Source organism: Chiloscyllium punctatum, chromosome 24 (genome assembly GCF_047496795.1).
Source record: "Chiloscyllium punctatum isolate Juve2018m chromosome 24, sChiPun1.3, whole genome shotgun sequence".
Lineage (NCBI taxonomy): Eukaryota > Metazoa > Chordata > Chondrichthyes > Orectolobiformes > Hemiscylliidae > Chiloscyllium > Chiloscyllium punctatum.
This window is the reverse complement of record NC_092762.1, coordinates 37,790,536-37,862,624: the sequence shown is the minus strand read 5'-3', so window position 1 is coordinate 37,862,624 and position 72,089 is coordinate 37,790,536. Positions and strand designations below refer to the sequence as shown.

Sequence of the window (72,089 nt, the reverse complement as noted above, 5' to 3'; positions counted from 1 at the left end):
CTCACAGCATCAGGAACCGGATTCCATTCCACCCTCAGGCGTCTGCGTGGAGTTTGCACATTCGGTCTGTGACAGCCTGGGTCTCCACCAGGTGCTCTGGTTTCCTCCCCCACAGTCCAAAGATGTTAGCTGGATTGGTCAAGTAAACTGGCCATGCTAAATTGCTTATAGTATCCAGGGATGTGCATGGCTGGGTAGATTAGCCATGGGAAAAATAGGATTATAGGGTAGGGGGTAGGGGAAGTTGGGGGTGTGGTGGTGGGAGGGGTCAGTGTAGGTGAGATGCTCCTCAGAGGGTTGGGGTGGACTCATTGTGCCAAATGGGCTGCTTCTGCACTATAGGAATTCTATGATTCTGATTAAATGCAGGAATCAAATTATCTGTTTGTCGGTCCTCTGGGTGGCATTATTCCCTTTTATAATTAGTGTAGATAAACATAAAACAGTATCCCCATTATCACTTCCCTAACTACTTTTAATATGTTGCCTGGACGTAATATATCTGCATCCTTGCTTAAATTTGATCCATTTCTCATTTATCTTACACGTGTCTACTTCGATCTCCTCTTCAACAGCAGATCCATTATGTTATTTTCTTCCCGGTAAACAGTAAGGCAATGCAGTTCACTCAATATCTGTGAGTTTTCCACATGTTTCTTGACGGTCAGACTCTAATCCTGACTTTTCATTAGGCAACGTGCTTGTAGAATATTTTTACACATCTTTATTTTTCTCATCTGAAGAAGTATCTTTAATACATCCTCCTAAAGCTCTCCTGTCAATTTATTTCCCACTTTATTTTTTGTCATTCCTTCCAAACTAGCATTTTGCAATCTATTACTTTGGTCTTGGTCCAATTTATGTCCAATTTTGGTCTTAAATAGTAGGTATTTTAACGCTAGTAACACTATTACCTTGATGTTCTCCTATTCTTACTTCTATTACTTTTGCTGTTTCATGTTCCATTTCAAAACTTAGAAATGGCTTCTCTTTTGGAGATTTTTAGACAAAACAAAAGTTGACTATTTGCAAGCATTCTGCAAAAACCTCGAAGGTAATATGAATTTCAGTATTTGAAATATCAATAAAACATTTACATTAAAAGATGAAAAAACCTTAACATCTTACCTCTACACTCTGTTTGTGAGTTTTTGATGCTTTCTTTAGAATCCTTTCAATTTGCTGCGAAAAATACAAAAGCAGGAAATGAGTGAACAGGACTGTACTCATTGAGCTAAGCAACCACACTACCTTCAGTAAGGAGAGCAAATCAAAGACCTACTGTAACTTTCGCAAGACCCCTCTATCCTCATATTTGTATGGAGTCATACAGCCCAGAAACAGACCATTCAGTCCAAGCAGTCTATGCTCAGCATATTCCCAAACTAAATAACATTTTTAACATGTCTTAAGGTGTTTCATGGGGTATATAGGATTAGGCCTTTGTTCTCAGGTGTTTAATAGACAGAGTGGTGATCTACCTGAAACATACAAAATTCTTCGGCGTTGAGAAAATGTTTCCCTGGCTGGGAATCTAGAACAGAGGGTCATAGTCAGTGACTGAAGGGCTGATCATTTTGCAATCTCTTCACTTGGACAATTGAGAATCTTTGGAATTCTTTATCTCAGTCAGCTATGAATGTTCACTTTGAATATATTCATGTCTGCAGCTGACAACTCCTCTTATATCAAAATAAAACTAAGGAGTAAATACATGGTGTGGGAGGGTGGAGTTGAAACAGAAGATCAGCCATGATGCTAAGATACAAAGCATTGAATAATACCATGGCTGATTTGGCCTCAAAACCACTTCCTATCCAGCTTTGATGTCATTTGATTCTGCCATGCGTCAAGAATCTCTGTTCTAAAATATTCAATGACCCAGTTGTAATGCTGTCTGGGGAAGTGAGTCCCAAAGAGCTCGTGAGTTCATGAGCTTCCAAGAGGAAAACAAACCCCCTTTATCAGATCTTATTTTATTTGTTTCATAGTTCCAGTCTCTCCCAAAAGGGAAACATCTTTTCAACATCCACCTGTAAAATCCATTTCAAAATTGTTGATGATGCAGGAAGATCATTGCCCATCTTCTCTCAAAGAGTGAATGCTCTCATTACAGGTGGCAGAGAGATAGGACAGGATGCGGTAGGAAGACAGAAAGTGTTTTAGAGGACAACAGAAGACAATGAAACTGCAGATATGGTGTTTGCGCTTTGTCCATCATCGTTCTGCCATCTAATGTTTTCTTGTTCCCCGTTAAACATTTTATATGTGAGCACACGCACAAGGCAGAAGGAAAGGGACTGTTTTCCTCCTTTTCAAATGTCATTCATCCATATTTACTCCTAACTGTGGATTTACACATGAAACATTCACAGATGCTTGCTGGCCTTTTGAGCATATCCAATTTTTTTCTAGTTTTGTTTCACAGTTCCAAGATCTCCTGAATTGTTCTCCCTTTTAGGGAGTCCCAAGCTGCCCAGGACCTTCGTGATTGATGGACATGGTTTCGGTGCTTGCCATGTTTTGTTCAAAAGATGACAGCTAGCACGTTCTTTTTGTAGAATCGAGTCTGGTTATGTCCTCAGATCACAAACATGCTGAGTACCAGGTTCGTTAAGATCACAGGCAACAAACATTACATTCCCTTTCAGGTTTTACCTTTTGACAGTTTATGCTGCATTGGAACCAAGACTTTTACATTTTAAAAACTGCACAGAAAAGCCCAGAAAACATGAATACCTGGGGTTCTCACATCTGCTTTTGTGGATTGAAACTACTCCAAGGAACATTTCAAATGAATGTGAATCAATGCCCTTTCCTTAATCAATTCAGAAGGGATTTTATCAAAACTAGGAGCAGGCGTAGGCCATTCTACTCTTTGAGCCTGCTCTGCTATTCAATACGATCATGGCCGAGTGTCTACCTCAAGACCACATTCCCACTTTGCTCTCCAAAACCCCTTGTTAAAATAAGTAGCAAGGACTTTAATGAATGCACTCCATGAGTTGGTCATTTTGTGGGAGCAAACTCCACAGGGTCACTACCCTCTGAGTAAATGAGTGGGAAGGGTTTGGAGGAATATGGGCCGGGTGCTGGCAGATAATGACTAGATAGGGTTGGGATATTTGGTCGGCATTTACAAGTTGGACCGAAGGGTCTGCTTATGTGCAGTACATCTCTATGACTCTATGAAGAGATATTTCCTCATCTTAGTCCTACATGGTCTACCCCATTTTCTGAAATTGTGATCCAGTTCTAACCAGCGGAAAAAAAAAGTCTCTGCATCTAGTCTAGCCCTTATTCAAATTGTATATGTTTTAATCAGATCTCCCTTTCCTCCTGTACCAGTATTAGCCTTGTGCCATGCTCCTTGTATGGCAGACCCACCTGTCAAATTAACTGGGTCATTAAAAATAAAGACCGTCTCATACTCACACAGCATTAAACAACAATACGGTATTTTAGAAGCAACACACACTATCGTACATTTGGAAAGGACTGTGAATTTGTAAAAGCAAAATCCTGTGAATGCCAGAGATCTGAAACAACACAGACAATGCTGGCGAAACACAGCATGTTTGGCATCAACTTTGGATACAGAAACAGAGTTAACATTTGAAGACCAGTATGCCTTGGCTTTGAAGAAGAGTCATAATGGATTAAAGAAGTTTTCTCTTTATAGATGCTGCCAGATTTACATGATCAGGGGGCCAGTACTGCTCACCAACAATGTTATCCAAGTATGGCCAATTACTATCCTATTACTATACTCTTGATTACCAACAAAGTAATGAAGAAAGTCATCAACAGTGCTATATAAAGGAGTAACCAGCCCATTGACACTCAGTTAGTGTTCTGCCGTGGTCATTTTGCCAGATGTAGGCAAAAGAATTGTGCTTTCTAGGTGAGGTTAGCATGATAGTGCCGTGAAGCGAAAGACAGCTTTTGACCAAATAGGGTGACGTCAGGAGCTCTAACCAAAGTCAATGCGAATCAGGGAGCAAACCCTCCACTGGGTACTGTCATATTTTGCATAAGGAAAGATAGCTGTAGTTGTTGGAGATTAGTAACTCAACTCCAGGATATCATTCCAGGATTTCCCTTAGGTAAACTTTTTTTAAAAATCTACCCGTTTAGAGATGTTATAATTCACCTCTGACACAGGGACCTGAACCATGGCCTCCTGGCTCAGAGGTAGGGACGCTGCCACAACAAGAGCTCTTTGTTGGTTGGACCAAGGATACTACCTTATCTTCTGCTGCTTTATCAATGATCTTCCCTCCATCATGAGGTTAGAGGTGGTGAAACATCCATATCCGTACAGTTCGCAGCTACAAAGGGAGATCAAAAGCTAGGAATCTTGCAGCATGTAATTCATTTCTTGTTCTCTCAGGCACCACGTACAAGATGCACTGCAGTAAACCTACCTAGGCTCATCTGACAGCATAGTCCAAACCTACAATCTCTATCACTTAGAAGGACAGAGGTAACAGCTGTACAGGGCTCCACCACCTGCAAGTTCACACTTCATCCTTGATTTGAAAATACATTGCTGTTCTGTCACTGTTACTTATGACTCTATAATTCCTGACAGGATTCTAGTGTCCCTACACCCCAATGTCTGCAGCAGTTCAACCAGGCAGCTCACCCACCACCCTCTCCAGGACAATTAATGGCAGTTATTAAATGCTGACATACCGGAAACAGCCATTTTCCATGAATGATTTTTTTTTAAAAAGGTCCATGCTGCTGTTCACTTTTGATATCACCTAGCAACCGCAAGTGAAGGTGCCAACAGAAGAAACTCCCCCACCACCTGAGATCCCATCACCAAGAATCAATGACAATGAACCTCCCAGTCTGCTAAGATTTTCACTTCACCTTTAAACAATTCACTTCAATCAAGAAAGTGATACAGGAGACAGAGATCATAAACCATAGACAGAGCTAACCATAACTTGTAACACCTTTCACAAAGGTTACAAATACAGTGTGTGTGATATCATGTTTTGAGTAAGTGAGAATAAATAACGCTTTATGTTAAACACTGGAAACTTCATTGTTGAAATTACAGATACTTAATTCAGTTTCCACACTTTGCAGATAGGAAAACACAACCTTTACATACAAAACAGACGGAATACCAGCAGGAAATGGGGCCACACAAGAAATGACAAGCACCAAATGCAGCAGCTTCAAACATAAACTAGATCAGTCACTCTGTTAGGGTACGGAACAAAGTGGCAGTGGAGATAGGGGTCAGGTGCAGCCAGCAGGCTGGATGGCTCACAGTACTCTCTCGGAGTTCGAACCAATGGAGGGATCAGCAGACATCTGCAGTTCTGGCTTATCTTTTAAATTAGTTTACGAGCTGCTTCTAGCTTTTTCTGTTAATTTCAGATTGCATCAGTTTGCAGCTTCCTCCTTCTGAACATGTTCCCCTTTCTGTGACAGGACACTGCTCCAGTTTCTCTTTTCCACATTTGCTTCTTTCCATTTTAGGGGTACAAAAGCAGAATGGTTCTGCAATTAGGCGAGGAATCCAGGGACTTGGATCAACAAAGCTTGGTGCTACATTCTCTCACTTCAGCTGGGACTTTTAAATCCAGCTAATTAAAGTCAGTGAATCAAAGTTAAATTCAGTTTATTCATCTTGGTGGGCTGCTCTTTGGACGGGATGGTGTGGACTCGATGGACTGAGTAGCCTGCTTCCACACTGTATGGATTTCTGTGAAATAATTAAATCTGGGATGAATAAAGCCAGAATCTGAAATTACTGAACTGTCATCAAAATCCCAAGTTCACTCGTGTCTTCACAGGAAAGGAACCTGCCTCTCGAAACTGGTCTGGCCAGCATGTCATTCCAGACCAACTTTAATATGATTGATTCTGAACTGCCCTCAAAAGTATCCAAATAAGCCATTCAGTTCAAGGAAATTAAAAATGCTGACCATACCAGCAACATCCATATCCTGAAATAAAATTATTCTTTCAGGAGACAAGTTGACGCAATTGACATGGTCACTTTTTTTTCATGCATGTTCGACCCAATGACCTCCCCTGCCCCACTGTGTTTCCTCCTTCTTCTGTTCTACTTCCACTGTTTTTTATTCTCGCAAATGGCTCAGAACTGAAACACTAATGTTGTACAGAAACACAATGAAGAGCTGTGAACTGTCAATAAATTTCCCTTTACTTGTCAGGTGCATCAACTCACCCGCTTCTCCTGCATCTTATCAAACGCCTTCTGCGCTGGAGTTCTTTTATCCACAGCCACTCGCTTATGTTCTCCTGCCTCCTCTCTCACCATGTGCTGTTTCTGATTTGAGATGATCTGTTGCAGCATTTTTTTACTTTCTTTACTCTTCTTCTTCTTCCTGTTATTAAAAAAAAACACACTCGCAAAGAATCCAGATTTTTAAGCACTTGTCTTGAAAATTGAGGATTATGAGGGAAACAAGGTGCACAGATTAGTAGAAAGGGAAGTGATATTACAATGAAATAGGAGCGGTAGATGGATAAAGGGCAGGGTTGGGGGAAGAGAGAGAGGGGAAGGAGCTTTGACTTCAAACAGCAAAGGACTTTTTCCGAGGGTAGGGGTTCCAAAGCTAAAGGGCATAGATTTAAAATAACGGGGAAACATTTAAAAAGGATCCAAGCGGTAACCTATTCATGCAAAGGGTGGTGTATGTATAGAATGAGCTGACAGAGGACATGGTGGAAGCTGGTACAATTACAACATTTAAAAGGCAGCTGGAGGGTACATGAATCGGAGGGATATGCGCCAAATGCTGACCAATAGGGCTAGATTAATTTAGTTCATCTGGCAGTTTTCCTCCAAGTACATCAGTTTCCTCCCATAGTCGAAAGATGTGCAAGTTAAGTGCATTGGCCATGCTGAATTGCCTACCGTGTTCAGGGATGTGTAGGTTAGGTGCATTAGCCAAGGGAAATGAGAGGTTACAGGGATCGAGTAGGGGGATGGGTCTGGTTGGGATGCTGGTCAGAGGGCTGATGTGGACTTGTTGGGCTGAATGGCCTGTTTCCACACTGTGGGGATCTTTGATTCTATGATGGTTGGGATAGACAAGGTGGACCAAAGGGTCTGTTTCCATGTTGTACAACTCTATGGCTTCAGGTGAAGCTTCAGAAACAAATCCTCTACTGGGTCCTCTACTTTTTGTCATTTACATAAATGATTCGACTATGACTCTATAAGAGGTACAGTTAGTAAGTTTGCAGATGACACCAAAATGTGAGGTGTAGTGTACAGCAAAGAGGGTTACCTCAGATTACAACAGGATCTGGACCAGATGGGCCAATGGGCTGAGAAGTGGCAGATGGAGTTTAATTCAGATAAACACAAGGTGCTGCATTTTGGGAAAGCAAATCTTAGCAGGACTTATATACTTAATGGTAAGGTCCTAGGGTGTGTTGCTGAACAAAGAGACCTTGGACTGCAGGTTCATAGCTCCTTGAAAGTGGAGTTGCAGATAGATAGGATAGTGAAGACGATGTTTGGTATGCTTTCCTTTCTTGGTCAGAGTATTGAGTACAGGAGTTCGGAGGTCATGTTGCGGCTGTACAGGACATCGGTTAGGCCACTGTTGGAATATTGTGTGCCATTCTGGTCTTCTTCGTATCGGAAAGATGTTGTGAAACTTGAAAGGGTTCAGAAAAGATTTACAAGGATGTTGCCAGGGTTGGAGGATTTGAGCTACAGGGAGAGGCTGAACAGGCTGGGGCTGTATTTCCTGGAGCATCGGAGGCTGAGGGGTGACCTTATAGAGGTTTACAAAATTATGAGGGGCATGGATAGGATAAATAGAAAAAGTCTTTCCCCTGGGTTCGGGGAGTCCAGAACTAGAGGGCATAGGTTTAAGGTGAGAGGGGAAGGATATAAAAGAGACCTAAGGGGGCAACGTTTTCACGCAGAGGGTGGTACGTGTATGGAATGAGCTGCCAGAGGAAGTAGTGGAGGCTGGTACAATTGCAACATTTAAGAGGCATTTGGATGGGTATATGAATAGGAAGGGTTTGGAGGGATATGGGCTGGCTGCTAGCAGGTGGGACTAGATTGAGTTGGCATAGACAGGTTGGACCGAAGAGTCTGTTTCTGTGCTGTACATCTCTATGAAAAACAATGAGGGCTAAAACATATCATTTAAAGAAAAGAGCAGAAGGATAGACAAACATGCATTTGAATTAGGAGCTGGAGTACGTCATTTAACCCTCGAGTCTACTTGACCATCAACTCCACATTCCCACCTACCCCCAAAACCTTGCCTCCCTTGTTAGTTAGAAACCTAACTATACCTTAAAAATACTCAACCAATTTGCCAATTTGCAACCATTCTCTGGGAAAAATTGTTCCAAAGATTTATGGTGTCAAAGGGAAAAAAATGACTTTAAAACAAAATAACCAATTTTCCTCATCAACCTGTTCAAAGATGCTATAATACATCTGTGGAGCAGGTGGGACTTGAACCCAGGCCTCCTGGTTCAGGGATAGGGACTCTACCTCAGTGCCACAGGAAGGGCCCCTCATCTCCATCTTAAATATCTTCAGCCCCAGGATACGATTCCAATCTGAGCAGGGTTCCTGTGGACACAGTAAATCTGAACATGTACTTTTAGGAAGACTGCATTAACTGTTTACAAAGTTTCTTAGCAGCATTCCAGCTAGCAATTCAAGGTCAAGATGCAGTAAACGGACTAACCCCAAATCTGCTTTCTATCTGCCAAGTATTTGTAAAATCTCAATTAAACTGGTATAGATGTACAAAACAGAACAAAAATAGAGGACAAAATATTATGGGTCACATTATCCTGTCAAAATGCCAGGGTTAATACTGTCCTCTGTAAATAATGCACCTGTGTTACCAGAGCAGAGGACAGCTAAAGCAAACAGTTAACACAACTCTCAAAAGTTGCAACACACTGTGTTTTGATTGGCAAAATTGAATCTCTAACCTCTGATGATCGCCTTTTACATTTTTCCAATCTATTCCTTTCCCTCCTCTCTCAATCCTATTGTTTATTTGTTCGTATTAGTTTCTTTCTGCATCTCATTTAACAACAATTTCACCCACTTGAGAATTTTTCCTTCTGAATGTTAGTTCCTCAAAAGTCCAATCTGATTGGTTAAGACATATATAGATGTTTGCTGTATTTACTCAAGATGCCCTACTTGGCTTCTGAAACATTAAAGTTCTCTCTTTCTGCAAAAAAAAAAGAAAATCTAAATGTACAAAGGCATGTCTCATGATCTATGCTATGAGATGTCAAACCCAGCAACAAGTCTGTTTTATTTATTTATGTCCAGGTCCAGGGAATGTGAGAAACTATTAAACATTTGTGTTTGTATGAACAGCAATGAATTTTATATCAGTACAGATAACAATCTCATGAAACGTATTGCTTTTTCTCGGGTTTACACTGAATTCTTCATTCAACAATTCTGATTACAGCTTAATGACTTCACTCTGTTCTTCCCTGCAATAGTTGCTGCAAATCCCCTGAAGTGACTATTTTAATTTCAGATTAACAAGTGTCCGTCTTATCCAAGTCACAAAGCTTTGGGTGAGAGGGAGTCAGCATCCATTTGGATAAAAACATTGGTTCAAGACAACAAATTGTGTAAAATGATTATATTTCATTTACAAGGATGATAGTGGTGTTTAGGGTCAGTTAAAGTGATGTTGGTTCTGGTATACACAAACGACATGGATATTGGAAGATAGGCAGTGTCTGAAATCTGGGCTGAACAAAAACAATGGTGCCTGAAACCAGGATTTCTTTTGTAAAAACAATGTGCTACAACTATGCTGTAATTCAGTAAACTAATTAACTTGCCTGGATAATGTGAACACTGCATTGGTGTAGTTTGGCTCTAGATCACTAAAGAAATTTGTTATTTATGTGCTGCCCTATATTTGGAGGTGAGAAAACCAGTAAGACAATCTCAAACACTTCCACCAGGAAACAGACAGGTGAGAAGACTGGACAGATGATTAACAGATGGAATTTTAGGAGAACAAAATATCTAGCAAAGTGTTTTGGCAGAATGCAATCTACAAAGGAAACATTGATTTAACAGAAGTGTATAAAGGCAAGACAGATTGGGACTTTAAAAATGCATTAAACCATACTGCAAATACTTTTAAAAACTTTTGGATTTAATAAATACAGCTGTCCCTCCGACAACACAGCGCCCCCTCAGCGCTGACCCTCCAACAGTGCCCACTCCTCAGCACTGACCCTCCGACAGCGTGAAACTCCCTCAGCGCTGACCCTCCAACAGTACTGCACTCCCTCAGTACTAACCTTCCGACAGTGTCCACTCCCTCAGCACTGATCCTCCGACAGTGCAGCACTCCCTCAGCACTGACCCTCCGACAGTGCAGCACCACCTCGGCAATGAACCTCCGACAGTGCAGCACCACCTCGGCAATGAACCTCCGACAGTGCAGCACCACCTCGGCAATGAACCTCCGACAGTGCAGCACCACCTCGGCAATGAACCTCCGACAGTGCAGCACCACCTCGGCAATGAACCTCCGACAGTGCAGCACCACCTCGGCAATGAACCTCCGACAGTGCAGCACCACCTCGGCAATGAACCTCCGACAGTGCAGCACCACCTCGGCAATGAACCTCCGACAGTGTGACATGCTCTCAGCACTGACCCTCCGACAGTGCTGACCTGCCGACAGTGCCCACTCCCTCAGCTCTGACCACCTGACAGTGCCCACTCCCTCAGCGCTGTCCTTCCGACATTGCCCACTCCCTCTATGCTGACCCTCCGACAGTGCCCATACCCTAAGCACTGACCCTCCGACAGTGCGGCACTCCCTCAGCACTGACCCTCCGACAGTGTGAAACTCCCTCGGCGCTGACCCTCCGACAGTACTGCACTCCCTCAGTACTAACCTTCCGACAGTGCCCACTCCCTCAGCGCTGACCCTCCAACAGTACTGCACTCCCTCAGTACTAACCTTCCGACAGTGCCCACTCCCTCTACGCTGACCCTCCGACAGTACCCACACCCTCAGCACTGACCCTGTGACAGTGCGGCACTCCCTCAGCACTGACCCTCCGACAGTGCCCACACCCTCAGCACTGACCCTGTGACAGTGCGGCACTCCCTCAGCACTGACCCTCCGACAGTGCCCACTCCCTCAGCACTGACCCTCCGACAGTGCCCACTCCCTCAGCACTGACCCTCCGACAGTGCCCACACCCTCAGCACTGACCCTCCGACAGTGCCCACTCCCTCAGCACTGACCCTCCGACAGTGCGGCCCTCCCTCAGCACTGACCCTCCGACAGTGCAGCACTCCCTCAGCACTGACCCTCCGACAGTGCCCACTCCCTCAGCACTGACCCTCCGACAGTGCGGCCCTCCCTCAGCACTGACCCTCCGACAGTGCCCACTCCCTCAGCACTGACCCTCCGACAGTGCGGCCCTCCCTCAGCACTGACCCTCCGACAGTGCCCACTCCCTCAGCACTGACCCTCCGACAGTGCGGCCCTCCCTCAGCACTGACCCTCCGACAGTGCCCACTCCCTCAGCACTGACCCTCCGACAGTGCGGCCCTCCCTTAGCACTGACCCTCCGACAGTGCCCACTCCCTCAGGATCTGACAATGTCCCTCCGGCTGATGATGGAAGGGCAGGTCCTGGGGCTGAGCAATTTCTTCGAGACCGAGGCCTTTCCTGTAAAATTCCCGGGAGGCTGGCGCTGGGCCCCGGGACGGAGTTGGGCCCCGAGCCCCGGGACGGAGTTGGGCCCCGGGCCCCGGGAGGGAGTTGGGCCCCGGGCCCCGGGAGGGAGTTGGGCCCCGAGCCCCGGGACGGAGTTGGGCCCCGGGACGGAGTTGGGCCCCGGGACGGAGTTGGGCCCCGGGCCGCCCTGCCGCTCCCTCCGCCCGCGGTCTCACCTTTTGACGCCCAGGTCGGAGACTCCTTTGAGCTTGAGCGCGCCGCCCTGCACCGCCCGGTACTCGGCCATCGGCCTCCCGCAACCCGCCAGACACAGAGAGAGGAGACCGACTCACCGCCCGCACACACCGTCAGGGGGAGGAGAGACTGACCGTCAGAGAGGGGGGGGGGGGGGGCCAGCACACCCTCCTCACCCGGGGGGGGGGCCAGCACACCCTCCTCACCCGGGGGGGGGGGGGGCAGCACACCCTCCTCACCCGGGGGGGGGGGCCAGCACACCCTCCTCACCCGGGGGGGGGGGGGGCAGCACACCCTCCTCACCCGGGGGGCAGCACACCCTCCTCACCCGGGGAGGGGGGCCCTGCACACCCTCCTCACCCGGGGGGGGGGGGGGGCAGCACACCCTCCTCACCCGGGGAGGGGGGCCCTGCACACCCTCCTCACCCGGGGGGGGGGGGGGGCAGCACACCCTCCTCACCCGGGGAGGGGGGGCCCTGCACACCCTCCTCACCCGGGGGGGGGGGGGCCAGCACACCCTCCTCACCCGGGGGGGGGGGGGGCCAGCACACCCTCCTCACCCGGGGGGGAGGGGGGCCCTGCACACCCTCCTCACCCGGGGGGGGGGGGGGCCAGCACACCCTCCTCACCCGGGGGGGGGGGCAGCACACCCTCCTCACCCGGGGGGGGGGGGGCAGCACACCCTCCTCACCCGGGGGGGGGGGGGGCAGCACACCCTCCTCACCCGGGGGGGGGGGGGCCCAGCACACCCTCCTCACCCGGGGGGGGGAGACCCAGCACACCCTCCTCACCCGGGGGGGGGGGGGGGGGCAGCACACCCTCCTCACCCGGGGGGGGGGGGGGGGGGGGCAGCACACCCTCCTCACCCGGGGGGGGGGGGGGGGGGGGGGGGGGCAGCACACCCTCCTCACCCGGGGGGGGGGGGGGCCCTGCACACCCTCCTCACCCGGGGGGGGGGGGGGGGGGGGGGGCAGCACACCCTCCTCACCCGGGGGGGGGGGGGCAGCACACCCTCCTCACCCGGGGGGGGGGGGGGGCAGCACACCCTCCTCACCCGGGGGGGGGGGGGGGGGCAGCACACCCTCCTCACCCGGGGGGGCAGCACACCCTCCTCACCCGGGGGGGGAGACCCAGCACACCCTCCTCACCCGGGGGGGGGGGGGCCCTGCACACCCTCCTCACCCGGGGGGGGGGGGGGGGGCAGCACACCCTCCTCACCCGGGGGGGGGGGGGGGCAGCACACCCTCCTCACCCGGGGAGGGGCGACCCAGCACACCCTCCTCACCCGGGGAGGGGGGCCCTGCACACCCTCCTCACCCGGGGAGGGGGGGGGGGCCCAGCACACCCTCCTCACCCGGGGAGGGGAGACCCAGCACACCCTCCTCACCCGGGGAGGGGAGACCCAGCACACCCTCCTCACCCGGGGAGGGGGGCCCTGCACACCCTCCTCACCCGGGGAGGGGGGCCCTGCACACCCTCCTCACCCGGGCAGGGGGGGGGGGGGGGCAGCACACCCTCCTCACCCGGGGAGGGGGGGGGCCCTGCACACCCTCCTCACCCGGGGAGGGAGGGGGAGGGGAGGCAGCACCACACCCTCCTCACCCGGGCAGGGGGGGCCCAGCACACCTTCCTCACCCGGGGAGAGGGGGCCCAGCACACCCTCCTCACCCGGGGAGAGGGGGCCCAGCACACCCTCCTCACCCGGGGAGAGGCACACACAGAGGGGGAGAGGGAGGAGAAATAAAGACAAAAATAAGGAGGGGGAGAGGGAGAAATAAAGAGAGACAGAGTTAGTGAGATAATCACCCTGAGAGAGAAAAAGAAAAATGCTCCAGAAAGATAAATACACAGAGAGTGTACCCTCAGGGTATCTACCTTTAGACTGTGAGAATTCTCTCAGAGAGAGAGAAATAATAAACAGCTCCTTACAGTCATTGAATTCTACAGCAAGGAGACAGGCCCTTTGGCTTGAACTGGTCCATGCCGAACAAACTGTCCATCCACACTAACACCATTTCCCACCATTTAGCCCATATCCTTCCAAACCTTTACTGTCCATGTATTTGTCCAAATGCCTTTTAAATGTTTTTGATGTACCTGCCTCAACCACTTCCATTGGAAGCTTATCCATACCACTGACTATGTGAAAATGTTGCCCCTCAGGTTCCCTTTAATTCTTTTGCTTCTAATTTTAAACTGATACCTGCTAGCCCTTGATTCCCCAACCCTGGGAAAAAGACTGAGTGCACTTCCTCCTATCCATACCTTTCATGATCTTATACACCTCTATAAGACTCCCCCCCCCCCCCCCCTTCAATTGCCTACACTCTAAGAAAAAGTCCTTGCTTGTCCAGCTTCTTCCTATAACTCAGATACTTGAGTCCTGGCAACATCCTTGTAAATTTCTTCTGCATTCTTTCCGGTTTAATAACATCCTCCCTATGGATGTGGGTGTAGGTTTGCTCATTGAGCTGGAAGGTTTGTGTTCAGATGTTTCGTCACCATACTAAGTAACATCTTCAGTGAGCCTTCGGACGAAGCATTGCTGATGGTTCCTGCAATGAAATCCTTCTTATAGCAAGGTGACCAAAATAGAACACAATACTCCAAGTGTGGCCTCACCAACATCCTCACCAACTGCAACATAACTTCCCAACTTCTACACAAGATGCCCTGACTGATGAAGGCCAGTATGCCAACACAGCCCTGTCTACCTGTGACTCCACTTTCAGAGAACCGTGCACCTGAACTCCAAGGTCCCTCTGTTCCACTGGATTCCTTTAAGGCCCTACCATTCACGATGAAACTTCTACCTTGACTTTCCACATACAAGACCTCACAATTACCTATATTAAATTCCATTTGCCACTTCTCAGCCCACAACCCCAGCTGATCAACGTCCTGCTGCAATTTCTGATAACCTTCCTCACTGTCCACGATACTGCCTATTTTAGTGTCGTCAGCAAACTTACTAATCAGGCCTTCTACACTATTATCCTAATCACTGATATAGATTAGAAACAGCAATGAGCCCAGTACTGACCCCTGAGGCACTCCACTAGTCACAGGCCTCCAGTCTAACTGTTCCACTATTACCCTCTGCTTCCTATCTTCCAGCCAATTGTATATCCAATTTGCCAGCTCACCTTGGATTCCATGCAATCTAACCTTCCAGAGTGGCCCACCACGTGGAACCTCGTCAAAGGCCTTACTGAAATCCACATTGTTACGACACGGTTTTAAACCCTTCTGCTAATTTAAAACCATACACACAGAAAAGCTCACCTCAACTTGTAATCTGTTAAAGTATGAGTGACAGAGAACTACCCAAATTCCACTATATAAAGAAAAATTAATAATTTATTTTTAACTCCAAAAGGGAATATTAAACAACAGCTATCTACACTGTGAGCCTCCTTTGTCTTAACGATTTATCTACCTCCCACTCTATAACAATATACTGACCCTGAAGTAAAAATAGACCATCATAATGAAAAGATGGCTTCATTGTTTTTATAATTCTTAACTCTATTACCATGACATACATAGGACATTAATCTAAATTCATATTAACTTCTGCACACACACACATATATAACATTGGAATCGATTCAATCTCATCTATACTTTATTCATTAAAGTCGCGATAACGCATCTGTTATCACATTCTTATGACCCGCAACATGTACGATTTGTAAATTAAAAGTGTATAACATTAGACTCCAATGAAATAGTCTCATATTCTTGTCTTTAAAGCATTCCAAGAATGTAACAGGATTGTGATCTGTGTCCACAACAGTCTCCAATACATTGTTCGTGACATAAACATTAAAATATTGTAAGCTCAGTACCAAACTCAATAACTTTTTTTTGATCGTAGAATATTTTCTCTGATATGTGTTGTGTTTCTTTGAAAGGTAACCAACTGGCAGTTCAATTCCATTAGCATCTTCCTGTAGCAATACAGTTCCAACTCCTATTTCACTAGCATCAATTGCAACTTTGAAGGGTTTCAAAAAGTTTGGTGTAACTAAAACTGGTGCAGTGGTCAATATTGCTTTTAATTTGTCAAATGCCTGCAGGCATTGTTCTGTCCACCGAAATTTTGTGTTCTTCTCCAGCAAATCTATTAACGATGCCACGATGCTGCTGAAGTTTGGAACACATTTCCGGTAGAATCTGCTTAGTCCCAAAACTTGAAGCACCACTTTCTTCGAAGTTGGCTGTGGAAATTCCTCGATTGCCTTCATCTTTGTGTTCCTTGGAGTCAACCTTCCATGACCGATGTTATGTCCCAAGAATGTCACCTCTGCTTTTGCGAATTCGGGTTTCTGTAAGTTTGCTTCTCTTAATCGTTCAAACAGCTCTGCAAACTGTACAATGTGATCTTTCCAGGACTCACTAAAGATCACTACATTATCCAAATAGACTGCATAGTTTGTAACCCAACAACTCCGTTCAAATACAGAAATTTCTTTAGCTTTTTCTGATAAAAGTACTTCCCAATAACTCTGTAGTAAGTCCAACTTTGTGACGTAACTAGTTTGACCAACTTTCTTGACACAGTCCTCCAATCTCGGTTTTGGGTATGAGTCTGATTTTGTTATGGCGTTGACCTTCTGATAGTCCACACAAATTGTTGAGTCCTATCAGGTTTGGGAACTAAGACGATTGGTGAACTCCACTCACTCTGACTCGGCTCAATGATATCTTTGTTGAGCATTGCCTCCACTTCCTTGACTTGTCTGGCTTTGAACGGATTAAGCCTATGGTGTGTTCTTTTATCGGAACAGCCTTCCCTATATCTACCTTATGCACAACAGCATTAATCCTCCCCATCTTCCTCCTGCATATGTCCTCATACTGCTGTAACAAACCTTTCAACTGTGTTCTTTGCTTCTCAGAGAGATAGTTTTCTAACCTATCCCACATCTCAAGGACTTACTCATTGTTTAACGTATTTGGAGGCACATCAAATTCCACAACACCTCGATTTGATTTTTCACTCTGCAGGACAGTAACTAACACCTTTTTCTCCAGTTCTTTTTCCCTATTATAATCAGGATTCAACATATTCACATGACATATCTGATACAGTTTTTTTCCTATCTGGAATCTTTACCAGATAGTTCATCTGACTCAACTTTTTCTCAATTTGGCAGAGACCACTAAACCTGGCTTTGAAGGGATCTTCTATCACTGGTAACAGTACTAATATGTCATCTCCATGGGAAAATGTCTGCATTTCAGAGTTTTTATCTGCCACCTGCTTCATTCTATGCTGTGCCCTTTTCAGATGCTGTTTAGCTGAATCACCTGCTCAATTTAATCTCTCCTCACCTCTGATACATAATCCAAGTGTGAGACCGCCGATTTTGGTCCTGTCAATTTCTCTTTAATTAATTTCAAAGGGCCTCTCACTTCATGTCCGAAAATTAACTCAAAGCAAGTAAACAAAGCAGATTCATTTGGGGCATCTCTCTCCCCCCACCCCCCCTCCCCCCCCCCACTCTTCCCCCCCTCCCACCCCAACCCTCTCTCCACCCTCTCTCCTCTCCTCCCCCCTTCCTCCCCTCTCCTCCCCGTCTTCCCCCCCTCCCTCCCTCCCTCTCTCTCCTCCCTCTCTCTCTCTCTCCCCCCCACTATAGGGATTATGATGGGAATCATGCAAGATATTCGGTTGTAAGGCAGGATGAGTCCCAGGATAGGACGATCAAACTGGAAACTTGCCCACAGCCATGTTCAACTCAATTGGCTGAACTTAAGGCATTTACGGCAGCCTGTGAAATGATGGAGGGTAAAAAAGCTGACATTTATACTGATTTGGCTTATGCACATGGGGTATGCCACCTGTTTGGGGCAGTGTGGAAGCAAAGAGGCTTTAAGCAGAGTAATGGGGATCCCATACAACACTGCCAGCAGAATGTAGAATTGATGACTGCAATGATGAATGGATTAGTGGTGCTGGAAGAACACAGCAGTTCAGGCAGCATCCAAGTAGCTTCGAAATCGACGTTTCGGGCAAAAGCCCTTCATCAGGAATCACTCGGCAGAGCTCTGATAAAGCGCTCCCCTTTAGGGAACATCTCCGGGACACCCGCACCAATCAACCACACCGCCAAGTGGCCCAACATTTCAACTCCCCCTCCCACTCTGCCGAGGACATGGAGGTCCTGGGCCTCCTTCACCATCGCTCCCTCACCACCAGACGCCTGGAGGAAGAACGCCTCATCTTCCACCTCGGAACACTTCAACCCCAAGGCATCAATGTGGACTTCAACAGTTTCCTCATTTCCCCTTCCCCCACCTCATCCTAGTTCTAAACTTCCAGCTCAGTAACTGTCCCCATGACTTGTCCGGACTTGTCCGACCTGCCTATCTTCTTTTCCACCTATCCACTCCACCCTCTCCTCCTTGACCTATCACCTTCATCCCCTCCCCCACTAACCCATTGTACTCTATGCTACTTTCTCCCCACCCCCACCCTCCTCTAGCTTATCTCTCCACGCTTCAGGCTCACTGCCTTTATTCCTGATGAAGGGCTTTTGCCCGAAACGTCAATTTCGAAGCTATTTGGATGCTGCCTGAACTGCTGTGCTCTTCCAGCACCACTAATCCAGAATCTGGTTTCCAGCATCTGCAGTCATTGTTTTTACCCTGCAATGATGAAGCCAAAGGCACTAGCTATCATTAAGTGCCAAGCACACAGAAAAAGCAGTGATGTGGTGACAAGGGGTAATCAGGCAGCAGATGAAGTGGCTAAGATAGCTCTGGTTAGTTCTTCATCTGTTACTGCGCCTCAGGTGCAGATAGATCCAGAACCGACGATAAGGACTTCATTGAAATACAGGGGAGGGCTACCTTCGCTGAGCAAACTCTATGGAAGCAGAGGGGCGCTAGGCAGCATCAAGAAGATTTATGGACCACATAGGAAGGTTTATGGGTAGCACCCACCCCATTGTTTTCAATTCTTATTTCAATCCATGGATTGGATCACTGTGCGTGAGGGGAAGTGCTGAGGAAGATAAAACGGGATGGTTTCTGGTCACCATACCTGCAGGCTTCAGTGGACTATTTATTGTCACAATGTGAGGTGTGTACGCAATACAATATTAGGAAAGAGATAACGACCCATATAGGACGCATACCAGTGCCTGAAGGGCCATTTAAGCATTTAGAAATTGACTACATGGACGTGATAAAAGAAGTGAGAGGGAAAAGGTACATGTTAGTGGTGAATTATTAGGTTTAGCCGATGGGTAAAAGCTGTACCTTCCAAAGATGCAGGAGCTGGGACAGTAGTGAAATTTCTGACAAATGAAGTTATCCCAAGGTTTGGTACCCCATTGGAAATCAGTTCAGACAATGGGTCTGCCTTCATTCAGAAAGTAGTTAAGTTGGTGCTGCAGTCTTTGAGAATCAAACAGAAGTTTGGGTGCATGTATCATCCCCAGTCAGTGTATGGTGGAAAGGATTAATGGGACATTGAAAGCCAAATTAAACAAGATCTGCACAAGCACCAACCTTAATTGGGTTGATGCGCTGCCGCTGGCGCTAATGAGTTATCGCATGCAGACTAATCGCATGGCCAATCTAACACCACATGAGATGCTCAGAGGTAGACTTACGCCCAGGTGGAGAGGCCCATACGAAGGGCCGAGCTTGGAACGGTTAAGCTGAGAACTTAAGCAATATATGCAGCAGCTAACTATGATACATAAGATTATCCACCTGCAAGAAACACAAAGGGAACCAATACCTGTCAATGAGGAAGGTCCTATTAAACCTAGGGATTGGGTGCACATGTGAGTCTTTCGAAGACGCTGGAATGAGCCGAGGAGAGAAGGACCTTTCGTAGTGACTAAGACATCACATACCGCCATCCAAGTGGAAGGACGACACATATGGTACCATCTTAATCATTATACTAAAGCTCTCCCACCAAGACAAACTGAGTCTAACACTGAGGTAAGTGGAGCTAAGGCTGAGGAACTTGGACACAGGCAGGGCACACAGGAGGCTAGTACCCCTCAGCAGGGCTCTGAACACGGTACAGGTGCAGTTCTTGGGGATACTGATCATTCCAGAAATAATAGTGATGGAGAGTGGAGCATAGCTCTTCTCCTGGCAGCGGGAATGGGGAAAACATGGGGGACGCTGCTAATATCACCCTCTCTGATGACAGGCCTGCATACTCAGACTTGGAGATCATTAACTTGGCAAACCTGGACAGGGTCACTCAGGCTGGGAGGCAAAGACGTATTAGAAGTGCAGACCTTGCTGCCCTAACATGGGTACACAGCCGTGACAATCACTGGTATCAATGAACAAACTACTTGGCTGTAATGATGCCTAAACAGGACTGTTTCTTGCGTACTAAGGTGACCCCCTCATACTATGTTGTCCCTATGCCTTATAACTCGACCACCTGTACTCAATGGATTTTGCAGCACTCTAGCTGACATCTTATTCAGGATGATTCATCAACTTACAGGCAATCCCATTGCCCCTTTTGGTGCTTCCTACTTCAGGCCTCTATGTTCTATCAGCAGGATGACGTGGGCAGACAGCAACTCCAACAGTGATGTGGCTAAGTAACCTGGGGTCCACCAGTAAGACTAATTACACATTCCCCATGGTTGCTTTCAGGATACAGGAAGGTTTGAGGTTTGAATGCTTTAAGCGAAATGGCTCCACACCAGTCGGCTATTTTAAGGGTCTTTGCAGGAATACGATTGAACTAGAGGTGGACACCACATTTGGGGCTATCTTAAATTCTCAACACATCCCACTGGCAGATACATGGTGGCTGTGTGGTAAGAAAGGAAGGTTGCACCCAACACTGCCCGCTGCCTGGAGTGGCAGCTGTGCCCGTGTAATGCTCCTACACAAGGTAGTTATCTTGTCATATGCGCAGCTTGATGCTACGTCATAGTCAGCTTTGTGCTGAACTAAGCTCTACTATTATGATCTGACAACTGCCATGCTGCGAGGAATATGGCCAGGTGGGGACATCGATGATACTTCTGAAGAACACGCGGGTCCTAGCTTGTGAGGGATCTTGGGTCTTTTTTCCTGCTCTGATTATTGGAGGACAGGTTTTTGGCCCAAGGGATGCCAGGGACAGAGGAAGAACCCTTTAAGTCTCAGAATCCAAAAATTCTTTAGTCTGTGTTGGGACCTACATTGTTTGTATTGGGCACAAGAGGGACTCAGCTTATTGTCTTCTTTCTCTAGGTGAGACCAGTAGATTTCAAAGGGGGGAATATAGAAAGTAAAGAGCATGAAAGCATGGGAAGGGTTAAAGCATGAAGTCCACTGGTGATCTGTTGCAAGGGGTCTGTGGAATTCTTTTACACCAATTAGCAGAGTAAGGTTGAAGCTGAAAGGTCACTATGGCGAGATGAGATATGTTAGTAAAGTTAGCCTCGCCTGCTAAATATCATTATGGCAAGATTTGGATAATAAATATTTAGTACATGACATTAAATATCTAATTAATAGTTAGTCGAGTCAGCTTGAGACAGGAGACTATTGTAATAGATGGAATAGCTAGATATCTAATCATGACAGGTTAGTCTGGATTGGAAGATCACTGTGGCAGAGGTGATAATAAATATCTAATCAGGACATTAGGAAAATATTAAGTAGGATCAGGAATGAAAGACCATTGTTGCAGAATTGATAATAAAGTGTCTAATCGTGACACTAGAATAACATTATGTAGAATGTAGAAAATACCATAGTGGCAGAATTAAAGATATAATGGGAACTAACATAATTAGTTTATTAGGTAAAAACAATGACTGCAGATGCTGGAAAGCAAATACTGGATTAGTGGTGCTGGAAGAGCACAGCAGTTCAGGCAGCATCCAACGAGCAGCGAAATCAACGTTTCGGGCGAAACGTCGATTTCGCTGCTCGTTGGATGCTGCCTGAACTGCTGTGCTCTTCCAGCACCACTAATCCAGTATAATTAGTTTATTGTATAGCTGGAGTGAGGTAATTCTGATTAACACATGCTGATAAGCTAACAGAAACATGATAAAAAAAATATAAAAATCATGAACCCTGAGGTTTGGGAGCATTCGAGAATCTGCTGAGTGTCACAGTTTTTTGTTTGCAAATAAAAGACCTACTTCTTGAAGACCTCTCTGTGACTCTACATTTTCTCCATGGCACCAACTACCACCAATGTCAAGCACACTGCTAAATGATCAACTGCCGATGTGGAAAATGTTTGTTCTTACAATACTATTTTCTCCTTCAGCCTTATAATATTCTTCTTCCACGTACTCTACCTTTCACTGACGTCACCTCTAACTCTTACAGGACCTCTCCTGCACTCTTTATTCTTGTACTCTGGACAAATATCCTACTCACTCTGAGGGAATGTCTTAAGTTTGCAATCATTAATGTTAAGTCTGAGATTGAAAGTCTTATGTGTTTCAAGCATTACACAAAGGGACTATTTGATCTACTTTCATATCTATGTTCCCATTGACATGCTGATTAATTGAAGGGATGGAGAATTTGGGATTGGTGCTTCCCCATTTTCCCTGCTATAGGATGTTGTGAAACTTGAAAGGGTTCAGAAAAGATTTACAAGTATGTTGCCAGGGTTGGAGGAATTGAGCGACAGGGAGAGGCTGGATAGGCTGGGGCTGTTTTCCCTGGAGCGTCGGAGGCTGAGGGGTGACCTTATAAAGGTTTATAAAATCATGAGACGTATGGAGATGGGAAAAAGACAAGGTCTTTTCCCTGGGGTGGGGAGTCCAGAACTAGAGGGCATAGTTTTACGGTGAGAGGGGAAAGATATAAAAGGGGCCTAAGGGGCAACCTTTTCATGTTCTGGGTGATGTGTGTGTGGAATGAACTGTCAGAGGAAGTGGTGAACGCTGGTACAATTACAACATTTACAAGGTATCTGGGTGGGTACATGAATAGGAAAGTTTTAGAAGGATATGGGCCAAGTGCTGCCCAATGGGATTAGATTAATTTAGAATATTTGGTCAGCATGGGTGAGTTGGGCTGAAGGGTCTGATTCTGTGCTGTACTGCTCTATGACTCTGTCCTCACTATTTAGTCTAGGACCACTGAACAATGATCAAAAGTTAGGTATTTTGTTCCTTTGTGTGATTAGAAATAATCAAGATGATTGAATCAAAAATCAAAGATTACATTTTCCTAATCATTTTGTCTAAATGCTACACCCTATTGTCAGTTTATGAGTTTGATATGTTATTGCTTTGTCACATCTTGTTGTGTGAAAACTGACACCTTGCCAACATTATAACAGTGACTACAATTCAAAAGTACTTTATTGGTTGCTAAGTATATTGAGATGTCCTGAGGGCTGACATGAATGCAAGTCTTTCAAAATATGTTGACAAACAAGCTTCTAAATACAACAGATGCTTTATGTTTCAACATTGCAAAATGTTTAACATTTTAGCAGCTTCTTTGTCCATTAGCAACAATACCCCAGATTAACGTTGGCATTCAGGTCATTCTACCACAGAATAAACAGGTAACAGGCACCAACACCGGAATCCAAGGAATTGCTAAACAAACTGTTCCACAGGCACCAAGAGATTGCAGAAAGTATCAACACGATTTTTGGATTTTGCAGACTCCAGCACAAGATCAGCAGCAAACAGTAACCAATTTTGGAACTAAGGTAAACCACAACAGGAATACAAAACAGAAAGCTGAGTGGCACTTGTCATAATCAAAGCAAAACGGTCAAAATATTAAATGGGGTGGGGTGGTCAACCAGAGATAGGAAATCAAAACTCCGAGGGCACTGTAGGAATATGGATTTGGAATGTGGGCGCTGACAGGACTGGGCTTCCCTTTGATTGGTAGGTTAGCATGTCCTCTGTCCAGGCTCACCATGACTCCAGAAACCTACCACTTTTTCCTCAGAGGTTTCTACTTGGTAGGTGGGACAGTGCTGCTCAGAGAAGGATGCTGAATTGTTTCTGCAGTTCTTGAAAGTGGAGCTGCGACTTTCTGGAAGCCAAGAACCACAATATCTGAGTGACGATCAATTCCAGATGCGATGAAAAAGTGGGAACCGGCTGAAGCAGCAAAAAGTGACCCTAGACTCTCCAGTCTATCCATGGATATTTCACTGACTGAAGAAAGAACTAGGATGGGATAGATGTTGCGGAATGCAATCCTAATACCCCCAGAGGGTGCACCAAGATATCTGGGAACCCCATAAACCCAAGAACTAGAGCACAGGGCAGCAGAGCGTCGCAATGACCTTGTAAGGCCCTTTTCAAAAGCCACATCCTTTATCATCATGTCATCCTCAATCACAGCCTGGGCCCATCCTCTGTTAGTCCTGCAAACGGCCACTCCTGCAAATGCAACTTGTCCTGTCATTAGGGACAAAAACAGAAATCGCTGGAAAAGCTCAGCAGGTCTGGCAGCATCTGTGGAGAGAAATCAGAGTTAACATTGTGGATTCAGTGATTCTTCCTCAGAACTGTCATAAGAGATGCCCAGCTTGAAGGACACTAAGTTGAAAGGAATAATGTACTCACAGCTCTCATTGAGGCTGTTTAATTGAGAAGTACTTTATACGCGGACAGTAAAGGAGGGGTTTAAGATAGAAATTCCCAGGTCCAATAAAAACTTTGATAAATACTTGATGGGTAAAATAGCCGGGCTATTGGTTAAAAGAAACAGGGTTTAATGGGATGGCACTTTCAGAGAGCCGGCTCAATCTGGATGGCCTCCTGAATGTGTCGTACCAATTTCAGCTTGGAAATTATTTGAGCGTACATAGAGAGAGCGATGTGGTGAAGTCACCAATCTGCAGGGCAGGGTAGAGAGCCTCGGTGAAGGTTTGCTCTTGGAAGGTGTGTATGAGGGTGAGTTTCCTGTCACAGACACTGTAAAACAAGATGGTCCCAGCCTCAAAATCCACATACACTCCCACCCTGGAAATGTTTCCCACAGTCAGCTTTGTGTCATTGTCATCGTGAAGGGCTAAAACAGAGCCCACCAACGAGTAGAGACACCAGGAATTGCGGTTCCTCCCCAGTAAACACTCTGTTCCTTTGCCTTTGCGGCTGATGCTCCTGTAACAGAGGCCAATTTTCCACACACCACTGTCTCCTAGCACCTCCACCTCCCAGTAGGAACGGCCAGCTTTCACTCCCTCAGCACACAGCAACTGCTGGCAGCAGTCAAACCTCTCGGCATTCTTGGGCAGGGACTGCCTCTTGGGTGAAAGAGTCAGAATCCTGTTTCCATCAGAGAGGATGAACTGGGCATGAGCTGTGTTGAGATCCGGGGTCAGTCTCTGTCCATCTGTGAACACAAAGAAATATTTCACTAATCCTGCTTAGGTGAGGTTATGTGAATATATCTGAACCAAGCTGGAGCCAACCAGTTCTGCATTAATGTATTTATCTAATCTCCATTGTACTTCTTAATCTGAATGAATTTGAAATCTGAAATGAAATAAGGATGAGGTTAGATATATGGCACAGAAATATGTCATACAGCCCAACCAGTCCAAGCAAATATTCTCCACTTACTCAACCTTCCTCATTTCAATCTATCATTATCACAGGCTCATCAAGCCACTCCTTCAAGGCATCTGTACAATTATCTTTGTGGTTACAAGTCTGTTTTGTCCGTGCTCGTTATTGAAAGAGCACTTTTCCAAATTCTTTCCAGGATTTGTTGAAGACTCCCTTATATTGATGGACATTCTTCCTACATCCATGCTATTAAAATCTTTCACAATTTTAAAAGACCTCGGTGTGGTCATCTCTTTTCTTATTTTTCAAGGGAATAAAAACAGCCAATCCTCACCTGGCAGATATTACCTTGCATTTCTGGTATAATCCCTCTAATTTTTTTTTACACTCTCTCCAGTATCCATATTTCTCTTTTTTTAATTCACTGACAGGATGTGAACATTTTGGTTGAAGCAGCACCTATTGACCACCCCAAATCAGAGTTGAGGAGGTGGTGCTGTGCCACCTTTTGGAACCACTGCAGTTTACATGGTGTAGGGACATGAATAGTGCTGTAAGGGAGGCAGTTCCAGAGTGGCTAGAATCATACACCATACTCTATTGGGTTCAACTACTGTTCAATATAGCTGATTCGTAAATTCTTTAATTTTCTGTTATATCCCTCAAGAAATGAGCTCTGCTGCTTTGTGTTTTAATATCCATTTTAAAATGACCTTATCAAAGTGTGGGTATAGTGGTAATATCACACATTATTAGTAATCCAGACTAACGTTCTGAGTACATGTTGCGGGTGTACTGGACATTGGTTAGAGTCAAAAAGCGTGGCGCTGGAAAAGCACAGCAGGTTTCATTAGATTAGATTCCCTACAGTGTGGAAACAGGCCCTTCGGCCCAACAAGTTCACACTGACCCTCCGCAGAACAGCCCGACCAGACCCATTCCCCTACACCTAACACTATGGACAATTTAGCACATCTTTGATGTGTGGGAGGAAACTGGAACACCTGGAGGAAACCCACACAGACGCAGGGAGAATGTGCAAACTCCACACAGTCAGTTCCCTGAGGCGGGAATTGAACCCAGGTCCCTGGCGCTATGAGGCAGCAGTGCTAACCACTGAGTCACCATGCCACCCATGAGGAAGCATCTGAAGAGCAGGAGAGTTGACATTTTGGGCATTAGCCCTTCATCAAAAATGTCAATCCTAATGAAGGGCTTAAGTTCAAAGCGTTGACTCTCCTGTTCCTCGGATGCTGCCTGACCTGCTGTACTTTTCCAGGGCCACACTTTTCAACTATGACTCTTCAGCATCTGCACTATCTCCTGGGACATTGCTTAGAATACTGTGTACAATTCTGGTCTCTTTCCTATAGGAAGGATGTTTTGAAACTTTTGAAAGGGTTCAGAAAAGATTTACAAGGAAATTGCCACGGTTGAAGGGCTTGAACTATAGGGAGAGGTTAAATAGGCTTTGGCTGTTTTCCCTGTAACGTCGGTGACCTTATAGAGGGTGACCTTATAAAATCATGAGGGGCACGGATAGGGTATATAGAGAAAGTCTTTTCCCTGGGGTGGGGAGTCCAGAACTAGATGGCATAGATTTAGGGTGAGAAGGAGCAATGTTTTCACACAGAGGGTGGTGCGTGTATGGAATGAATTGCCAGAGGAAGTGGAGCGGGTTGGTAAAATTACAACATTTAAAAGGCATCTTGATATGTATATGAATAGGAAGAGTTTGGAGGGATATGGGCCAAATGCTGGCAAATAGGACAAGATTAACTTAGGATATCTGGTTGCCATGGATGAGTTGGAGTGTGCTATACATCTCTATGACTGTATGGCGTGTTTAAGTCTGACCATGGCAGATATTGCCACATTAAAAACATTAAGAGGTGATGGTGCTGGCAGGTAGGTAGTGATAGCGGTCCTGAGCCAGCCACATTCTTCTCTCTCTATCTCTCTCCTTCTCCATCTTTTTCGTTTCTCCTTTTTCTCTTTTACCATGAGAGACTCTGCTTCTTAGCCTCTCCTGTTACCTGAGACATGGTGACCCTCAGATTAAACCACCACCTATCTAAGAGAGAATGGGAATCTGGTGACTTCGCTGTTGCACCGAAGGGTCTGTTTCCGTGCTGTACATCTCTATGACTATGACTCTATCTATCCATTTTCTCCTTTCATTGGGAATTAATTATTTTACCTACCACTTCTGTTAAGTTCTAATCAGACCACTCATATTTTGATTCTCTGTTGTTAAAACTCTATCCAATACAGTTTTCGGAGGGAAATGAATAATCACAGAAACTTGTTTATCCTGATAACTTCAAAAATTTTGACAAAGAACCATTTCCCAAAACACGTATCTCAGTCTTGTATGAAGTTTTCACTTTAGCTCAAGGCACCATTGCTACAGAGGGTTTGGAGGCCGTGTTGCCATGTTACATTTATAATACTGGATGATATCTTGTCTACTTTTATCCTTTTAATACAAATAATATTCTGTATTCAACTTTTGCACTTGTTCCCTTCTACCCAGGGGCTACAGAGGAAAGCCTCTCACCTTTCAATACAACCTAAACCCAACACTAGGGGTAGCCTCATGTTTCTCATCTATATAGCCTCCAAAGACCGCGAGCAGAATGAGATAATTTTCTATTTGTTGTGTATTAGAATCCTGGAATCTTCCAGGATGGAAGGAGGCCAGTTGGCCAATTTTCCCCATGCTTGTTCTTCGAAAGAGCTGTCCATTGAGTTACATTCTCCAGCTCCTACCAGCCAGTAGATTGTTTTTCTAAACTTTGTTAATGTTTCGTCTGTATTAGTTCATCACTTTTAACAAAAATATATGTGGATATATTTTATTTTTAATATACATTTAATATATTTTTAAATAATTTTGAGCTGTTTCAACATCATAGGAAAAGAAGGACGCCAATTAAAGGAGGAAAGTAAATGTTTTTTTAGGGATGTGAAAGGCAAAAAAATGGTTAAGACTAAAATTGGGCCCTTGAAGACAGGAACAGGGGAATATATTACAGGGAACAAAGAAATGGCAGAAGAATTGAATTGGTACTTCTGATCTGTGTTCACTGGGGAAGACGCAAGCAATCTCCCACTGAGGTAACAGTGACTGAAGGACCTGAACTGAAGGGAATTTATATTTGCCAGGAATTGGTGTTGGAGAGACTGTTAGGTCTGAAGGTTGATAAGTCCCCGGGGCCTGATGGTCTACATCCCAGGGTACTGAAGGAGGTGGCTCAAGAAATCGTGGATACGTTGGTGATTATTTTCCAGAGTTCAATAGATTCGGGATCAGTTCCTGCGGATTGGAGGGTGGCTAATGTTGTACCATTTTTTAAGAAAGGTGGGAGAGAGAAAGCAGGAAATTATAGACTAGTTAGTCTGACCTCAGTGGTGGGAAAGATGCTGGAGTCTATTATAAAGGATGAAATTACGACACATCTGGATAGTAGTAACAGGATAGGTCAGAGTCAGCAAGAATTTATGAAGGGGAAATCATGCTTGACTAATCTTCTGGAATTTCTTTGAGGATGTAACTCTGAAGATGGACGAGGGTGATCCAGTAGATGTAGTGTACCTGGACTTTCAGAAAGCTTTTGATAAAGTCCCACATAGGAGGTTAGTGAGCAAAATTAGAGCGCATGGTATTGGGGGCAAAGTACTAATTTGAATTGAAAGTTGGTTGGCTGATAGGAAACAAAAAGTAGTGATAAACGGCTCCATTTCGGAATGGCAGGCAGTGACCAGTGGGGTACCGCAGGGATCAGTACTGGGACCGCAGCTTTTTACAATATGTGTAAATGATATAGAAGATGGTATTAGTAATAACATTAGCAAATTTGCTGATGATACTAAGCTGGGTGGCAGGGTGAAATGTGAGGAGGATGTTAGGAGATTACAGGGTGACCTGGACAGGTTAGGTGAGTGGTCAGATGCATGGCAGATGCAGTTTAATGTGGATAAATGTATGGTTATCCACTTTGGTGGCAAGAACAGGAAGGCATACTACCTAAATGGAATCAATTTAGGTAAAGGGGCAGTACAGAGAGATCTGGGTGTTCTTGGACACCAGTCAATGAAGGTAAGCATGCAGGTACAGCAGGTAGTAAAGAAGGCTAATAGCATGCTGGCCTTCATAACAAGAGGGATTGAGTATAGAAGCAAAGAGGTTCTTCTGCAGCTGTACAGGGCCTTGGTGAGACCACACCTGGAGTACTGTGTGCAGTTCTGGTCTCCAAATTTGAGGAAAGACATTCTGGGCTATTGAGGGAATGCAGCGTAGGTTCACAAGGTCAATTCCTGGAATGGCAGGATTACCTTACACTGAAAGACTGGAGTGACTGGGCTTATATACTCAGTTTAGAAGACTGAGAGGGGATCTGATTGAGATATATAAGATTATTAAAGGATTGGACACTCTGGAGGCAGGAAACATATGTCTGCTGATGGGTGAGTGCCGAACCAGAGGACACAGCTTAAAAATATGGGGTAGACCATTTAGGACAGAGATGAGGAGAAACTTCTTCACCCAGAGAGTGGTAGGTGTGTGGAATGCTCTGCCCCAGAGGGCAGTGGAGGCCCAGTCTCTGGATTCATTTAAGAAAGAGTTGGATAGAGCTCTCAAGGATAGTGGAATTAAGGGTTATGGAGATAAGGCAGGAACAGGATACTGATTAAGGATGATCAGCCATGATCATATTGAATAGTGGTGCAGGCTTGAAGGGCAGAATGGCCTACTCCTGCACCAATTGTCTATTGTCTATTGTCTTTGTGTCTATTTCATAAAACAATGTTGAAGTGCACCTTGTCTTTTCTCCATTTGGATAACAAAAATCTATCAATCATTAAGCGACATTTGATCCAGCATCAATGACTGTTGGTTGCGGAAGAAAGCTCAAAGTTCATTCTTTGATGTAAAGAAGCACTTTTGAATTTGCCATCATTCCTACCAGCTCCTGAAAGTGGTGAAATACCCCTTTGCCAAGTTTTAACATTCTGGTTTTGAAGGTATTTTCGGACAGCTGTTTGAACAGTTTTTATTTCCAGTTGAGTAATGGGACACATTGCTTAGGTTCCAATTGGCCATTCTGTGGAGGTGGGTGGTCTGAGCATGCCAGATTGCTGGTTCCACTCTACCTCCAGATCCATTCTTGCAGGTAGTGGGTAGCCACTTAAATTAAGCCCAGTTATGCCTGCCTCTTTATAGGATATTTGGAACATTCCTTGTTCCAAACCGTATTCGAGCCCCCACCCACAACGTTTCCTCCAGTACATCGATGACATAATTGGTGTTGCTTCTCTCTCTCATTTGGAATTGGAAAAATGCATCAATTTCATTTCCACTTTCCTCACCTTCACCTGGCCAATCTCTGACTTCTCCCTTCACTTCCTTGGCATCTCTGTTTCTATTTTTGGCAATAGGCTGGCCACCAATATCAACTATAAACCCATCGACTCCCATAATTACCTTGACTATACAGTCTTAACTTTTTTTTTAAGATTTAGATTTTATTATCATGTGTATATAAGTACAGAGGTACAGGAGTACAGTGCAAAGTGTACAGTGTTGCCTCACATGGCACCATGTTAAGTACAAAGGTAACTAGGTACAAAGGGCTGCATACTCAAACTACTGGACCTGTACTTGATGACGCACTTAATATTCAACAGCAAGGTATATGAACAAATCAATAGGACACCTATGGGCTCAGCCATATCCATACTCATAGCAGAAGCAGTGATGCAAAGACAAGAACAAACAGCCCTCCCACAAATCTGACCCAAACTTTGGATCAGATATGTGGATGACACTTCTGTAATAATTAAAAAAAAAGAGATCGAGAGCATACACTGAATTATCAACACCTTGCTCACCAAACTTATAACAGAAGAGGAAAGTAAACACCAACTCCCATTCCTGAATGTGGTGGCAAAAAGAACACAGAACGGGGAATGCACTATGAAAGTGTATAGAAAAGCCATACACACGGAGCAGATCCTGAACTATAACAGCAACCACTCAAACACACATGAGAGAAGCTGCATTAGGACCCTGTTGAAAAGGGCTACAGCACACTGCAGCACTCCCGACCTGCAAAGAGAAGAAGAACACCTCTACAAAAATGGATATCCCCGCAACTTCATCCGTAGATGCCTGGCAGACAGACAACGCAACAAGGACATGTCACGACCTAACACACTAATCGCCCAAACTGAAATTAAAAAAACATCTTGGTACTGATAGCCAGACTCCTCCGACCACTCGGATTTATGACAGCACATAAACCGATAGCCACGCCCAGACAACTCACCAGAACAAAAGACCCAATACCCATCATGCGCAAGACAAACGTGGTGTACAGGACTCCATGCAGAGAATGCATACAACACTATATAGGATTAACAGGCAGATAACTAACAATCTGCATTCATGAACATCAACTAGCCACTAAATGCCACAACCAGATATCCCGACTAGCTATGCCCATAGACAACAAGGACCACAAATTCAACTGGTACACTACAACAATAATGAGACAAGTCAAACAGAGTACAACCAGAGAATTCCTAGAAGCTTGACACTCATCCATCACATTGACCAAGACCCAATATACTGTCCAGCAGCTGTTGATCTCTAGCATCTGCAGTCCTCACTTTCTCCTAGACCCAATATTCTGACCACTGTAATGAACAAGCAGAACTGGCAACTGGAAGCAGTGTGAACAAAATCAAATAAATTCCAACCAATACAGTACAATAATGCATCACAAGAGGCCCCGCAGCATTGAGGATGTTATCTAGAAACAGGATGAAATGTCTGCAAATCAGATTTCCAGTTGACAAACACAATAACTGCAACAGCCATCTAAGCCACAAATCTTTACACCAACATAGAATACCGGGCAGAACAGGCCCTTCGGCCCTCAATGTTGCACCAACCTGTGAACTAATCTAAGCCCATCTCCCTACACTATCCCATCATCATCCATGTTTAAATGCTCCTCATGTAGCTGAGTTAACTACAAACCTCTTCTCTCCAATGAAAACAGTCCCAAGTCTCTCAGCCTTTCCATACCTGGCAATATCCAGGTAAATCTCCTCTGCAGCTTTTCAAATGCTTCCACATCCTTCCTGTAATGGGGCGACCAAAACTGTACACAATATTCCAAAGTGTGGCCGCACCACTGCAGCATAATTTCTCCACCTCTATATTCCAGCCCTTTAAATATGAAGACCAGCATTCCATTAGCCTTCCTGACTATGTTCAGCACCTCCTTTTGGCATGTTAAAGAGCTCTGCACCTGAACCCCCAAATCCCATTGGACATCTGCTGTATTTATTTTTGAGCTTTCTAAAAACATACCCTGATCTATCCCTTGTTGATTCATTATAGATAGCCTCTAGTTGCTTATTGTTGTGGTTCTGTTCGCCGAGCTGGGAATTTGTGTTGCAGATGTTTCGTCCCCTGTCTAGGTGACCCTCAGTGCTTGGGAGCCTCCTGTGAAGCTTCTCTGATGTTTCCTCCGGCATTTGTAGTGGTTTGTATCTGTCGCTTCCGGTTGTCAGTTCCAGCTGTCCGCTGCAGTGGTCGGTATATTGGATCCAGGTCGATGTGCTTATTGATTGAATCTATGAATCAATAAGCACATCGACCTGGACCTAATATACCGGCCACTGCAGTGGACAGCTGGAACTGACAACCGGAAGCAGCAGATTCAAACCACTATAAATGCCAGAGGAAACATCACAGAAGCGCTTCACAGGAGGCTCCCAAGCACTGAGGATGTCACCTAGACAGGGGACGAAACGTCTGCAACACAAATTCCATGTCGGCGAACACAACCACAACAACGAGCACCTGAGCTACAAATCTTCTCACAATCTAGTTGCTTATGTTAAAATCCATCTGCCATAGCTATCACCTAATCTATCAATAGCCTGTCATAACTTTATGCTGTCTTAACACTATCTACAATGCTACCCAATTTTATGTTGTCAGTAAATTTGTATATTTGACATTTTATGCCATTATCCAAGTCGTTAATAAATATTGTGAATATCCGAGGCCCCAACATAAATCCCTGAGTGACACCACTAGTCACATGCTGCCTATTTGAGTACTTACCCATTATTTCAACTCTGTTTCCTGCCACTCAACCAATTTCCCACCCACGTTCGTAATTTGCCCTCAATTCCATAGATTTCCACCTTGTCTGGGACTTTATTAAAAGTGTTCCGAATGGGCATAGAAAACAACATCCATTGACTTACCTCTACCTTTGACCCCTCTTCAAAAATTCAGGTTGGTCAGGCATGACCTACCTGATGAATCCACACTGACTCTTCCTGATTAACTGTCAGTTTTCAAGGTGATCAGTTACCGTATACTTTATTGTACACTCCAATAACTTCCCCAACACAGATGTTAGGCTTACTGCTCTGTGATTCCCTTGTTTCTCTTCTGAAAGAGTGGAATGACATGATTAACTTTCCAACCCAGAGACACTTGAATCCAGGGAAAGGCTGTCATTTGGAGCTTCTAATTTTATTTCTATTTACTACTTTATACTGAGAAGAACTGTAATGTTGAACTTTTAACTTATTTCTTTACTTTTCTAATTTTTACCTAAGATTTAGTACCAAGATACCTTGTACCTAAGATGGCGCCATGGATGGTGATATTGTAAACCTCCCCTGTACTCCTGTATCCCTGCACTTGGGTACGTGTCACAATAAAATCTAATTCTAATTCTAAAATTATGGTTAGGGCATTGGCAATGTGCTCTCTTACCTCCCTTAACACCCCACGGATGGAAACCATCAGGGTCTTGGCATTTGTAATTCTTCAGTTCCATTAATTTTGCCAATATAGATGATTTCGTCTAATTTTGTTTATACCATCCTGCCCCTCTGTTAATTTCTTTGTGATTTCCGGCAAGCTATCCTCCTTTTCTATTGTGAATACTGAAACAAAGTAATTGCTCACCATGCCTGCCAGTTCTCCATGATCATTGACAAACATGCCCCCAGTCTCAGCCTTCAGTGGGCTAATGAGCCACTTTCCCTTTATATAACTGTAAAATCTTTTCTTACTGTCTTTTGTGTTCCTTGCAAATTCTCTTTCATAGTCCTTTTTAGCCGCTACTATCAGCCACTTTGTGACTAATGTTAGACTTTATATTTGTCCCATTCTGTGGGATCTCTACTGTTCTTTGCAATTTTACAAGCCCTTTCTTGTCATGTTATGCTGTCCCTTACCGCCTTAGATGTCCATGGGTGTTCTTTTCTGTGAGATGTAATTTTTTCTTCTCATGGGTACAAACTGATTTTGAATAGCATTAAATATTTCTTTCAACAACGTCCTCAGTGGTTTTACCCATTAGCAGAGCTTCCCAGTTTACAGTGGACAGTTTCTGCCTCATCCCATAAAAAGTCTGCCTTACTTAAATCCAAAATTCTAGTAACCGATCTTTGCTTCTCTCTTTCAAATGCTACATGTAAGTTGATCACATAATGATCGCTCTTTGACTAAGTCACTAATTAAATCAAGTTCAATGCTCATTACTAGATCCAATATTGCTGGTTCCCTTGTCACATCCAAGACATTGCTGTGGGAAACTATTCTGGATACACTCTAGAAATTCACAAACTTTCTAGCAAGTACACTCCCCGCATCTATGTTAAGATTAAAATCCCCCATTAATATTGCACTGCCTTTGCTACAGAGTTGCCTAATTTCAATATTTATAAATATGGTACTTCTGAGCTACTATCAGATGGCTTATACATGACACCGATTTGTAGTTTTATTTCCTTTATGGTGCGTCAGTTCAACTGGGTGATTCCCCTCAAGTGAATCGGTTTCTAATTTGTAATGCCACTGCACCCACTCCTCTGTTTTCTCTATCCCTTTTGTAAACCTTATAATCTGGTAAATTTACTTCCCAGGACTGACCATCCTGCAGCCAGGTCTCCAGAATAGCTACTATATCATAGTTTCCAGTTTGAATCTGTGCCTAATTTGTTACTTAAGTTCCATGCATTTGTATAAAGAACTCTTAATCTTGGCTGTACACTCTGTCCTGTTCTTCAGCATCTTTTTATTATTTCTCTCTCCTGTCTTACTCAAGACATCTTCTTTATAACCCTCCCCCTCTTCATTAGGGGAGGCAACAGCCTAGTGTTATTATTACTGGCCTATTAATCCAGAAGTCCAGATTTCAGGGACCCGGGTTCAAATCCCACCATGGTAGATGGTAGAATTTGAAAATAATAAAAATCTGGAGTTAAGAGTCTAATGGTGAATGCATTGTCAATTGTTAGAAAAACCCATCTGATTCACTAATGTCCTTTAGGGAAGGAAACTGCCACCCTTACCCTCTCTGGCCTACATCTGTCTCCAGAATCACAGCAATGTGGTTGACCTTATATTCCCAACTGGAAGTAGGCAACAAGTGTTGGCCTAGCTGGGGACGCCCTCATCCTGTGAATGAATAAAAAATAATTGGCCCTGCTTGTTCATCCTATTCACCTCTACCTTCTCTTCACATGTTGATCTGCCATTCCGGTTCCTGCTTCCATGCCGTGATTTTTAAAAAATAACACCATAAAACACAGGAGCAGAAATTAGCCCATTCAGCCCATCAAGTCTGCCCCACCATTCAATCATGGCTGATAAGTTTCTCTACCCATTCTCCCGCTTTCTCCCTGATAATATTTGATATTGAAACAAGTTTCAAATAACAAGTAAACAAAATTTTTCAAAGCAATTTCTTCCAAAAAATTGAATATATACTCAAAGAATTGAATAAATATTTGCAGGGCTAACAAATGGGGAAAGAGTGAAGAAATGCGACTCTCTGGATAGCTCTTTCAAAGAACCAGCACAGTCATGATGATCCAAATGGTCTCCTTCAGTATTGTGAAGTGGTATTCTTACAAAGAAAGAGTACAAACCGTTGTATTTGACTCATTTGCCCTCAAGTAGTCTGACTTACACAGAGAAATTAACCGATCTCGGTCCCTCTTCACCTGGGAAACCAGCTCCAAGTTTTTCTGCGTATGGTTCTTTATTCTATCCAGTTTTATTTTATCCAGGCAAGGCCCAGGTTGAGAGGATGTTAACTGCTCAGATGCATTCTTTATCCTGAAATATAAATGCACATTACAACAGCCGACAGAAAAGGTCTAAGAAACAAAAACAGAAATTGCTGGAAAATCTCAGCAGGTTTGGCAGCATTTGTGGAGAGAAATCACAGTTAACATTTTAGGGTCGAGTGACCCTTCCTCAGAACTTGATTCACATTTTGATAAGCTGCTTAAAGGAAGAGAGGGAGTTCCTTCGTTTAGGCCCAGGAGGAAATTGAAAATGTGCAGGTCAGAAAGTGGGAATGGATTTCTAGATATCAAAGATTATAGAATTCTTACAGTAAGGCAGCAGGCCAATCTGAAATCGGCAACTGTACATAGCAAATAAAACAAGAGGCCAAAATAACATCCTAATTAATACATCTAGTGGAGAATTCAAGTGAAACTTCTTTATCCATAGTGGTGAGCAGATGGAATTCCTTATAAGGTGTACAACTGAGTTGAATAGGACAAAGGCCTTTAACATAACACAAGGAATCATAGAATCTCTGCAATGTGGAAACAGGCTATTCAGCCCATCGAGTTCACACCAACCCTCCAAAGAGCATCCCACCTAGCCCCACGTCCCCTAGCCTGTAATCCTACATTTCCCACACCTAATCCACCTACCCTGCACATCCCTGGAAACTATGGGGCAATTTAGCATTACCAATTCACCTAAGCTGCACATCCTTGGACTGTGGGAGGAAACTGGAGCACCTGGAGGAAACCCAGGCAGACATGAGGAAAATGTGCAAACTCCACACAGACAGTCACCCGAGAGACCTGAGTTCCTGGCAACCTGAGGCAGCAGTGCTAACCACTGAACAACCATATCAATATTAAAGGATACAGGGATAGTTCAGGAAAATGATATAAAGGCAGAAGGTTAGCCATGTTCTAGTCATTTGGCAGAGCAAACTCACAGGGCCAAGTGGCACACTCCTCTTATCTTCTATGTTCCTATAAAGGAGCACAGCGGAGATGGACAAATAGGATTTGACAGTACGATGGTAAAGGTCTTCCAGGCTGCAGCATGGTGGAGTACAGGCAATGGACTGTTTTGGTGGAATGTGGTTGGTTGATGATGGTCCTGAGATTTGTAACATCAGGAACAGAGTGGGGCAGGCACAGAGAAATGTAGGCAATTGTAAGTATGAAAGAAGTAGTACCAGGAGTGTGGGAGGTGTGGAAGGGCATTGAATAATAGTGTCAGGACGTCGAACCCTCTTGCTTAAACAAGTGAAGCTTTGTCCCTCCCCAGACGATCAGGGGTGTGTTATGCAGATATGAACAATTAATATGGAAGATGCCCATGCTAACGCAATGATAGACAATAATCCAACAGGGATGGAACAGGTCTGAGGGGCTGAATGGTCTTCTCCAGGTCTTTTATTCTCTTTGGACCCTAATCAATGCAGGACTGGTGGGTGGATTAATTTGAGATGTGAGTGTGTTAGGTGGGTGTTACTATGGGAGTGGGAGACCGGAGATCTATTAATTACAGCCTTTGCGTGAAAATCAATTCACTTTCTTTCTTTAAAAATACATGAGCTCTGTGGAGGTAGACTTTAAACAATTACTCCCTTTAATAGTTGTGCGTGGTAAAAATGATAGTTCACATCACATGATCTAGTCTGAAAGCATCATTTTGTCAAAGTGCTAACTTTGTTTCTGTTACTAGGGCAACTGCAGACCTTGTGAATATATTATGTAAGAGCACACTGTTGGAAGTCTTCTGCATATCACACACTCTATTCCTGAGAGATGGAACTCGAGGGGTTGTTATATAACGCATCGCATGTTACATATAGCTGCAGCACTGTTCCGAAGAACATTCTAACCTGAAGCCTGCCAGATTTATTACTTCAAATACTGGCTGGTCTAGGTGATAAGGAATCACTCCAAGATCTATTCTGATCCATCACAAGTGAAAAGAAATACATCTGAATAATGTATTGGAATTTATTATTAAATATGGAACATTTTAAACCACCAAATCAGCACGAACATTAAACATTTACAGGCCCAATTGTGTCATTTCAAACACAAATGCATGGAAATTCATGAAACCCATCTCAGCTGCCTCACATCACGCAAATCTTACAGCAGAGATCTCCATCAGGTTTGAGACTTCTTATTCTTCTGCAGGTGTGAGCTTGGTCACCCCGAGAATATTATTGTTTCATTATTTACCAGTAGTCAGCGCAGTTCTGATCTGTAACAATTGTGTGTTGCATTCCCACCATATTGTCGGACAGGAGACAGTTTAGCAGCTGATACAACAGGTGCTGCATGGACAGATTCATAGGCTAGATTGAACATAGAATATTACAGCGCAGTACAGGCCCTTTCGTACTAACATGTGAAACCAAACTGAGGTTTATCTATCTTATACTATTCCATTGTCATCCCCATGTTTATCCAATGACTATTTAAATGCCCTTAAAGTTGACAAGTCTACTACTGTTGCATGCAAGGCATTCCACGTCCTTACTACTCCCTGAGTAAAGATCCTACCTCTGACATCTGTCTTATGTCTATCACCCCTCAGTTTAAAGCTATGTCCCCTTTGTGCTGGCCATCACCATCTGAGCTAAAAGGCTCTCACTGTCCACCCAATCTCATCCTCTGATCATCTTGTACGTCTCTATTAAGTCATCTCCTAACCTTCTTCTCTACCGAAAACAGCCTCAAGGCCCTCAGCTTTTCCTCATAAGTTTTCCTCCATACCAGGCAACATCCTAGTAAATCTCCTCTGCACCTCTCCTCTCCTCCTCATAGCTCCGAAACTCAATCCCTCTACCAATAAAAGCTAACACATCGTATGCCTTCTTAACAACCCAATCAACCTGGGTAGCAGCTTTCAGGGGTCTATGTACATGGACACCAAGATTTCTCTGCTCATCCACACTACCAAGAATCTTACTATTCGCCCAGTACTCTGTATTTCTGTTAATCCTTCCAAAGTTAATCACCTCACACCTTTCTGCATTAAACTCCATTTGCCATTTCTCAGTCCAACTCTACTGTTTGTCTATATCCCTCTGTAACCTGCAACATCCTTCAGCACTGTGCACAACTCCACCGAGTTTAGTGTCATCCCCAAATTTACTAACCCACCCTTCTACACCCTCATGCAGGTCATTTCTAAAAATGACAAACAGCAGGGGCCCCAAAACAGATCCTCGTGGTACACCACTCGTAACTGAGCTCCAGGATGAACATTTCCCATCAACCACCATCCTCTGTCTTCTTTCAGCTAGTCAATTTCTGATCCAAACCACTAAATCACCATCAATCCCATGTCTCTGTATTTTCTGCAATAGCCTACCATGGGGAACCTTATCAATGCCTTACTGAAATCCATATACACCACATCAACCACTTTACTCTCATCTACCTCTTTGGTCACCTTCTTAAATAACTCAATAATGTTTGTGAGGCATGACCCACCCTTCAGAAACCCATGTTGACTATCCCTAATCAAATTATTCCTTTCTAGATGATTATAAATCCTATCTCTTATAATTCTTTACAACATTTTACCCACAGCTGAACTAAGGCTCACTGGTCTATAATTAGCAGGGTTGTCTCTACTCCCCTTCTTGAACAAGGAGACAACATTTGATATCCTCCAGTCTTCTAGCACTATTCGTGTAGACAACTTTGAAATGAAGATCAAAGCCAAAGAGTCTGCAATCTCCTCTCTATCTGAAGATAAATCCCGTCTGGCCCAGGGGACTTATCTATTTCAACAATTTCCAGAATTGCTAATACATCCTCCTGCTAAATCTCAATCCCATCTAGTCTAGTAGCTTGTACCTCAGTATTCTCCCTGACAACATTGTCTTTTCCTGTGTGAATACTGATGAAAAATATTCATTTAGCACCTCTCCTATCTCTTTGTACTCCATGCACAACTTCCCATTACTGTCCTTGACTGGGCCTAATCCTACTCTAGTCATTCTTTTATTCCTGACATAGCTATAACAATCTTTAGGGTTTTCCTTCAGCCTACCTGCCAAAGACTTCTCATGTCCCCTCCTGGCTCTTCTTGGCTCTCTCTTTAGGTCCTACCTGGCTAACATGTATCCCTCAAGGCCTTGCTGAGCCTTCATGCTTCATCTTTACATAAGCAGTCTTCTTCCCCTTGACAAGACAATCCTGTCAAGAAGAATCTAAAACCTGCCCTGGCAGGTGGTGGAATTTCAATTCAACAAATATCTATGCCAATTGACAGTAAAAACCCATCTGGTTCACTCATATCCTTCAGAGAAGGAAACCGCCATCTTTACTTGGTCTGGCCTGCATATGACTTCAGGCCCAGATGTGGTTGACTCTGAACTGCCCTCTGGGCAATTAGGGATGATTAGACTAGCCATTGACCCCCATATACTGGAAAGAATAAAACAAACCTAGGTTCGACTATCACCATGGCATTTGGTTAAATGTGAATATATTAAAAATCTAGAATTCAGAGTCTAATGATGACCATAAAATTACTCATCCCATGAATAAATATTTAAAAAATTGGAAGAGAACTTGATTCTTGGTCGTATTGTGTATTCAGAAAAATAAGGAGTCAAACAAGGTTAGACCACACTTGGAATATTGTGTCCAGTTCTGGTCGCCTCATTATAGGAAGAATGTAGATGCTTTAGAGAGAATGCAGAGGAGATTTACCAGGATGCTGCCTGGATTGGAGGGCATATATTATGAAGAGAGGTTGAGTGAGCGAGGGCTTTTCACACTGGAGAGAAGAAGGAAGAGAGGTGACTTGATAGAGGCATACAAGGTAATGAGAGGCATAGATAGATTTGATAGCCAGAGACTTTTCCCCAGGGCAGCAATGGTTGTCATGAGGGGTCATAGTTTTAAGGTGATTGAAGGAAGGTATAGGAGAGATGTCAGAGGTAGGTTCTTTACACAGAGAGTGGTGGGTGTGTGGAATGCGCTGCCAGCAGTAGTAGTAGAGTCAGAGACATTAGGGTCATTTAAGCAACTACTAGACAGTAGGCAGTAAATTGAGGGGTGTGTAGGTTAGGTTGATCTTCGATTAAGATAAATACTCTGCACAACATTGTGGATCGAAGGACTTCTACTGTGCTGTACTGCTCTATGTTCTATGTTCTAAATAATGATTTCATTGTACGGAATTGGGACTGTATAAATGCCAAAGCCTAGTCAAAGTAAGAGTTTCATATAATTTGGTTTGAAGCTCCTGCTGGTGGATTTACAGAAGTTATGAGTAGGTTTCATATTAACTTGGAATGTAAGACTGATGAAGATACCAGGAAATTAATTTTCATGAATACCAGATATTGTCATAGAGTCATAGTGATGTACAGCATTGAAACAGACCCTTCGGTCCAACATAATATTTGGATAAATAAGATTTTGGATGTTATTGCCACTTACCTGGTTACCATTGTATTGAATCCCTGTAAAAGACAAAATTAGATCAGTATATTTGCAGAGTATAAGATCAGGGCTTGCAAAATCATCAAGATTTCAGGCAAATAGATCATCATGTCAAATAAGTTCTCTGCCTAAGGATGTAAAATGCAAATTAGAACTGCATTAACCTCATTTGCCTGTCTACCTGCAATAAAACGTAAGCATTTACACTAGTTCAAGTATAAATGACAATTCTGGTGTGACATGCTAATTCCTCTTGTCAGGGAGCTCAGCTCTGAATCTGCCAAGAGCAGAAGTGAAGACGTGAGTCTTATGATATAATAACTGATTTGACAACACCTAGAAACCAAAGGTTACACTGATTGAAGAGTTTTTATGTTAAATTGTGACGTTTAGACAGCAATTTGTTCAAAAATAGAACTGACGGATTCACAACAAAACAAATTACCAAAAGGAGATGGTGAAATGAGAAGCAGTAGGCCATTCAGCTCCTCGAGCCTGCTCCACCAGTCAATAGGATCATGGCTGATCAGCCAACATGTAGCGTATTCCTGCTATTTCCCCATACCCTTTGATTCCTTTAGCCCAAAGAACTATAGCTACCCTCTTCTTGAAAACACAACAGTACTATTGTCTGTACATGAGTAATCCAGAGGCTTAGGTTAAAATTCTGAGGACAGTGGTTTAAATCCCACTGTGACAGTGATCAAATTTAACTTCAAATGTATAAATCTGGAAATAAAAGCTAATCCAACAGGAGATTCTTTTTAAAAACCCATCTGGTTCACAAAGAAAGTTTACTATTTGGCATCTATGTGACGCCACATCCATGATAATGTTATTGACTCAACAACTACCCTCCTAAAATGGCCTTGTAAGCCACTCTGATCAAGCACAATTAGGGATGGACAATAATGCTGTGAACGCCCATGTCCCATGAAAGAATAATGAAAAGAAACCTGGAAATCACATGAACAATTTTGGTTTTGGTTACATTTTGACATAGAACTGAGGTAAACAGTATGTTATGGAAATACGGATTTCTGTTTCTGAACTTGGCTTTTTTTCAAACTTCTTGTTATTTTTGAATATTGTACCAATGTAATTTCTTCCATATAAAATTTATTTCTGTACAGCCTTTTAGCTATCAATGAACCTGAACAATTTGCATTCAAAGGTTGCATTCAAAGGTTGCTTCAGATGTCCTCCACTATATGTACCTTGCCAGTGACATAAGGTTACAGGTTAAGACCAAAAATCAAAAAGAGCTAAAAACCAAAAGTCTTTTGAAAGCAACCCAAAAGGACACAACTGGACCTAAATACAAAGTATATATCCAAAGGGACCCAAAATGACCTATAACGGTAAGTGTATCCAACATCCAAAAATATCCTTTGGCTGAAACCCTGGATCTAGAATTCCCAACCTGTAGCTGTACCATGGGGACGGATGTTGCTATGGGTTTCAATAGAGTCATAGATACTTGGCACAACATTGTGGGTCGAAGGGCTTGTACTGTGCTGTACTGCTCTATGTTCTATGTTCTGTGTTCTAAATAATGATTTCATTGTATGGAATTGGGACTGTGTAAATGCCAAAGCCAAGTCAAAGTAAGTCTTTCATATAATTGGATTTGAAGCTCCTGCTGGTGGATTTACAGAAGTTATGGGAGCACACAGCACGAAAACAGACCCTTCGCTCCAACTTGTCCATGCTGACCAAATATCCTAACCTGATCGCGTCCAATTTGCCAGCATTTGGCCCATATACTTCTAAATGCTTCCCTTCAGATACCCATCCAGATGCTTTTTAAATGTTGTAATTGTACCAGCCTCCACCATATCCTCTGGCAACTCATTCCATACACGCACCCACCCTCTGCGTGAAAAAAGTTGCTCTTTAGATCTCTTTTAAATCTTCCCCCTCTCACTTTAAACCTATGCTCTCTACTTTTGGACTCCTCTACCTGGGGAGAAGACCTTGTCAATTTACTCTATCCATGCCCCTCACGATTTTATTAACCTCTATAAAGGTCACACCTCAGCCTCTGAATCTCCAGGGAAAATAACCCCAGCCTATTCAGCCTTTCCCTACAGATCAAACCCTCCAACCCTGGCAACATCCTTTCAAATCTTTTCAATTTTAACAAATCCTTCGTACAGAGGACAACCAGAATTTCACGCAATATTCCAAAAGTGGCCTAACAAATGTACTGTACATCTGCAACATGACCTTCCAGCTCCTATACTCAATACACTGACCAATAAAGACAAGTGTACCAAACACCTTCTTCACTACCCTGGATAAAAGCAAATTACTGCGGATGCTGGAATCTGAAACCAAAAGAGAAAATGCTGGAAAATCTCAGCAGGTCTGGCAGCATCTGTAAGGAGAGAAAAGAGCTGACGTTTCGAGTCTAACTGACCTTTTTCTTCACTGTCCTATCTACCTTAGATTCCACTTTCAAGGAACTATGAACCTGCACTCCAAGGTCTCTTTGTTCAGTAACACTCCCCAGGACCCTACCATTAAGTGTATAAGTCCTGCCCTGATTTGATGGCCTTAAGGGTGATGGGTGAGAAGAGATTAGGGTTTGTAAGCAAATGATTCAGAGATTCTGGGGACACCATGTGATGGCCAGAAAGAGTTAACACCTCACAACAATGGAGACAGGTCTTTATCGAGATCAGAGATTAGAATTGAGGATGTGAGGAATGAGAGAATGGGAAAGTTGCAGGGTTAGCATCTCCTTTCAGATGGTTAGTTGCAGCATCTTCTGGAAAGCAATAGGATGGAACAGTAAATACCCAGGCTTCATGTGGTTGTGATAGAACAAGCTTGGCTTTAAGCAACAGAAAACAAAAGAGGACACTTCTCTTTAATATAACTGGATTTGAAGCTCCTGGGAGTAAGTGAGGACTGCAGATGCCGAAAATGTCAGAGTCACAAAATGTGTCCTTGGAAAAGCACAGCAGATCAGGCAGCCTCCGAGAGGCAGGAGAGTCGATGTCTCTTCATCAGAAATGGGGAGGGGGATAAGACATAAATAAGGGAGTGGGGATGTGGGGGAAGGTAACTGGAAAGGAAATAGATGGATGCAGATTGGGGGGTAATTGTGATGGGCTGATGAGGAGGGTGGAGCGGTTAAGTGGGAAGGAAGATGGACAGGTAGGACAGGTCAAGAGGGCAGTGCTGAGTTGAAGGGTTGGATCTGGGATGAGGTGGGGTTGGGGGGGGGGGGGGGGGGGGGGAGGGTGAAGGAAGATTTGTAAACTAGTGAAGTTGACGTTGATGCTGCGTAGTTAATGGGTCCCAAGGCAGAAGATGAGGTGTTCTTCCTCAAGTGGGCAGGTGGCATTGATTTGGCGGTGGAGGTGGCCCAGGACTTGCATGTCCTTGGGGGAGTTGAAGCGATCAGCCACAAGGTAGTGGGGTTGTTTGATGCGTGTGTCTCATTCCGGCTTTGAAGCTCCTGCTCATGTATTTGCAAAAGTGATGAGCAGGTTTCATGTTGGCTTGGAAGGTAAGGCTGATGAAGACAGCGGGAAATCAATTTTTGTTTATTTCTATACAACTCAGTTCTGGATGATTGAAATCTGACACAACCCAACCAGGCTGGCAGCAGCTAATCCATATGATTTGCTGTTAATTTGCCAATTATTCATAGCTTATAGATCTTTCATCCCACTGATAGCTCTTTGCAAAGGATGAAGGTCTGAGAAAAGAGATAAAATAAATAGACAGGAAACACAAACTAGAAATTTGAGTTTTTCGGAAAGTGATAAAGCAGTCTGGAATCTGAGCTCGATCATTGGTGCTGTCCAAACATATCAAATTAGTGGGTACCACATTGTGTCAAACCTTAAGGATTGACATAGTCTGCGTTAACAGCTAAAAAATAGAGTTGTAGGTATTTTTGACCGTATAGTGTGCAAAGGAAACAATCAAGGACGTTATACAAATATAAATATTTTTAATAAAACTGTGCAGAGATGTTATTGCACACCTCTGGAGCAGTGGGACTTGAACCTGAGCCTCCTGGGTTAGAGGTGGGGACACTACCACCTTTCCACAACAGCCTTCATGTAATATGTGTTCAAGTCCTCATAATTAATAACCCCAGCTTCCCAAATCTTCCAGCCTATAAACTGGACTGCTCCCTTGGGGAGAGTCCCAAACCGAAAGGGAAATCCTACCTCTGAGGACCATAAGCCATCCAAGTGATCAAGAAGATCAATCGCCATGACAGTGGAGGAACCTTGAGGTACTTACAGCAACATTGAACATTTAGATTCATAGTGTCATAGAGATGTACTGCACTGAAACAGACCCTTCAGTCCAATCGTCCATGCCGACCACATATCCCAACCTAATCTAACAAGCACTTGGTCCACATCCTTCCAAATCCTTCCTATTCATATACCCATCCAGGTGCCTTTTAAATGTTGTAATTATACCAGCCTCCACCACATCCTCTGGCAGCTCATTCCATACACACACCACCCTTTGTGTGAAAACATTGCTCCTTAGGTCCCCTGTATATCTTTCCCCTCTCATCCTAAACCTATGCCCTCTAGTTTTGGACTCCCCCACCCCAAGGAAAAGACTTTTCTATTTATCCTATCCATGCCTCTCATGATTTTATAAACCTCTATCAGGTCACTCCTCTGCCTTCGACATGACAGGGAAAACAGCCCCAGCCTGTTCAGCCTCTCCCTTTTGCTCAAACCCTCCAACCCTGGCAACATCCTTGCAAATTTTTTCTGAACCCTTTCAAGTTTCACAACATCCTTCAGATTCAAAGGAGACCAGAATTGCACGCAATATTCCAAAAGTGGCCTAACCAATGTCCTGTACAGTTGCAACATGACCTCCCAACTCCTATACTCTATGCTCTGACCAATAAAGGAAAGCATACCAAATGCCTTCTTCACTATCCTATCTACCTGTGACTCTACTTTCAAGGAGTTACAAACCTGCACTCCAAGGTCTGTTTATTCAGCAACACTCCCTAGGACCTTACCATTAAGTGTATAAGTCCTCCTAAGATTTTCTTTCCCAAAATGCAGCACCTCGCATTTATCTGAATTAAACTCCATCTGCCACTTCTTAGCCCATTGGCCCATCTGGTCCAGATCCTCTGGTAATCTGAGGTAATCTTCTTCATTGTCCATCTGCAAACTGACAACTATATCGCTTATGCTCATATCCAAATCATTTATGTCAATGACAAAAAGTAGAGGGCCCAGCATCAATCCTTGTGGCACTCCATTGGTTACAGGCCTCCAGTCTGAAAAACAACCCTCCACCACCACCCTCTGTCTTCTACCTTTGAGCCAGTTCTGTATCCAAATGGCTAGTTCTCCCTATATTCCATGAGATCTAACCTTGCTAACCAATCTCCCATGGGGAACCTTGTCGAGTTCCTGACAGAAGTCCATATAGATCATATCTACTGCTCTGCCATCATCAATCCTCTTTGTTACTTTTTCAAAAAACTCAATCAAGTTTGTGAGACATGATTTCCCAAGCACAAAACCATGTTGACTATCCCTAATCAGTCTTTGCCTTTCCAAACACACATACATCCTGTCCCTCAGGGTTCCCTCCAACAACGTGCCCACCACCGACATCAGGCTCACTGGTCTATAGTTCCCTGGCTTGTCCTTACCACCTTTCTTAAACAGTGGCATCATGTCAGCCAACCTCCACTTTTCTGGTACCTCATCTGTGACTATCAATGATACAAATATCTCTGCAAGGGGTCCAGCAATCACTTCCTTAGCTTTCCACAGATTTGTAGGGTACACCTGATCAGGTCCTGGGGATTTATCCACCTTTATGGTTTTCAAGACATTCAGCACTTCATTCTCTGTAATATGGACATTTTCCAAGACGTCATCATCTATTTCCCCACATTCTATATCTGCCTTGTCCTTCTCCACAGCAAACACTGATGCAAAATACTCGTTTATTATCTCCTCCATCTTCTGCAGCTTCACACAAAGGCTGCCTTGCTGATCTTTGAGCGGCCCAAATCGCTCACTAGTTACTCTTTTGTACTTAATGTATTTGTAAAAGCCCTTTAGATTCTTCTTAACCCTATTTGCCAAAGCTATCTCATGTCCCTTTTTTGCCCTCCTGATTTCCCTCTTAAGTATACTCCTACTGCCTTTATACTGTTCTAAGGATTCACTCCATCGATCCTATCTAGACCTGACATATGCTTTCTTCTTTTTTTTAACCAAATCCTCAATTTCTCTAGTCATCCAGCATTCCCTATACCTACCAGCCTTTCCTTTCACCCAACAGGAATATACTGTCTCTGGACTCTCGTTATCTCATTTCTGAAGGCTTCCCTTTACCTGTGAACATCTGCCTCCAATCAGCTTTTGTCATTTCTTGCCTAATATCCTCAAAATTGCCTTCTTCCAATTTAGAACTTCAACTGTTTGAGCTGGTCTATCCTTTTCCATCACTATTTTAATACTAATAGTATTACGGTCGCTGGCCCCAAAGTGCTCCCCCACTGACACCTCAGCCACCTGCCCTGCCTTATTTCCCAAGAGTAGGTCAAGGTTTGCACCTTCTCCAGTAGGTACGTCCACATACTGAATCAGAAAATTTTCTTGTACACACTGAACAAATTCCTTTTCAACTAAACCCTTAACATCAGTCCCAGTCTATATTTGGAAAGTTGACTCCTCTACCATAACCACCTTATTATTCTTATAAATAAATTAAATCTCCTTACAAATTTGTTACTCAATCTTCCACTGACTATTAGGGGCTCTATAATACAATCCTAATTAGGTGATCATCCCTTTCTTATTTCTCAGTTCTACCCAAATAACTTCCCTGGATGTATTTCTGGTAAAATCCTCCCTAAGTACAGCTGTAATGCTATCCCTTATCAAAAGTGCCACTCCTCCTCCTGTTTTGCCTCTTTCCATCCTTCCAATAGCATTTGTACCCTGGAACATTCAGCTGCCAGTCCTGTCCATCCCTGAGCCATGTTTCTTTACTTATTTAGTTATATTAGATGTTTTATAAAAATGGTCACATAGCCAACAGATAAGTGTGATGTAAGTTCAGTAGCTGTCTGGAGAGAGCAACCGAAAGAAAGATCCTGGACTGTTGCACCTCATGTGGGCGTCAGGGAAATTTCAAAGCAATGAGCTTCTTAAGGGACAAATGCACTAAAAACCGAACTGTAATCTCCTGGGCATTACTTCAGACTGCGGACATGTTGGAAGAGAAACAACTCAGAGCAGGAGACATGCTCTGTGTCTCTCCCTTTAAGATATACAAGGGGTTAACAAGCCATACCAATTCTGGTCTGTGTGTGCTGGTTGGAAAGTAGTGTTGTAGTTAATGGAGGTGCTCATGTGCAGTCGACTGTGTTTGAATGCTAGTGTGCTGTAAAGGTCACAGTCAGGGAATCACCCACTATGTACCCCTACATTGCAGGTTAAGGAGTCTCTCACCCCCAAGTGCTTGAAGCCAACTAGCCAATCAAAATGAAATAGGACAAATTAATTTCTATTTACCTGTCAGGTTAAAAATTCCAAAGTTGACTGTTTAACAATCAATGTTCCACAATCTTCTCCTCATAAATGATCCAGTGACTAAACCATATATATTTTTCTTTCAACTCATCTCTCACTTTAATCTGCTTGCATGTGTTGCGTTATTTCCTCGTGCACTTACTAATGAATAAACTCATTCTTTTATTAACTCAAGAAAGCCTAGATAAATTAGGATTTTTAAATACAATTTCTTTGTCCTGGGAGAAAGATATCCACAAATTTGAAGCAGGAAGGGTATTCTTTGAGAATTAACTTTGTATGTCCTACTGACTGGTCATAAAGTACTTAGTGTGTGGAATCCCAGTGCAGCTGATACATCAGCAATGTTACTGCAAAGTGTAGGAGTCAGCTGGGCTTCAGTGGCAGCATTCTCATTCCTGAATCAGATGGCTACAGGTTCAGGATCAGATTCCACAAACATAAACAGGCCATTCTGTCCTATTCTATGTGCCACAGAGTCCATGTAAACACTCCACCTTCACCCAGCCAATATTTAACCCTTGGTTTTCCAAAGCAACATATCACTAGATCATGAGACCCAAATAACATTCTGGGGACCCAAGTTTGGATCTTGGCATGGCAGATGGTGGAATTTGAATTCCAATAAAACAAATCTGAAATTAGGAGTCTAAAGATGACCATGAAACCATTGTCAATTGTCAGGAAAACTCACCTGGTTCACTAATGTTCTTCAAGGAACAAAATTGCTGTCTTTACAAAGTGAAGCAGAGCAAGATAGTGGACAGAGACACATCCCTCCCTGTTTGGTTTGCGCAGAATGCCAGCAGCGTGATGTCACCTACCAAGACAGCCCCAGATACACCTGTTCCCTCAGTCACCGGTGCTGACATCAGATCTGCCCTCTTGGGAGTCAACCCAAGGAAAGCGACGGGCCTGGATGGTGTCTCTGGCTGAGCACTGAGATCCTATATAGACCAACTGGTGGAGGTATTCACTGACATCTTCAACCTGTCCCTCCTACAAGCCGAAGTCCCCACCTACTTCAAGAAGACCACCATCATCCCCGTACCTAAGAAAGCATATACAATGTGCCTTAATGACCACCTTAATGACCAGTGGCTCTGACCTCAATAATTATGAAGTGCTTTGACAGGCTGGTCATGGCCCACATCAACTCCAGTTTCCCAACCTGACTCAATCCCCTGCAATTTGCCTACTGATGTAACAGGTCCACAGTGGATGCCATTTCCCTTGCCTTGCACTCATCCCTGGAACATCTGAACAACAAGATGTCAGATGTGCCATCTTTGTCAGACTCCTATTTATTGACTACAGGTCTGTGTTCAACATCATTATCCCCTCCTAACTGATCCTAAAACTCAGACTTAGGTCTCGGTTCCACTCTCTGGAACTGGATCCTCAGCTTCCTGACCCACAGGCCACATTCAGTGAAGATAGACAACTACACCTCCTCCACAATAACTCTCAACACTAGAACTTCCCTAGAATGTGTCCTCAGCCCCCTGCACACTAACGACTGTGTAGCCAAATTCCAAATGGACGCCATCTATATGTTTGCTAACGACACCACTGTAGCTGAATGGATATCAAACAACGATGAGTCAGAATACAGAAAGGAGTTAGAAAGCTTGGTGATGTTATGCATTGAGAACAAACTCTCTCTCAACGCCAGCAAAACTAAAGAACTGATCATTGACTTCAAAAACAAAGGAGAACACAGCCCCCATCTACATCAATGGAGCGGAGGTTGAGAGTTGACAGCGTCAAGTTCCTTGGAGTGATGATAACCGACAACCTGTCCTAGACCTCCCCCATGTAGGTGCAATGGTCAAGAAGGCACAACCATGCCTCTTTGTCCTCAAGTGGCTCAGGAAATTTGGCATGTCCATAAGGACCCTCAGCAACTTCAACAGATGCACCACTGAAAGCAATATATCCATGTGCATAATGGCCTGGTTTGGCAACTGCTCTGCCCAGGATTGCAAGAAACTACATAACTTGACATATGCCTGCCTTTTCTGTGCACACATTAGTTGCTGCTTTTATTCCAATACAAGCCAAAGTTCAACTTGCTGTAGGGTCCTTTGGGATGATTGAAGGATGTGGATGGTGCCATAGAAATACAGATCTTACTTTTAGAATGTAATGTAACAAAAGGGAAATATCCCAGTTCATGTCCCCTGACCTTATTGGAGAAAGCCTGAGAGCAGGGGGAAGGGGTTGGAGGATGGCAAGAATACCCAGAACTCATGGTCCACACCACAATGTCCAGGCTCACAGAGTGGTGCTGAGCCCCCATGTGCCAAACAATACAGCCACATCTGTTGATAACCTGGAACAAGAAACCTTGGATCTGTCAGTGCTTCACTCTCTGACCCAACTTGCTCAGTGAGTGTGGTGTCAGACTATGGTCTGTGCAGTCACCCTGTAATGCCTCCCTACTAAGGTACTGCCACACGATACACACTGGAGCAGAGGCAAGTCAGCTAGTATCTTGTGGAGATATGTGGGTGGCCAAGGCAGCAGTTTGGAATATTGTTCCCTCCTGTATTGCAGCACATGATAAAGAGAATGTCTGCTTTCAGCCGCCTGTGTCATAATCAGCATGTCAGCCTAGCTGCAGCACAGAGAATGGAAACAGTTAGGTTAAAAAGCAGTGGTACAGCAGTGAGTCACTGTGTGCTCCTGTCGATCAGTGAGTGTTGCTCACTGTTCTAAGACAGGCACTTACTGGCAGGGAGTCATGCTGCAATACTGAGGCACTGCCACCCCCCAGGACCTACTTGCAGCCAGGGATCTCTGCTAGAGCTGAATATGCGACCATGCAGAATGGTTCTAGGGAGGACTGCAACACAACTTTGTCCAAACAGAGGATGAACACTAGTCTACTCCAGCACTGGTACCAACCCTCAGGAACGTGCCAGTGATACTCTGCAAATTAAAAGATTCATCTCACAGACATTCCGGTGAGATGAAAATCATTTTCTCACTCACTTCCAGCTGTCCAGAATTGTGACAAACCATTGGGCAAACCTTTGCCCACTGTGACCCCATTTTTGAGGCTTGAATATTGTCACATTCACTTAGTGAGAGCTGAGACAGCAGGAAGATGATTGGACAGCTTTGAATATCTGGATCAGAGCTCCATGGAGGCCATTTCTGCCTCAAAGATTGAGGACTTGGCATAGAGTAGGGGAAAAGGAAGCAATGATACCTCACTGTACATACTCCAACGACACGGATGTTCAGAGTTTGCACTCATGCCAATTGGCATGCCCCATGCATTAGCTTTCACTTTCTGGAAAGTGGTGCCACGTATGGACCTTGGAACACTCAGCATCAACCTAGGCATCGGTAACAGCAACAACACATTCTGCGCAGTCAATCCTGCAAAATCTTCCCAACCTCTCGGTAACAATGTCAAAAGCAATGGGCCTTGACAACATTATGGATGCAGTTCTTAAGGCTTGTGCCCTAGAACTAGCTATGTCCCTTCCTGTCCAACCAGTACACTTGACCCAACAATGTGGACAATTGCCTGGGCGCATCATGTACACAAAAAAAAACGCAGGATAAATCCATCCCAGCCAAATACCGTCTTATCTGCCTATTCTTAAACATGAGCAAAGTGATGCAAGGTGTCATCAACAGAGCTGTCCAGCAGCACTTACTTGGTGGAATCATAACAAACATGAAATAAAACAGTGGCAGTCATTGGAGACACACCATGTCAGACCAAGGGTGTTGTTCCAGGAGCTCCTCGGGGCTCTGGAGTCACAGAGAGGTTTACAGCACAGAAGAAAGGCCCTTCAGCCCATTGTCTTCATGCCAGTCAAAAACAACCAGCTCCTATTCTAATCCTAACGTCCAGAACTTGACCCATGGCCTTATATTGCTTGGCATAAGAAATATACAGCTAAACATGTTCAAAGGAAATTCTGCCTCCACTGCCCTTACAGGCAGCGAACTCCAGATTCCCACTACCCTCTGGGTGATAATGTTTTCCCTTATATCCCCTCTTCCTGTTCCTTACTTTAAATCTTTGCGCCCTAGTTATTGATCCATCAAGGAGAAAAGCTCCTTCCTGTCCATCTATATCTTTCTCAATCTCATCTGCACCAAGGAAAACAATCCCAATATGTCCAATCTCTCTTCATAATTGAAACTCTTCAGTGCCGGCAATATGCTGGTAAATTTCCTCAGCGGCCTCTCCAGTGCAATCACACCCCTCGCACAATGTGGTTTCCAGCACTGCACACAATAGCTAACCAGCATTTTATACAGTTCCAGCATAACCTCCCTGCTCTTAAATTCTATGTCTCAACTATTAAAGGTAAGCATCTCATATGCCTTCTTAATGTCCTAGTCCAAAGCATCTTTAGCTCATTCATCAAATAACCTTCTCCCCATCATAGAGACAGAAGTAGGGATACTTCCCAACTCCCCAGACATTGAAACAGACTGTGCCCATGTGTAGCAAAACCTCATGTTTGGGTTGACAATTGACAAATTATATTCATTCTACACATCTGGACAATGATGAACTCCAATAAGAGCATCTAACCATCTTCAATTGACATTCATCACCATCACTCTGAAGTATCACTGACTAGAAATCAAACCAAACCAGCCAAATAAATACTATGGTTACTAAAGAACAACCAACACCCCCTCAGCTTTTCAACCATTTTCAAGGCACAAGCTAGGAGTGTGTTGGAATATTCCCATGAGAGATCACCAACATCTGAAGACTCCCTTGCAAATCACTTACCATTCTGATTCGAAATTATATCATGGTTGTTTTACTGTTGTTTGGTCAAAGTCCAGGAACTGCTTTTCTGACAGTATTGTGGATATATCTACACCACATGGACTGCAGTAGCTCAAGGAGGCTGCTCACTGCCACCTTGTTAAGAGTAAAACGAAAAAGACATGGTTTCAAAGGTTATGGAGTAGGCAGAAAAATGGTGGAGCAGGCCTGATGGACTTAATAGTTTAATTCTACTCCTACAGTTTATACTACTGATGGATATCAAATTCTGGTGTTACCAGCCTAGCTCACATTCCAAGAATGAACAAAGAAAAACACACCCCACGATACTTGAAGCACCAGCAATGTATGTTTAATGCTTGCAGCATAAGTTTGTCACATCTTCATTCTGTTTCTATCTATGAGTCAATCTTACATCTCCCAAGAGCTTTCCTCCCTTTAAAGGTATGAATGATGATTCAGGGGCAGTGGTTCCCTGTGGAACAATCACTGACCTGCATCAATACAGGCTGGTGGTAGTATATCACAGTGATTATCAGAGACCTACTTGCTTCATTAAGGACACTGTATTACAATACAGGGGTCCAAAAGGAGACAAGGTGAGGCACAATACCTATCAGATTCTTATTGACAGGCCATGAAAGGATCAAAACTATTAGAATCCCCATATTGCAGAAGCAGGCCATTCAGCCCAGCGAGTCCACACTGATCTTTTGAAGAGCATCCACCCAGACCCAACAACCCTGCATTCTCCTTGGTTAATCCATCTAGCCTGCACACCACAGAGCAATTTAGCATGGCCAGTCCACTAACTGGCATATCTTTGGACGGTGGGAAGAAACATGAACACCCGGAGGAAACCCACACAGATACAGAGAGAATGTGCAAACTCCACACAGTCGCCCAAAGGTGGGATCCAACCGGGGTCCCTGGAGCTGTGAGGTAGCAGTGCTAACCACTGAGCCACCATGCCACTATAGTCTCAGTCTTCTAATGCATGCAGAGCAGGAGTCAAAATATATCCCACTCTGCTCTGAGGCCTTGAGTTTCTCTTGAAGGCTACTTTCTCAATTCAGGGACCACCTTTTGGTTTTGCTGGGGTTTCTTTCTCATTCTTACTAACTTCTTCATTAGGTGCCACAGTTTCATACTGACAATAACTTCTGTATTGGTTTTTGACAGGTGGAGGGGTTTAGGACTCACACTGTGGCAGAATTAGAAGAATTCATCAAGATCCTCAATAATCAATAAATGTCCGATAAACTTAAAACTACAACACATAAGGGAAGCATTCATTTCCCAGATGTCACAGTATTGAAACTGGCACAAGCCATCAGGCATAAGTTATCAACAATGTTTTTAAAGAACTAATACACTTCTATACCATGATCCTAACCAAACAGAGTGTTAAGGTCACAACTAAACTGTTGCATTCTTAACTCTAATACAGTCACTGCCCCTCAAATAATTCACAAAATGTGAGATGTTTTGAGATAACATATTAATTCAAATCTTTAAGAAATAAAACTTCAACATTACATTATTTCAGTGAGACCGAATTCATTACAATAACATCCATAGCATTTCCCCCTTAGAGTAGTTCCTGAACTCCTGCAGCCTTAAGCTGGAGCCTTCACATTCACTTTAAAGCAGTTCAGCACCTTAGTTCTCTTGGTTTTGCACTTAGCTAAAAATTCCTTTGTTGAATGATTTAAAAGTGCTCTCCATTGTGCAGTCTCCTTGCTGCAGGCCCTCTCTCTATTGGTAAAGTCTTTTACCTTTTTCTGAAGCCCCTCTCACCACTTATAGCCTCCAATAATGGGCAATTAGGGATGGACAATAAATGTTACCATTGTCCATTAAAGAAAAAAGTAGCAGTATCTCTTACCTGTATAAATGCAAGTTTCTCCCTCTTCTGTGAAAGGTCAGTGAGATTAACCAGACACATCTCAAAGAATTTAATTTCCTTTTCCAGCTTTCGGATGTGGCTGTCGATAGCAGCTGTCACACGGCTCTGCTCCTTATCCAGACAGTGGAAAACATCCCGCTCTTCATTTTCAATGTGTTTCCTCAATGCATCATACTTCTCCTTCACTTCTCTCTTTGTTTCTGTTATCAGACTCTAAAGAGACAGATTAGAAAGAGAGCTACACCACCAGTGCTTCATTCGGAAGCTCACTGATGATCTTATCTAGTATGGTGGCAGAACATAGAACATAGAAAGATACAGCGCAGTACAGGCCCTTTGGCCCTCGATGTTGCGCCGATCCAAGCCCACCTAACCTACACTAGCCCACTATCCTCCATATGCCTATCCAATGCCCGTTTAAATAAAGAGGGAGAGTCCATCACTGCATTCCATGAACTCACGACTCGCTGAGTGAAGAACCTACCCCTAACATCTGTCCTATACCTACCACCCCTTAATTTAAAGCTATGCCCCTTTGTAATAGCTGACTCCATACGTGGAAAAAGGTTCTCATTGTCAACCCTATCTAAACCCCTAATCATCTTGTACACCTCTATCAAGTCACCCCTAAACCTTCTTTTCTCCAATGAAAACAGCCCCAAGTGCCTCAGCCTTTCCTCATACGATCTTCCTACCATACCAGGCAACATCCTGGTAAACCTCCTCTGCACCCGTTCCAGTGCCTCCACATCCTTCCTATAGTATGGCGACCAAAACTGCACACAATACTCCAGATGCGGCCGCACCAGAGTCTTATACAACTGCAACATGACCTCAGGACTCTGGAACTCAATTCCTCTACCAATAAAAGCCAGTACGCCATATGCCTTCTTCACCGCACTATTTACCTGGGTGGCAACTTTCAAAGATCTATGTACATGGACACCAAGATCCCTCTGCTCATCCACACTACCAAGTATCCGACCATTAGCCCAGTACCCCATCTTCTTGTTACTCTTACCAAAGTGAATCACTTCACACTTAGCTACATTGAACTCCATTTGCCACCTTTCTGCCCAGCTCTGCAGCTTATCTATATCCCGCTGTAACCTGCCACATCCTTCCTCACTGTCAACAACTCCACTGACTTTTGTATCATCCGCAAACTTACTCACCCAACCTTCTAGCCCCTCCTCCAGGTCATTTATAAAAATGACAAACAGCAATGGTCCCAAAACAGATCCTTGCGGAATACCGCTATTAACTGCACTCCAAGATGACCCTTTACCATCAACTACTACCCTCTGTCTTCTTCCAGCCAGCCAATTCCGAATCCAAACCTCCAACTCACCCTCAATGCCATATCTCCGTATTTTTTGCAGTAGCCTACCATGGGGAACCTTATCAAACGCCTTACTAAAATCCATATACACCACATCTACTGCTTTACCCTCGTCCACCTCCTTAGTCACCTTCTCAAAGAATTCAATAAGGTTTGTGAGGCACGACCTGCCCTTCACAAAACCATGTGAGACTCACTGGCCTATAGTTACTAGGGTTATCCCTACTCCCCTTCTTGAACAAGGAAACCACATTTGCTATCCTCCAGTCTTCTGGCACTATTCCTGTAGACAACGAGGACATAAAAATCAAGGCCAAAGGCTCTGCAATCTCCTCCCTTGCTTCCCAGAGAATCCTAGGATAAATGCCATCAGGCCCCGGGGACTTATCTATTTTCACCCTTTCCAGAATTTCCAACACCTCTTCCCTACATACCTCAAAGCTATCCATTCTACTTAATTGTGACTCAGTATTCACATCGGCCACAATGTCCTGTTCCTGAGTGAATACTAATGAAAAGTATTCATTCAGTGTCTCCCCAATCTCTTCAGCCTCCACATGCAACTTCCTACTACTATCCTTGGCTGGACCTAATCCTACCCTGGTCATTCTTTTATTCCTGACATACCTATAGAAAGCCTTAGGGTTTTCCCTAATCCTACCAACTAAGGACTTTTCATGTCCCCTCCTTGCATGACCCTTTCCTCCCTGCCTGACAGGTACATACTTACCAAGGACACTCAATAGTTGCTCCTTGAACAAGCTCCACATATCAATTACGCTCTTGCCTTGAAGCCTACTTTTCCAATCCACACATCCTAAGTCGTGCCTCACCGCATCATAATTTCCCTGCCCCCAGCTATAACTCTTGCCCTGCAGTGCACACTTATCCCTCTCCATCACTAGAGTAAAAGTCACCGAATTGTGGTCACTGTCCCCAAAGTGCTCACCTACCTCCTATTCTAACACCTGGCCTGGTTCATTACCTAGAACCAAATCCAGTATGGCCTCACCTCTTGTTGGCCTGTCTACATATTGTGTCAGGAAACCTTCCTGCACACATTGGACAAACACCGACCCATCTATCGTACTCGAGCTATAGCTTTCCTAGTCAATATCTGGAAAGTTAAAGTCCCCCATAACAACCACCCTATTACTTTCACGCTTCTCCTGAATCATCCTCGCAATCCTTTCTTCTACGTCTCTAGGACTATTAGGAGGCCTGTAGAAAACTCCTAACAGGGTGACCTCACCTTTCCTATTTCTAACCTCAGCCCAAACTACCTCAGATGTCGAGTCTTCATCCATCGTCCTTTCCACCGCTGTAATACTATCTTTGACAAGCAATGCCACACGTCCCCCTCTTTTAACCCCACCTCTGACCCTACTAAAACATTTAAACCCTGGAACCTGCAACAGCCAATCCTGTCCCTGTTCTACCCATGTCTCCGTAATAGCCACAACATCGAAATCCCAGGTACCAACCCACGCTGCAAGTTCACCTACCTTATTTCGTATACTTCTCGCATTGAAGTATACACACTTCAAGCCACTTTCCTGTTTACATGCATCCTCCTTTAAGATTGATGCCATATTCCTAACCTCCCTACACTCCAGGTCCTGTACCCTAAAGCTACAGTCTGGGTTCCCATGCCCCTGCAGAGTTTGTTTAAACCCCCCCCAAGAGCACTAGCAAACCTCCCCCCAAGGATACTGGTGCCCCTCAGGTTCAGGTGTAGACCATCCTGTTTATAGAGGTCCCACCTTCCCCAGAAAGAACCCCAGTTATCCAGGTACCGGAATCCCTCCCTCCTGCACCATCCCTGTAGCCACGCATTTAACTCTTCTCTCTCCCTATTCCTCGACTCTCTATCACGTGGCACGGGTAACAAACCAGAGACAACAACTCTGTTCGTTCTAGCTCTGAGCTTCCAACCTAGCTCCCTATAAAGCCTATCTAACATCCTCACCCCTCTTCCTACCTATGTCTTTGGTGCCAATGTGGACCACGACTTCAGGCTGCTCCCCCTCAAGGACCCGGAAAACACGATCAGAGACGTCATGTACCCTTGCACCTGGGAGGCAACATACCAAACGTGAGTCTCTCTCGCCCCCACAAGACCGCCTATCTGTGCCCCGAACTATCGAGTCCCCAATAACTATTGCTTTGCTCTTCTTCACCCTTCCCTTCTGAGCAACGGGGACAGGGTCCGTGCCAGAGGCCTGAACCCCATTGCTTATCCCTGGTAAGTCGTCCCCCCCACAAGTATCCAAAACGGTATACTTGTTCTTGAGGGGAACGGCTGCAGGGGGTCCCTGCACTGGCTGCTTCCTCCCAGACCCCCTCACTGTCACCCATCTATCTGCCATCTTTGGAGTTACTACTTCCCTAAAGCTCCGATCTATGACCCCCTCTGCCTCCCGAATGATCCGAAGTTCATCCAACTCCAGCTCCAGTTCCCTAACACGGTCTTGGAGGAGCTGGAGATGGGTGCACTTCCTGCAAGTGTAATCAACAGGGACGACTATGGCATCCCTCACCTCAAACATGTTGCAAACATGTTGATGAAACGACTGAAAACGAATCTTCCAGCTCAGTGGGGAAACCTACATCTAGAACTTCAACCTGAGCTACAAGTCCTCTCAAAACTCGCTAACAGATTATATATTTCATTATTTAGTGGCCAGTACATGTCAATAACAAACCACTTAGTGATACTGCAAGTACCAGACCTTTTAATGAAAGGGGCATATCTGATGGTTCTCATCTGAAAGTTTAATCTTTCCTTTTTCAACTTGCTGGCTTATTCCAATTACCAAGCACAAACAGCCATCCTTCACGTGTAAATCTTGGCACAGCTAGTAGGCTATTTGACTTGAACAAGCTTCACAACCAACCCCAGCTGAAAATAATTTGAGCTAATGGACCTGTACTCAGGATGAATCATCAGATAGAATTTGTGAGACTATGACAAATCAGAAATTTAACCTTGGTAGCCATGACAACAGACTTTCTAAGGTTCCGATCTCACTTCTTAAAGACATAAGGAAAAATAAATGCAGAGCCCAAATGGGAGAGTTAAGAAAGGGGAATCAAAGAACCAAAAGACTCAATAGGGAGCATCAGGTACAATTCCAGCCTCGGGTGATCGTTTGTGTGAAGCTTGCACATTCTCCATGTATCTGCGTGGGCTTCCTCCCACAGTCCACAGATGTGCAGATTCGGGTGGATTGGCCATACTAAACTGCAAATCATGTTCAGGAATGTGCAGGTGTTATGGGAATCAGATAGAGGGCTGGGGCTGGGGCTGGGGCTGGAGGGCATGCTCTTCAGAGGGTCAGTGCCAACCTGATGGGCCAAATGTCCTCTTTCTGCACTGTAGGGATTCCGTGAAAGGTGCTTCAGGAGGGACTTATGCTAAGTGTGACCCTAGTGTGTGAATACAATTATAAGAAAGACCAAGAAGAGGGGCTGGAGCTTTATGAGATTTTAAACAAACAGGTGAATATTTCATACATTTGGAGTCTTTTGGAGGAGCATAATCAGATGAGTGGAAATTGGAGGAGGGAGAAACAGACGTCAGCACTAGAGTTATCAACACTGGAAATGACAAAGACTGAGATTGCAGATAGACTGAGGTCAGTGAGGAACCTTCTAATAGATACGGAGTAGAAAGTTCACATGTCGAACTGGAGACCGCTTCCGGGAATGGTCTGGATTAAAGCTTAACACAATTGGAGCTCATCTCAAAGATTTTACATTTTTTAATGTTGCCTTTCAGCATCCCTAGGGAGTCAGAGCTTCCAGAGAGGGCAAGGGGCTCAAGGGACAGAAACAGCTGGAAGAGAAAAACATTGAGCTTCTCACATTTTGTTTTTTTTTGGGGGGGTGGACAGGTTTTGGAAATGGCAGAAGCTAGTGGGGGAAACTGAAACTGTGCAGAGATTTAGATTACTTACAGTGTGGAAACAGGCCCTTCGGCCCAACAAGTCCACATTGACCCTCCGAAGAGCAACCCACCTATACCCCTTCACCTAACACTACGGGCAATTTAGCATGGCCAATTCACCTGACCTGCACATCTTTGGAGTGTGGGAAGAAACTGGAGCACCCGGAGGAAACCCACGCAGACACAGAGAGAATGTACAAACTCCAGTTACCCGTGGCGGGAATTGAACCTGGGTCTCTGGCGCTGTGAGGCAGTAGTGCTAACCACTGTGCCACCGTGCCAGCCCGTGAGGGCATCCTAGTTGGGAAGGCAGACCAATCCTGGTGGGAAAGGGGGATGAGGACAACAGGTTAAAATTCAGAATCCGAACCCACCTGAGTGGTCAGCTTCTGTGTGTGAAGGTCCTGGAGGGAAGACTGGATGGAAGTGACATTTCTCCGGATGCTCTTCAGATGATGCTGTAAGTTATCCTAACAATAGCAACAGACAGATAACCAAGTCAGCCTGCTGGCCTGCCCAGCAATGAAAGGGGTCAGAGGCGAGCAATTGTCAGCCACTTACCCGGAGCTCCTGCTCGCCCTCGCTGATGCTGCCACAGTTGTGGCCCTTGTGTTTGCCGATCAGGGTACAGAGGGTGCACACACACACCTTGTCCTCCTTACAGTAAATATCCAGGAGCTTCTCGTGTTCAGCGCATCTCCAGACGGACAGATCAGCCGCAGTGTCCACCAGGGGGTGGGTTTGGAAGACCCCGTTGGCAGTGTGCAGTTTGAGGTGAATGGGGCACATGGAGGCTTCACACTTCAGGCAGGTTTTCACAGCCTGCCGCCGGCTGCGGCTGCAGTAGCTGCACAGGACGCTGTTCGGAGCCGCCGCTGCTGAAGCTGGGGCCACGGCCAGGTAATCCCCAGCTCCCTTGGCCAAGCGGAGCCTCCGAAACCCGGGCACCTCGGCCCGGCACTCGGGGCAGCTCTGGGGAGAGGACTCCTCAATGCAGGAACGGCAGTAACTGTGCTGGCACGCCAGGGTCACTGGGTCGGTGTAGACCTGCAGGCAAATGGAGCAGGTCATCTCCTCGTCTAACCATGACTGGGATGAGGCTGTTGCCATGGTGGAGCCCCGAACACAACAGAAAGCAGAGGGAAAGTCTCTCTCTCTCTCTCATACACACCTCATCCAGACTGAGGCATCTCAGAACTCCTGCTGCAAGGCACCCGGTTATAAATTGTAAACATCAGCGACCGGCATCTCAGACTTCCACAGGCACCAAACTTGCACGTTTCCCGTGTTAACGGGCTGCCCTGAGTCCAAACCGCACCTCACTGCACCAGCATCTCCTTCCCAGGAGCTCATGGGTGGGGTATTTGCTCCCCCTGGGTATACACAGCCCACCCACAGGCCAGTAACTCACATGGAGGTTCCAGTCAGTTCTACGACTCCAAAGACCAGAGGGAAGGGTACTCAGCACTGAGATAAAAAGATCATTCTTCTGACGGAGGGTCACTCCAGCCCAAACGTTAACCCTGTCTTCTCTCCACAGATGTTGCCAGACCTGCTGAGCTTTTCCAGCAAATTTTGTTCCTGTTTCTGAATTACAACATCTGCAGTTCTTTGCGTTTTTAGGTAATTGTTCGCTCAGTCACAGAATCATACAGAAGAGGTCTTTTGTCCCATCAAGTCTATACTGCTCAAAATACACCACTACCTACACTAGGCCCACGTTCCAGCTCCAGCCTTGAGTGTTGTGACTCCTTCGCATGCTGATCCAAATACGACCCTCTACAACCCTCCCAGGTAGTGCATGCCAGATCGTCACCACCCTCTGGGTGAAAAATGCTTTCTTCAGTTCAGAAGAAGGATCACTGGGTCTGAAATGGGGACGCACGGTGGCTCAGTGGTTAGCGCTGCTGCTTCATAATGCCAGGGACCTGGGTTCAAATCCACCTGTGTGGAGTTTGCACATTCTCCTGATGTCTGCGTGGATTTCCTCCCACATTCCAAAGATGTGCAGATTAGGTGGATTGACCGTGCCAAATTTCCCATAGTATCCAGGAATTATCCATTGTAAAAGTGGGGTTACGGGGATGGATTGGATGGGATACGCTTTGGAGGGATGGTGTAGACCTAAAGGGTTGAATGGCCTACTTCCACAGTAGACATTCTGTGACTTTACATTAACTCTGCTTTCTCTCCACTGATGCCACCAGACCTGCTGAATTTCTCCAGCAATTTTGGATTTTGCTAACATTTTCCTCAAGAATTGCAGATTCAAATTCCTTGGCAAAGACCTGTACACGAGATAACAGGCTAACTGCTGCAACCGATTCCACTTTCAGAAGAAATGTTATTCCGTAGTTCCCACGTCCATTTTCCACAATCAACACCAATTATTGCATGGCACCACATCAAGATCTCCCCCCCACCCCTGTGTCCAGCCAACACCTCTCCCTCAATCAACACAATAACAGAGATTATCTGACCATTTCTGTATAAGAACTAGGAGTATCTGCCCTTGAGCCTGCTCCACCATTCAATAAGATCATGGCTGATCTTTCCATGGACTCAGTTCCATGTAACTGCCCGGTCACTTTAATTCCTTTACTATCTACCTTTGCCTTAAAAACATTCAACAAGGTAGCCTCAACTGCATCATTGGGTAGGGAATGCCACAGATTCACTGTTCAAACAAGTTTCTCCTCAACTCAGTCCTAAATCTGCTCCCTCTTATTTTCAGGCTATGCCCCCTAGTTCTAGTTTCACCTGCAAGTGCAAACAACCTCCATGCTTCTATCTTATCTATTACCTTCATAATTTTATATGTTTCTATAAGATAACCCCTCATTCTTTTAAATTCCAATGAGTATAGTCCCAGTCTACTCAATCTCTCCTCATAAGTCAATCCTCTCAACTCCAGAATCAACCTTGTGAATCTCCTCCACACCCATCCAGCACCAGTACATTCTCTCTCAAGTACGGAGGCAAAATCTGTACACAGTACTCCAGATATATTCTCACCAGCACCTTGTGCAGCTGCAGTATAACCTCCCTATTTTTAAACTCCATCCCTCTAGCAATGAAGGACAATCTTCCATTTGCCTTCTTAATTACCTACTGCATCTGCAGACCAACCTTCTGTGATTCATGCACAACGACACCCAGGTCCCTCTGCACAGCAGCAAGTTGCAATTTTTCTCCATTTAAATAATAGTCTATTTTTCTGTTCGTCCTACCAAAATGGATAACTATATTTTAGGATGTACTGTATGCAAATTGGCCATATTCCTCATGTTGTTATATTACAACAGTGACACCACCTCAAATGATTTCACTGGCTGCAGAGCACTTTAAGATTTCTTGAAATCATGAATGTTGCTTCATTAATTCAAGTCGGCCTTTCTTTCTCCACAATCACCTCATTGATCGTCTTCATTTTAAAGTCTTTTATTTCCTAATTTCCTTTCCAGAGTAAACAGCTCTGGCCACCAAAATCTTTCCTGATTTTTTCTTTCCCCCAGTTCTAATAGCTATTGTAACACTAGAGAGGTATAACACAGACAAGGTCAAAGCTACCTGCTTGAATGGCACCTCATCCATATTCTTAAGCAGTGGTAGCAGTGGCTACACATTTACAAGGCATAATGCAGCATCCCACCAAAATGCCTTTGATAGCACTTTCCAAACCTATGACCACTACCATTTAGAAGGACAAAGGCAGGAGATACATGGGAACACTACGACCTACGGGTCCCCCTTCAAGGCACTCAGCTTGGAAATATAATTCCATTTTTTCAGTATTCTTGGGTCAAAGTACTTGAACTCCCTTCTTAAATGGCATTTTGGACCTCCCCATACAACATGGACTGCAATGGTTCAAAAAGGTAGCTCAGCACCATCTGTCAGTTAAGGATTTGTAACAAATAAAAATAGAAGTTGGATAGCCATTTCACCCCATGTGCCTTCTCTGCCAGTCACTAAGATCATGGCTGATCTGACGATGACATTAACACCACTCTCCTGACTGTTCCAATAACCTTTGATTCCCTTTGTAGATGAAAATCAATGCAACTCTGTTTTGAGTATATTCGACGATGCAATTCCCACTGTTGTCTGATGTAGAGATTGACAATGATTAATGATCTACTGAAAACAATTGTCCTAATATCCGTCATAACCAGGAGATCCTTTATTTGAGGGCAGCAAGTGAGAGAGAAATTCTCATCTGCTTTGAAAGGCAACAGCTTATTTCTAAATAGCAACTCCTAGTTTCCGATTCTTCCGTAAGGGGAAATACCCTGTCAACATCAAGCCCCTGCAGAACCCATTATTCTAACCTCCAGCGGATACAAGCGTAGCCTGTCCAAACCGATCTTACAAGTCAACCTGCCCATCCCAGGTATTAGTCCTAACCTTCTTTGAACTACCTTCAATGCATTTAGATCCTTCTTTAAGTAAGGAGACCAATACATTAATTCACAATACTCCAAATATGGCCTCATTAATACCCAATACAGCTGAAGCTTAACCTCCCTACTGCTTTACTTGATTCTCCTCACAACAAACAATAATATTCTGTTAGCTTTCTGAATTACTTTTTTTTTCCTTGTTGGAATGTTCATGTTCTGTTTCTGACTTAAGGACCTGAGCATCCATCTCAGAAGTCTGCAATCTTTCACCATTCAGATGTTATGTTTCTCTTTTATTCTTCCGACAAAGTGGACAATCTCACTTTCATTCCACATGATTTTCCATTTACCAGATTTTAGCACATTTATCTAACATATCGATGTATTTCTCTAACTTCCTTTTGTCTTCTTCACAATTTACTTTCCTACCTATCTATGTGTAGTCATTAGCCCATTTGGAAACCGTACCATCAGTCGGTGAAATAATTGCAAACAATTGAGGATCCAGCACTGATACCTGTTCCACACTACTAGTTATATCTTGCCAACCTGAAAATGACCCATTTATGTCCACGTTTTCTTCCTGTTAGCCATCCAATCTTCTCCCCATGCCAATACGTAACTCTATGCATCATAAGTATTTATTTGAGAAATGACAGGAAACCTTATCAAATGCCTTCTAGAAATGTAAGTACAGTCCACTCAACAGTCATTCTTCATCCACAACATATGTTCCTTCTACAAAGAACTCCAATGAATTAGTCATACAAAAAACTCACTTCACAAACCATCTGACTCTAAATACCCTGTTAAAAAAAGTCCTTAACAACCGTCTCTTGATTAAAATTTAAAAATATAAAACATAGGTACTACGTTGGCCTGGAACAATGTATTTGTAGAGCAGTAAAACTAAGCTATTTTCTGTATGTTGTTAAGATGTAAAGATGGCCTTTCGTAAAGTGATGTCAGACATCAGAGATTAGAGTGAATTTCTATGTTACTGATGACTATGTGTTCAGGAAGTGTGTTTGGTTGTTAATCCTATCAGGTTGCATGGATTGGTTGGAGCGGTAGTTAGAGGCAATGAGGAATTTATAGTAACTAGGGTGTGTGATGGATGACACTTATAGGAAGGGGGAAAAACTGCAGATACAGTCAGGTAGATGGGTTACCGCCAAGAAGGGTAGGAAAGGGAGGCAGATAGTGCAGAAGTCTTCTGTGGCTCTCCCCCTCTCAAACAAGGATGCTGTTATGGAAAATGTAGGGGTGATGGACTCTCAATGGAATGTAGCACGAACAGCCAAGTTTCTGATACCGAGACTGGCTCAAATTTAACGAGGCTTATGCCAGGTTCCAAGTGATCAATTGTGATAGGGTACTCTCTAGTCAGAGGTACAGATGGACATTTCTGCAGCCAACCGAAATGGTGTGTTGCCTCCCTGGTGCCAGGATCAAGAATATCTCCGAGAGAGTGCAGAATGTTCTCAAAGTGAAGAGGGACCAGTAGGAGGGCATTGTACATATTGGAACTAATGACATAGAAATAGACAAGAATGAGATTCTGAAGGGAGAATATAGAAAGTTAGGCAGGAATTTAAAAAGGAGGTCCCCGAGAGGCGTAATATCTGGATTATTCCTGGTGCTTGGAGCTAGTGAGAGTAGGAATACGAGGATAGAACAGATGAATGCGTGGCTGAGGAGCTGGCGCAGGGGAGAAGGGTTCATGTTTTTTGGATCATTGTACAAGAAGGATGGATTGCACCTTAGTTAGAAGGGGACTAATATACTGCTAGGGAGATTTTCTAGAGCTGCTCAGGAGGATTTAAACTGGTAAGGTGGTGGTGGTGATGGTGCTGGTGGGTGGGACCCAGGGAAATTGTGAGGAAAGAGATCAATCTGAAACTGCTACAGTTGGGAAAAGGAGCAAGTCAAATACTCAGGGCAGGCAGGAACAAAGCAGAGAACGAGGTATATTAAACTGCATTTGTTTCAATGACAAGGCCTAACAGTGAAGGCAGATGAACTCAGAATGGTTAGGAACATGGGACTGGGATATCATAGTAATTACAGAGATGTGGTTCAGGGATGGACAGGACTGGCAGCTTCATGTTCCAGGATACAAGTGCTCTAGGAAGGATGGAAAGTGGGGGCAAAAGAGGAGGGGGAGCAGCACTTTGATAAGGGATAACATTATGGCTGTATTGAGGGAGGATATTCCTGGGAATATGTCCAAGGAAGCTATTTGTGTGGAACTGAGAAATAAGAAAGGGATGATTAACTAATAGTCAGCGGTAAGCTGAGAAACAAATTTGTAAGATCACAGTTATCTGTAAGAATAATAGAGTGGCTCTGGTAGGGGATTTTAACTTTCCAAACATAGACATAATGTTAAGGGTTTAGATAAAGAGGAATTTGTTAAGTGTGTACAAGAAAATTTTCTGATTTAGTATGTGAATCACCTACGAGAGAAGGTGCAAACCTTGACCTACTCTTGGAAAATAAGGCAGGGCAGCTGACTGAGGTGTCAGTGGGGGAGCACTTTGGGGCCAGTGATCATAATTCTACTAGTTTTAAAATAGTGATGGAAAAGAATAGTGAGGATCTAAAACTTAAAGTTCTAAATTAGAGGAAGGCTCATTTTGTTGGTATTAGGCAAGAACTTTCAAAAGCTGATTGAGGGCAGATGTTCACAGGTAAAGGGATGGCTGGAAAATGGGAAGATTTCAGAAATGAGATAATGAGAGTCCAGAGACAATATGTTCCTGTTAGGATGAAAGGCAAGGCTGGTGGGTGTAGGGAATGCTGGATGAATTGAAGGTTTAGTCAAGGAAAAGGAGGAAACATATTTCAGGTATAGAAGCAGAGATCGAGCGAATCCTTAGGAAAGTATAAATATAATAGGAATATACTTCATAGAATCCCTACAGTGTGGAAACAGGCCGTTTGGCCCAACAAGTCCACACTGACCCTCTGAAGAGTAACCCACCCAGATCCACTCCATTATCTTATATTTACCCTTGACTAATGCACCTAACTTACACATCCCTGAACACTATGGGCAATTTAGCACGGCCACTTTACCTAACTTGCACATCTTTGGATTGTGGGAGGAAACTGGAGCACCCAGAGGAAACCCACGGAGACACGGGGAGAATGTACAAACTCCACACAGTTGCCCGAGTCTGAAATCGAACCCAGGTCAATGGCACTGTGAGGCAGCGGTGCTAACCACTGAGCAACCATGCTGCCCCCAGAGGGAAATCAGAGGGCAAAAAGGGGACTTGAGGTAGCTTTGGCAAATAGGGTTAAGGAGAATCCAAAGGGATTTTATAAATATATTAAGGACAAAAGAATAACTAGGGAGAGAATAGGACCCCTCAAAGATCAGCAAGGCAACCTATGTGTGGAGCCACAGCAGACAGGGGAGATACTAAACATGTATTTTGCACGAGTGTTTACTGTGGAGAAGAGCATGGAAGATATAGAATGGGGGGATACCTTGAAGAATGTCCATATTACAGAGGCAGGGGTGCTGGATGTCTTAAAATGCACAAAGATAGATAAATCCCCAACAGTTGATCAGGTGTACCCCAGAATGCTTGGGAAGCTAGAGAAGTGATTGCTAGGCCCCTTGCTGAGATATTTGGATCATCGATAGTCACAGTTGAGGCACCGGAAAACTGGAGGTTGGCTAACGTCGTGCCAGTATTTAAGAGGTGGTAAGGACAAGCCAGGGAACTATAGACCGGTGAGCCTGTCATCGGTGGTGGACAAGTTGTTGGAGGGAATCCTAAGGGGCAGGATATACATGTATTTGGAAAAGCAAGGACTGATTAGGGATAGTCAACATGGCTTTGTGCATGGAAAATCATGTCTCACGAACTTGATTGAGTTTTTTTGAATAAGGAACGAAGAGGATTGATGAGGGCAGAGCACTGGATGTGATCTATTTGGACTTCAGTAAGGCGTTCAACAGGTTCCTCATAGCAGACTGGTTAACAAGGTTGGACCTCATGGAATACTGAGAGATTTAGCCATTTGGATACAGAACTGACTCAAAGGTAGAAGACAGGTGATGGTGGTGGAGGGTTGCTTTTCAGACTGGAGTGCCACAAGGATTAGTGCTGGGTCCACTGCTTTTCATCATTTATATAAATGATTTGGATGTGAACATAGGAGGTATAGTTTGTAAGTTTGCTGATGCCACCAAAATTGGCCTTGTAGTGGACAGCGAAGAAGATTACCTCAGAGTATGACAGGATCTTGATCGGATGGTCAATTGGCTGAGGAGTAGTAGATGGAGTTCAATTTAAATAAATGTGAAGTGCTGCATTTTGGAAAGGCAAATCAGGGCAGGACTTATATGGTCCTGGGGAGGGGTGCTGAACAAAGGCAGCGGTGTGTACTAACTACATGATGCATGGTAGAAATTCATCAAAGATCCTTAGACAGCACCTTCCAAACCCACAACCACTTCCACCTGGAAGGACAAGGGAACACCACATCTGCCAGTTCCCCTCTAAGCCTTCACTGTCACTGGGTAAAAATCCTGGAATTCCCTCCCTACTTGTACTGTTGATCTACCTACAGTACATGGACTGCACAGGTTCAGGAAGGCAGCTCTCCACCACCTTGTCATCAGTAAGTAGGGGCAGGCAATAACTGCTAACCTGACCAGCAATGCCACACCCCATGAATGAATAAGTAAAAAAAAAAAGAGTTATTTCCCACTTTAATAAAACCTTCCTAATTCTAGGGACTTCTGAAAAATTAAAACAAATGCATCAATGATCTCACTGGCCACTTCCTTTCTGACCCGAGGATGACCCAGGCATCTATTAGACTGCAGTTCCAAGAACTTCATCAGTCCCACTTCCTTATTATTGTCATTTTCTTGAGCTCTTCCATCCCTTCCAATTACTGACTTGCAGCTATTTCAGCATGCTATTTGTATCTTTTACAATAAAGATGAATGCACCATTCAATCGATTTGCCATCTGCTTATTTTACATTATTCATTCCCCAGACTCATATGTTCAATGGTCATTTTGTTACATTTTGCAGTCTGTTTTAATGTTTCTAGCTAGCTTTTTCTCACACGCTAAATTTTCAATCACCATTAATATTTTCACAATTATTTCCTGTATTTTATATGCTGTTGAATATTCTAACCTGCCACTGACATTTATACAATTATATGCTGTATCTTTTAGTTTGATACTATCATTTTTTTTGTGAACTACAGATGGAGGGTCCTTTGATTTCTTTTCTTGTTCGAGTGTGCCTAAAGGGAGAGGCTGAATAAGTTACCTTGGTGGCCAGGTTTGCGAGTGCTGCAAGGGAGGGTTTAAACTAGATCCACAAGGGGATGGGAACCTCAACAGCAGGGAGGCAATTGCGAGGTTTGAAGGAGATACAATAATCAAAAATAGTAGGCTGAAGAGACAGGTCAGGCTGGAACACGACAGGGAGTAAGGAATGCCTACTGGATTAAATTGCATTTATTTCAATACGAGAGGGCTGACAGGTAAGGCTGATGAACTCAGGGCGTGGATAGGTATGTGGAACTGAGATATTAAAGCTATTGCAGAAACATGACTAGGGGAGTGACAGGACTGGCAGCTTAATGGGCCAGGCTACAGGTACTTCAGGTGGGACAGAGATGGTGAAAAGAGGGGAGAGGGATATGCATTTTTGATTAAGGTGAGTATCAAGCAGTCATCAGAGATAAAATAACTGAAGGATCATCCAGTGAGGTTTTATGGGTAGAGCTATGAAATAAGAGGGGAATTATTGGGGTTCTACTAGAGGCCCCTAAATAGTCAATAGGAATTAGAGTAATAAATATGCAGGGAGATTGGGGAGACTTGCAGGAGTAATAGGGTTGTCATTGTAGGGGATTTTAATTTTCCTAACCTAAACTGGAACTGTCAGAGTGTTAAGGGCTTAGATAGGGTGGAATTTGTTAACTGCGTTCAGGAATGTTTCCTCAAGCAGTATGTAGAAGGTCCTACTTGGGAAGGGACAAACCTTGATTCCTGAAGAAGGGCTTATGCCTGAAACGTCGATTCTCCTGCTCCTCGGACACTGCCCGGCCTGCTGTGTTTTTCCAG

General features: G+C 44.3%; 2 protein-coding genes across 2 annotated transcripts in view; both read right to left on the bottom strand.

Annotated features, from left to right (window-relative positions):
* The window catches only part of fam32a (family with sequence similarity 32 member A), a 21,746-nt gene extending 9,639 nt beyond the window's left edge, over nucleotides 1–12,107 (bottom strand). Inside the window, exons 1-3 of the mRNA XM_072593637.1 lie at nucleotides 11,942–12,107; nucleotides 6,218–6,377; nucleotides 1,129–1,182 (exon numbers count right to left, since the gene is read on the bottom strand). Coding sequence (XP_072449738.1) covers nucleotides 1,129–1,182; nucleotides 6,218–6,377; nucleotides 11,942–12,012 — 285 coding nt within the window. The 5' untranslated portion in view covers nucleotides 12,013–12,107. The remainder of the gene's footprint in view (nucleotides 1–1,128; nucleotides 1,183–6,217; nucleotides 6,378–11,941) is intronic.
* Nucleotides 12,108–23,259: 11,152 nt separating this feature from the next.
* On the bottom strand, nucleotides 23,260–62,963 carry LOC140494457 (E3 ubiquitin/ISG15 ligase TRIM25-like). Its single transcript, XM_072593636.1, has 6 exons — nucleotides 62,135–62,963; nucleotides 61,948–62,043; nucleotides 56,262–56,495; nucleotides 42,032–42,054; nucleotides 36,481–36,629; nucleotides 23,260–25,286 (listed from the first exon to the last, which is right to left on the bottom strand). The coding sequence occupies exons 1-6, from the start codon at nucleotides 62,681–62,683 to the stop codon at nucleotides 24,742–24,744; spliced, it is 1,596 nt and encodes a 531-aa protein (XP_072449737.1). The 5' UTR covers nucleotides 62,684–62,963; the 3' UTR covers nucleotides 23,260–24,741.
* Between the last annotated feature and the right edge of the window lie 9,126 nt (nucleotides 62,964–72,089).

Coding starts and splice junctions, on each gene's coding strand:
- LOC140494457 (XM_072593636.1), bottom strand. CDS start 62,683: ATGGCAACAGCCTCATCCCAGTCATGGTTAGACGAGGAGATGACCTGC. Junction 62,044..62,134: donor AGGGCGAGCAGGAGCTCCGG/GTAAGTGGCTGA, acceptor TGCTATTGTTAG/GATAACTTACAGCATCATCT. Junction 56,496..61,947: donor CACAGAAGCTGACCACTCAG/GTGGGTTCGGAT, acceptor CTGTCTCTTTAG/AGTCTGATAACAGAAACAAA.